This window comes from Homalodisca vitripennis, unplaced genomic scaffold (assembly GCF_021130785.1).
Source record: "Homalodisca vitripennis isolate AUS2020 unplaced genomic scaffold, UT_GWSS_2.1 ScUCBcl_1735;HRSCAF=5724, whole genome shotgun sequence".
Classification (NCBI taxonomy): Eukaryota; Metazoa; Arthropoda; class Insecta; order Hemiptera; family Cicadellidae; genus Homalodisca; species Homalodisca vitripennis.
This window is the reverse complement of record NW_025777874.1, coordinates 13,672-85,760: the sequence shown is the minus strand read 5'-3', so window position 1 is coordinate 85,760 and position 72,089 is coordinate 13,672. Positions and strand designations below refer to the sequence as shown.

The window sequence follows — 72,089 nt, the reverse complement described above, 5'->3', positions numbered from 1 at the left end:
ATAGTGAAATATTTTAGAGTTTAGTTGTAAATATGCCGAGAGTGCAAATAAAAAACGTAAGTTTCACGGTAACAGGTTTACGAATGCTAATCCAAGGCAGGAAGCAGAGACTGAGGTTAGGCCTAGGCCTTCAGTCATCAGTTCTGCTGAAAAGAAAATTGTAGGCAAATTAGATACTTATGATAGCTTTGATGCTTGAGATAGAAATTTATTAATTTCATACAACATTTTGTGTTCAGTGTTTTCTAACTTTGTAGCTTGTAAGGAGTGTGGATCTGACGTTTTGATAAAAGACGATATAGAAAAAGCGTAATGGGCTGGCAAGTAATTTAGTTCTAAAGTGTACAAATGATGACTGCACATTTAGTCATGAATTTTACTCTTCTAATTTTATTGATAAAAATAATACTTTTGATATCAATCTAAGAATGTTTTTATGGTTTGCGGTGCATTGGAAAGGGGCCAGAAGCTGGAAAACTTTTGTGTGGAATGTTGAACTTGCCTTCGCCTTGCACCTATGTAAGTAAAATATACGAATACTCTCAGAAACTCTCTAGCTACTGTTACTGATAGTTGTATGAAAAAATGCCACATTAGAAGCAATAAATGAGAATATAGATGATAAAGATGAAAAAAAAAAAAAAAAATAGTAACAGACATTCCAATTGCTTTTGATGGAACGTGGCAAAAGAGAGGATTCGTATCCAAAAAATGCGTGTTGTACTGTTACGAGTGTTGATACCGGAAAAGTGTTGGATGTGGAAGTGTTGACAAAGTACTGCAGTGGATGTGAAAAAAACAAAAGGCAACGAAGGTAAAATAAAAAGTCATGAACCTAATTGTTTAAAAAATTATGAGGGGACAAGTGGCGGGCATGGAGTGCGTGGCTGCTGTTGCAGTTTGTCGACGATCGATACCTACGCGTGGCGTACGGTATGTAAAAATTTTTAGGTGACGGCGACTCTAAGGCTCATCTGGCTGTAGTGGAAGATAATCCTTATGGTGATGACACCCCTGTTGAGAAGCTTGAATGTATAGGGCATATTTCCAAGAGAATGGGCACAAGGCTGCGAAAATTAAAAGCAAGGCTTGGCGGTAAACCTCTGTCAGATGGTAAATCTATAAAAGGAGAGTAGGTAGACTTACAGATAAAGTTATTGATAAACTTCAGTCATATTATGGCAATGCAATTATAGCTAATGTAAATAGTTTGGATAAAATGAAACGTTCTGTATGGTCCATATATTTCCATTACATCTCTACGGATGAACACCCAAGCCATCAGCTATGTCCACCTGCACCGGAAACTTGGTGCAAGTACAATAAAGCTGTTTATGAAAAAAAAAGACTTCAAGCATAAAAATACAGTTCCTGTTGCAGTAATGGAAGTTATAAAACCTATTTTTCAATCATTGGCTGATCCTAGTCTCCTAAAAAAAATGCCTACATGGAAAAACCAAAAACGTTAACGAGTCCTTCAACAATATAGGTCTGGAGTAGAATACCTAAGAATGTATTTGTTGGAAGAAAAAACTTTAGAAATAGGGGAATTTGATGCAATCTTGACATTCAATGATGGAAACTTAGGTAGATTAAATGTTTTGAAAGAACTTGGGATTGTTAACTACGGTATATACACTGTTGTGGCGCTGAAAAAAGCTGATGAGGTTCGACTTCAAAAGGCTCAACGGGCAGCACAGGATGCAACCAAAGAATCCAGAATTGCTAAAAAAAGAAAGAAACTTGAAGAAGAAGAAGGAGCATCCTCTCAATACTGCCCAGGTGGATTTTAAGGTAAAATATTCACAATAATAAGCCGATTTTTTTATATTTTATGTCGTTTTTCGAAAGTTGCATTTTTTAGTTTTAGGAACCATTATCTCAGGTACTAGTAGAGTTATTGCTTTGACATTTTTACTGGCTGTTTGTATATATGTAATGTACAAGATAAACTACAATGAATAAGATTCTTCAACTAGAAAAAAAATATAATATTAAGCGAAATTGGTCTATATAACTTCCAGGAGAAGTTTGATCTTGGGCCAGTTTTGAAGTCTCTGTGAAACTGTAGCTCACGTCCATGCCCGAAGCCTCTGTGACATTGCAGTCCACGTCCGTGTTTAAAGACTCTGTAACACTGCAGTCCACGTTTGAAGTTTCATTGACACTGTAGTCCCACATCCATGCCTGAAGCCTCTGTAACACTGTAACACTGCAGTTAGGCCGATATCGATCCTTCCGGCCATGTCGAAAAACCTTGAGAAGGTGGTGGTGAATCAGTTGACAGCTTTCATTGAGGCCGAAAATATTCTTCCTGTACATCAGTCTGGTTTTTAGGAAGTCTTTCAGCACTACCTCCGCCTTGATAAACATTATGGATGACGCTGCATGTAGCGAAAGATAAAGGTCTTGGAAGCAAATGAGCATATTCACCTCTGTGATGGATAAGCATTAGTGTAATAAATTGATTTTGTGAAATTCTTAATTTGACTATGTAAAATTTAAAAGTTCCCACCTCAACATCGTATACAATATTGAGTAGTACTTTGCAACAAGACTGCAAAAAAGCACCCAATTTGAGTGGTCAGTAATACATTTCTAATTTACTTGACATAAATTCTTCCCTTATATATATAGCAATGTTTTATTGCGCCACCTGCACCCAGAAACAAGTTTGTGTCCTACAGAGTGTTTTTGAGAAGTATCACACTCTCAAAACATAAAATAATTAATAGAAAATTTGATTTTCACAGTTTAGAAACTTTATAGCCTTTTATTGTAAATATGTAATCTAATTGTTTCCATAGTGTAAATTATTTAGTACCAAAAAAATTTTTTGGTTGTGTTCCAAATGAATTCGAAAAGTGACATATTTAGTGTTATAAATAGTTTTTTTATTATACAATGCGTATGTATTCAACCTTCAAAAGATCTTCATAAAAGGTAAGGAAACTATCATAAAACATTCATAAAAAGTTATAAATAGGTTATGTGTTTAATTTTAGAAGGTAATGATAAACTAATATCAAGTTATGTAAAATTTTGTATACATATTTGAATTTTAGATATATATTTTTTTAACAATAAAAAAATTACCAGTTTGATAAAAAACTGTATTTCATTTATATTTTAATAATTTTAAAACAGTCCTAACAAAAAGAATATATTTTTTGTTTGGCAAATTAAACATCTACAGTTTGTTTAAACAACTAGAAATGTATGCATGCTAAAAATCACTAAAACAGTCGCGACCTGGCTGAAATCAAGGATAAAAAATTTGCGACCTGAAAGGGTTAAGTAAGGGCCGTTCTCCCTCCGTACACGGTAGTAGTTCGCGTTCCTGCCGTAACGAGCGTGCACTTTCCACGAGCCTTTCCACGAGCACTTTCCACGAAGGACAATTCGAGTACAACGCACCAAAACCCTGCCCCTGCCGTGCAACAAGGTGGGGAAGCCATCATGGTCTGGGCTGTATAACCTCTGAGGCGGCCGGGAGAACTTTTTATGGTTGAAGGCTCAGTCAACAGCACATCTTACTGCAAGATCATGGAAGAAGTCATGCTTCCCTCAGCTGCAAGGTTGCTTGGTGAACATTTCATTTTTCAGCAAGATGCAATGCCCCCTGCCATAAATCCCGTCAAAACCATGGCATGGTTTCACGATCAAGATGTGGAAATTCTCCCTTGGCCAGCCCGAAATCCCATAGAAAACATATGGAATACTATGGGTATAACGGTTGGCCAAAAAGAAGCCTACAAACAGGAACGAGCTCAAGCTAATGGTCGCTCAACTCTGGAAAGACATCAGAAAGGAAGAGTGCAGAAAGGAAGAGTGCAGAAAGCTCATCAACACAAATGCCAGACCGTGTAAAAAGCTGCTGCCAAGGCCAAAGGCGGGGCCAATAGACTATTCAGTTCATAGTTTCTTGTTTTTTCTCAAATTTTCAATTTGACTTTCATTTTTTGTATAAATAAATTGACTATAAAGCTAAAAGTTATACTTTTTTTTTCGCCTGCCCCCTAAACATTTTGCCGCACTTTATAGGGGAAGAAATCCTGAGAGGTGTAAATCAATCTTGAGAGAGGGAAGAATTCCAGGTTGGTGGAAAAGAGGGTTCGTTAACCTATTAACAGCAGTCATTCATTCTGCTTCGTTAACACTTAAGCAGTCAACAAACCTAAAAAATGGTATGTACGTTATTTTGTTAACCGTATTTGTAACACAAATAGCACTGTTTCATAGTTTCGTTAATTTGCACAATATTAACTAAACATTACTCGCAGTTCCTATATGATGTAACTTGGGAAGAGTTGTTTTAGTATTATTAATGATTATTAAATAAAAAAAAATGATTTTCAACATAGTTCCTAAGTTATATAATGTTCAATCTAATAATTAGTACTTTTTGTAATCTTTTTTAAAAATAAAACTATAATATCCTTTCATTTTTGTTTATTATTTAATCAGTTTATAGAGAAACCCGATTTAATGGTTAGATAATGTATATGTGTGTTTTTTGAATTGCTAGTAAAATTATCATTTCTAAATAAAAATTATCATTTACAGTTGTTTGGTTATAAATAGTGGTACTGTAGTTAGAATTTAATTGATAAAAAATTATTCTTTGACAGACTGAAGTGATATATCTTATGCTCCCTTTATCTTATGCTTTAGTATTATTAATGATTATTAAATAAACAATACTCAATAGTTTGTATTAATTAATTCACAATTAAAAACTACTTGCAGTGATTTAGGGTCCGTGTGAGATTTGATACATTACTACTCTAAAGCCTGTTGCACTGAAAGCATCTTCATTGTTGGCTATAAGGTCAATGTTAAACCTTATATCATAAGTCTAATTAAAACCATATTTTATGTCTTATAATATTGCTAGAGATACAAAATGTATCAACTTATTTTGGAATTACTTGATAAAGCATAGTATTAGAAAACTCAACCAATTGCAGTTTTGACAAAATTGCTGACAAAACTGAACTATCAAATGAGGGAGTAAAAACATTTTCAGTATTATCAGCCCTTTATGCTAATTTTTAGCCAGTAAAAAAGACAAAACATTTTGCAGAATATAACCAAATTGTCTTTACCTTATGTTCTGATTGGTAAGAATGTATCAAACTGGATGTAACATTGTCCATAAATTGTCTGCAGGAAACCAGCTCATCTTCAAATTCAGAAAGGCAATCCTCTTCATCTTAAAAATCATTAAAATGACAACTTGTATAAATCTGAACCTTCATATTCAAAAATAATTAAAATCACAACTTGTATAATCTGAACTTCATCTTCAGAATAATTAAAATCACAACTTGTATAATCTGAAACTTGTAGTGAAATGTTTCATTAAACTACAGATGCTATAAATAAAATATGTGTTCTTTTATTTTCCTCCTGTAATGTATTTCCTGTACCCTATAAAAATGTATTTTAACTGTAAAGACATTATCCATAAAATATTATTAGTGTCCATAATTTTCACACATTTGTAGAGGAATTACGTTAGTTTATTGTTCTATTTATATACTATCTATTCTGAAAGTAATTTTTTAAAGGTTTTAGACTTTTACTTTGTATAACTGAAGTATCATAATATTATTTAAAACCATATTCTGAATTATAAATATGCTGAGTTGGTTACTGGCAGTCAAATAGTACTTATCTGGAACTCTGTGCTTATATGTATTCATACCCCAACATGGGTGACTGTGCTGGTTGCGATAAAACACTTTGTCTGAGGTTTGAGAATTTGCGTTGTGTTTCACATTGTAAATCTTCACTACATTTCGAATGTTGAAATATACTGAATCGAGTGAGACAGACACGCAGTGAGTAATGGAAGTGTAACTTTTTGTACAGGTAGGATCAATGGTTATAAAGAACAAATTAGTAAGGTTATTATTAGTAAAATTGCACGAGAACATTTATCAGAGATGTAAGAAACTATTGAACAGCAAATCTCCTCTTATTAGCAAAGGTTTGATCTACAATTGACTGATATAAAATAATCTTTCAATTAAAATTAATGAATACGAGGCTAAGATTAAAATGTGTAGTGTTATGGTAAAATTGTTTGATTGTTGGATGTAGATAGTGAAGAGTAAAAACAATAAGACAGTGTGCTTTTTGACATTTTATTCAGATTGTTATACTGATAGGAATGACATTCAGAAATGTACTATAAGAACTTTAATATTGAATATTAGTAGTCTGAGAAGACATATTAATGCACTTTCCACATTTTGACTTTCACATACAACAATATTGCTTCATGGAAAGTTTGGATTAGGAGTGGGGAGGGAAGAGAATCGATATGAGGATGCCAGGTATAACTTGATCCTTCATTATTCTAAACAACTTATCCGGCTTTCCGGATCTTAAATGATAAATGTAGAATTAATTATAATGAGGGGTGTAGATGCAAAACTCACGTTCTCCAATCTGACCAATCACGGACCTTATAGTTCACCCAAAGCATCATGGGATTGCTGAGGCCGGTGTGTCACTCTTGAACACTGTTACCCTAACCTCAAAGTTCTACTGAGCGTTTTTAACACTCTTGTTCCGTTAAATTCGATTAATACAGTAATATTATAATAGTTTTAAATGAGTAAATGACAATGGATGAACTAGTGCAGCCATCAACAGGGTTAACAAGAAAGAAGTCAAAGACACCAGAGAAGTAATATGATGAAAAATGAAGAAAAAATAATACAATACAAAGTGTGTTTTTATTTTCATAAATTAGCATACGGCACATTGAAAAGGTATTAAAACGTAACAAACTTATATTATAATACTTGATATGAATTACGAATTATTACAGTTTTTAGACCATTTGAGACCTTTTTGTTTGTTATTGTCTTAGTTTTCCGTAATAGTTTATTATTATAATAAAGTATTAAATATAATAGTATAAAACATTTGCATTACTATTGTAAAGAACATCAATATTTAAAAATTCTTTAATCATAATTGCTTACATATAAGTAAAGGTATTATTATATAAATATTATATATCAGAATATTTTCATAAAGTAAAAAGTATTTAAATTCACTTTTAAAAAATAATAAATTTTGTACAACTATCAATTTTTTACACGTGTTCGTTTAAATATCGTCACCGTATGTCTTTTGTTATTTTAGATCCATGAGAAATGTCTTTGATCTACCTTTTATCTTAATCTGGCCTCTTATTGTGTTTTGTAATAAATTTTAAAACATAATATAACAGCTGAGAGACATTAGGCACAAGAACCAAATCCACAAGTTCAAACCATCCCCACTCTAAATCATACCAAAGAGACGCAAAAACACCACAAGAGATCCTATACTATGAAACGATGTCATCAAAAGAGCATTATTGAGTGAGACCTAGCCTTAATGACAGGTTATATATTAAACTTACTACTTTTGCAGAATTTTTCCGGGTTCTATCCACAGATAATTGCCGATAATAACGGCAACTCAAACGATAAAATAATGGAAATAAAAAGCCAGGAACAACCATTTGCCGAATATTTACCACGTACTAAAAAAGTAGTATTATGCAACAAGACTTCAATTCCTGCAAATGTTGAATCATGACCTATATAACTATACAATTTGTTTTAATGTTGACACGAGTTGACCTAATTACATCTTTACGCTAATGAAAGAATAGTATAACCATAGAGCGATGAATAAGAGGGAGAATCCTCGAATGATAAAATTCAAGAAGGACTGAGGTGATTGAGATGTATCAGTCAGAGCATATAGTTTGTGAAATTACAGTCGCAGATTTTACACGATAATTTTGATAAGAAGGGCGAAAAATCTTCAGGCAGGAGTTATAATTGAATTTTTTAACACTTAACACTCGTATTGTGCTAAATTTATTATTCTCAATACGATGTGCCCTCGACATCAGAAACTAAAAGAGATTACAACACAACATACGGTAACTGTCGAAGAAACTATAGAAAATAATAATGAAGCTAGAAAAAAATTTTAAATTAGTTAACTCAAAACTGTAAACAAAATTCTAGTAAAAGTTGTATTCCATCCCTATCTACAACTGGAGAGAAATTTACAGATATTCGCGATGAACTATCCCAAAAAGTTATCCTTAAAACCAAGGTAAGGTCAATAAAGATTTTCCCAACATTGTAAAAACTTTAATATATTTCTACCGTATTTACAACAACTTTAAACTGTATCGACAACTTGAGTTTATTGTAAAAAAATTAATAATTGAAGAATTTAGGAAACCAAAACAATCGTGTCATGAAATAATCAGTGTTGGATTTGTGTATTAAGCTTCTTACGTACCGTACAGAGGTTTCAACTGCAGCATATGAGATTGCTCTACATTCTGTTCCTATCTTTTACGCGTTTCTAGGAATGGCCTTCCTATTTCCCAGTTTATATTTCTATTAAATTATGATCTCTTCAATCTATTGTGAATATTTTATTCATAAATGGTAACCAATTCTTGAATTTTTTAATATTTTTATGCTGATTATAATAATTTTCATAATTAGATCAAATAGTTTGCCTGTTGTGCGAGTATATTTTTAGGATATTAATGAAGCTACTATTGTTTTATTGGCAGTGCAGTGAATATAAGGGATATGATTCATTAAATTCAGCACCATATTAAGGGGAGTTGAAGGTCGAAGGGTCAAAAAATAACAAAAGAATTTTTTTAGCTAAATTTGTTCTCTGTATCTTTCTGTACATTTTGATACCAAACATGGCCTATAAAAGTTGTTCTAAGTATTTTTTATTTAGTTTTATAAAATAATCTGCATAGCCAATTTGCGACCAGTTCAGCTTTCACCAACTTCTATTGACGATAATTATTTCTGTATTTGTTTGCACTTTGCATAGTACTCAAAGTGAAGAGTAAAGGTTGAAGAAAAATCAATGTTGGCAACACTTACTGCATATTATTTGTTGTCTATTGCTGTTTTTCTTGTCTGCTTAGACTAACCTAGTATTGTTTACTGTTGTTTTCTGGTTTGTCAGTGAGAAAGGTAAACAAAGTGTTGTTGTTTGTGTTTATTATTTATAATAGTGAAATATTTTAGAGTTTAGTTGTAAATATGCCGAGAGTGCAAATAAAAAACGTAAGTTTCACGGTAACAGGTTTACGAATGCTAATCCAAGGCAGGAAGCAGAGACTGAGGTTAGGCCTAGGCCTTCAGTCATCAGTTCTGCTGAAAAGAAAATTGTAGGCAAATTAGATACTTATGATAGCTTTGATGCTTGAGATAGAAATTTATTAATTTCATACAACATTTTGTGTTCAGTGTTTTCTAACTTTGTAGCTTGTAAGGAGTGTGGATCTGACGTTTTGATAAAAGACGATATAGAAAAGCGTAATGGGCTGGCAAGTAATTTAGTTCTAAAGTGTACAAATGATGACTGCACATTTAGTCATGAATTTTACTCTTCTAATTTTATTGATAAAAATAATACTTTTGATATCAATCTAAGAATGTTTTATGGTTTGCGGTGCATTGGAAAGGGGCCAGAAGCTGGAAAACTTTTGTGTGGAATGTTGAACTTGCCTTCGCCTTGCACCTATGTAAGTAAATATACGAATACTCTCAGAAACTCTCTAGCTACTGTTACTGATAGTTGTATGAAAAATGCCACATTAGAAGCAATAAATGAGAATATAGATGATAAAGATGAAAAAAAAAAAAAAATAGTACAGACATTCCAATTGCTTTTGATGGAACGTGGCAAAAGAGAGGATTCGTATCCAAAAATGCGTGTTGTACTGTTACGAGTGTTGATACCGGAAAAGTGTTGGATGTGGAAGTGTTGACAAAGTACTGCAGTGGATGTGAAAAAAACAAAAGGCAACGAAGGTAAAATAAAAAGTCATGAACCTAATTGTTTAAAAAATTATGAGGGGACAAGTGGCGGCATGGAGTGCGTGGCTGCTGTTGCAGTTTGTCGACGATCGATACCTACGCGTGGCGTACGGTATGTAAAATTTTTAGGTGACGGCGACTCTAAGGCTCATCTGGCTGTAGTGGAAGATAATCCTTATGGTGATGACACCCCTGTTGAGAAGCTTGAATGTATAGGGCATATTTCCAAGAGAATGGGCACAAGGCTGCGAAAATTAAAAGCAAGGCTTGGCGGTAAACCTCTGTCAGATGGTAAATCTATAAAAGGAGTAGGTAGACTTACAGATAAAGTTATTGATAAACTTCAGTCATATTATGGCAATGCAATTATAGCTAATGTAAATAGTTTGGATAAAATGAAACGTTCTGTATGGTCCATATATTTCCATTACATCTCTACGGATGAACACCCGAGCCATCAGCTATGTCCACCTGCACCGGAAACTTGGTGCAAGTACAATAAAGCTGTTTATGAAAAAAAAGACTTCAAGCATAAAAATACAGTTCCTGTTGCAGTAATGGAAGTTATAAAACCTATTTTTCAATCATTGGCTGATCCTAGTCTCCTAAAAAAATGCCTACATGGAAAAACCAAAAACGTTAACGAGTCCTTCAACAATATAGTCTGGAGTAGAATACCTAAGAATGTATTTGTTGGAAGAAAAACTTTAGAAATAGGGGAATTTGATGCAATCTTGACATTCAATGATGGAAACTTAGGTAGATTAAATGTTTTGAAAGAACTTGGGATTGTTAACTACGGTATATACACTGTTGTGGCGCTGAAAAAAGCTGATGAGGTTCGACTTCAAAAGGCTCAACGGGCAGCACAGGATGCAACCAAAGAATCCAGAATTGCTAAAAAAAGAAAGAAACTTGAAGAAGAAGAAGGAGCATCCTCTCAATACTGCCCAGGTGGATTTTAAGGTAAAATATTCACAATAATAAGCCGATTTTTTATATTTATGTCGTTTTTCGAAAGTTGCATTTTTTAGTTTTAGGAACCATTATCTCAGGTACTAGTAGAGTTATTGCTTTGACATTTTTACTGGCTGTTTGTATATATGTAATGTACAAGATAAACTACAATGAATAAGATTCTTCAACTAGAAAAAAAATATAATATTAAGCGAAATTGGTCTATAACTTCCAGGAGAAGTTTGATCTTGGGCCAGTTTTGAAGTCTCTGTGAAACTGTAGCTCACGTCCATGCCCGAAGCCTCTGTGACATTGCAGTCCACGTCCGTGTTTAAAGACTCTGTAACACTGCAGTCCACGTTTGAAGTTTCATTGACACTGTAGTCCACATCCATGCCTGAAGCCTCTGTAACACTGTAACACTGCAGTTAGGCCGATATCGATCCTTCCGGCCATGTCGAAAAACCTTGAGAAGGTGGTGGTGAATCAGTTGACAGCTTTCATTGAGGCCGAAAATATTCTTCCTGTACATCAGTCTGGTTTTAGGAAGTCTTTCAGCACTACCTCCGCCTTGATAAACATTATGGATGAGCTGCATGTAGCGAAAGATAAAGGTCTTGGAAGCAAATGAGCATATTCACCTCTGTGATGGATAAGCATTAGTGTAATAAATTGATTTTGTGAAATTCTTAATTTGACTATGTAAAATTTAAAAGTTCCACCTCAACATCGTATACAATATTGAGTAGTACTTTGCAACAAGACTGCAAAAAAGCACCCAATTTGAGTGGTCAGTAATACATTTCTAATTTACTTGACATAAATTCTTCCCTTTATAGCGTTATATTAGAAGATGGAAAAAGCAATTGAGAATTAAGATCAAGATCGAGATTAGAAGATAATGCAGAATCCTCTGTTCCATAGGCCAATAAGGATAAAAGAGTTTGATTAACAACAAAAAAGAATAAACGATATTTTAGATTACTATACAATACTATACTATACAAATTAATTCTTTTTTTTCCAAAGACTCGTATAAAATCCGTCTACTTAAATTCAAGGATTATTGTCCAATTTAACTCATGTTAATAAATTTATTCTTTATTTTATTATAATTTCAGTATAATTTCATAGTATTTCAGTAAATGTATTCAAAAATTTGATTATTACTGTGTAGATTATGAACATGTTTTCTTTAATGTGTGTGAATACAACCATTATTTTACTTATATATTTATATAATATATACTCGTATTTGATATCAAGCATCTAAACAGGTTAACAAAACCAAAAAGAGACATACAAATAAGGAAGTTCGAAAAGCAAAAGGAGACAAACAAAAGACATGATATAAAAATATATTTACACTTTTGGAAACACTAACGTAAAGGAGAAGGATGAGGCGTAAAATTGTAAGAATTGTTAGTGACAACAATTATGTTTGGTTCAGCTGATCGTAAATAGTCGATAACACAAGAAAACCTTAATAAAACAGTAGAACTGACAGTGTGATAATGTCTATGTTTCCCAATGTCCACTTAATAATAACACTCACTAGATGAAAAGATGACACTCGTCACAGTGCTTGTTCTATGATAAAAACTTATCACTGTGACCTAATGAAAGTACCATTAATACAATGCGATCAAAGTGGCTCAGTGGTACCGTTCTCGCCTCACAAGGCGTTGTTCTCGTCTCTCTAGGTTGGTAGAGGGTCTCTCTACCAACCTTGCTCGTCTCCTTCTTCGTTCTGCTCCTCAGCCAGAAACTTCTCCTTCCACGTCGGTCATGAGATTCCCTTTTTGATCAGGATGGCTTGTCATTAATTAATTTCTTTTACTTTTTTTATTACACCGCATTGCAAATTACAATTAGAGCCACATACCTAATTATTTACGTCACGAATATAAGAAAGGGAGATGATTGTTTAGAAACAATTTTACGCACACAATTTTTGGTAGTCTGTATACTCCTTAATTATTACTTCTTGTTTTATAGAAAAGACCACTGGTAACACTTTTGCTATATATATATAAGGGAAGAATTTATGTCAAGTAAATTAGAAATGTATTACTGACCACTCAAATTGGGTGCTTTTATGCAGTCTTGTTGCAAAGTACTACTCAATATTGTATGCGATGTTGACGTGGAACTTTTAAATTTTATATAGTCACGTGAAGAATTTCAAAAAATCAATTTATTACACTAATGCTTATCCATCACAGAGGTGAATATGCTCATTTGCTATATTTTGTCATTTAACATTATAGCCTGCCCAAATTTATTCGCCTACAATATATTACAGTTTATATACATATATATTTGTCATTAATTAATTTGTTTAACTTTATTTTATTACACCGCATTGCAAATTACAATTAGAGCCTCATAACTAATTATTTACGTCACGAATATAAGAAAGGGAGATGATTGTTTAGGAACAATTTTACGCACACAATTTTTGGTAGTCTGTATACTCCTTAATTATTACTTCTTGTTTTATAGAAAAGACCACTGGTACCACTTTTGCTACATATATATACAGGGTTTTCATAAATGAATGGTGCAATTTTGAATGCTTATAAACAATTTGCTATGCAAGGTAGAAAAATATGATTGGCACCTCTGAATTCTTTAGCTCAATTAGTTTTATTGCTGTAATGTCAATATGGTGTATTTCAACAAGATGGTGCGCCACCCCATTATAAGGACTTTTTTCGTGATGCTTTGAATGACAAGTTTGGACAAAGATGGATAGGTCAAGGTGGCCCAATAGCATGTTCTCCTAGAAGCCCGGATTTGACTCCATGCGATTTTCTTTTTGTGGGGATACGTGAAAAACATTGTTTATTCTCAGAAGATCCGTGATTTAGCTCATTTAAAGGAAAGTATTTATGAGGCAGTATCATCGGTTACAAGAGACACGCTGCACAGTGTATGGGCCGAGATCGACCATAGATTCGATGTCTGCTGAGCTAAATATAAATATTTTTAATGTACTTCGCACGGTTCTCTTTTTATTTTATCTTTAAATTGTACCATTAATTTATGAAAACCCTGTATATATATAAACTGTAATATATTGTAGGCGAATAAATTTGGGCAGGCTATAATTTTAAATGACAAAATATAGCAAATGAGCTTATTCACCTCTGTGATGGATAAGCATTAGTGTAATAAATTGCTTTTGTGAAATTCTTAACTTGACTATATAAAATTTAAAAGTTCCACGTCAACATCGCATACAATATTGAGTAGTACTTTGCAACAAAACTGCAAAAAAGTACCCAATTTGAGTGGTCAGTAATACATTTCTAATTTAGTTTACATAAATTCTTCCCTTTATAGCCTTATTTTAGAAGATGGAAAAAGCAATTGAGAATTAAGATCATGATCGAGATTAGAAGTTAATGCAGAATCCTCTGTTCCATAAGCCAATAAGGATAAAAGAGTTTGATTAACAACAAAAAAGAATAAACGATATTTTAGCAATAAAAGATAACAAATTAATTCTTTTTTTCCAAAGACTCGTATAAAATCCGTCTACTTAAATTCAAAGATTATTGTGCAATTTCACTCATGTTAATAAATATATTCTTTATTTTATTATAATTTCAGTATAATTTCATAGTATTTCAGTAAATGTATTCAAAAATTTGATTATTACTGTGTAGATTATAAACATATGTTTTCTTTAATGTGTGTGAATACAATAATAATTTTACATATATATATATATATATATATATATATATATATATATACAATAATAATTTTACATATATATATATATATATATAATATATACTCGTATTTGATATCAAGCATCTAAACAGGTTAACATCACCAAAAAGAGACATACAACTCAAGAAGTTCGAAAAGCAAAAGGAGGCAAACACAAGACATGATATAAAAATATATTTACACTTTTGGAAACACTAACGTAAAGGAGAAGGATGGGGTGTAAAACTGTAAGAATTGTTAGTGATAACCATTATGTTTGGATCAGCTGATCGTAAATAGTCGATAACACAAGAGAACCTTAATAAAACAGTAGAACTGACAGTGTGATAATTTCCATATGTTTCCCAATGTCCACTTAATAATAACACAAACTAGATGAAAAGGTGACACTCGTCACAGTACGTGTTCTATGATAAAAATTATCACTGTGACCTAATGAAAGTACCAATAATACACTGCGAATGTGTTTGATTGCTGTCCACGAAGTTGAATCTTGACAAGTATAATCATACAATTTGTCTTAATGTTGGTTCTAGTTGCTAATGAAAGAATAGTATAACCATAGAGCGATGAATGAGAAAAGAATCCTCGAATGGTAAAGTTCTAGAAGGACTGAGGTGGTTGAGATGTATCAGGCACGGCTCACAGTTTGTGAAATTACAGTGGCGGATTATACCCGGTAATTTTGATAAGAAAGGGCGAAAAATCTTCTGACAGGAAATATTAATTATAAACTTTGTTCTAAAGTGTGTATCAAAATGAATGACCTGATTTTAAAACTCAATATCTATTGCTAAAAATGTACTACAAAAATAATATTTATTGCAAAATACTCACAAAATCTTTAAGTTTTAGGTATGTTATTACAAATGTTCTATATGTCCATCACCAGCAGCTAGTGATGGGATCGAAATCACGTCACTGATATTTTTCACTGATATTTGAAAGTCACCGTGGTAACTGATACTCCAAGGCGTATGATATCAGTGATTAACGGTGACCGGTGACGCTGCTACCCCGGCGCTGTTCCTCCGTAACTGTGACTGTGACTGACTGTGACGCTGATCGGGATCGGTGGCCAAATCACGTACTACTCGCTACCCACGCTGTTACTTACTTCTGTCTTGTTGTCTTCTGCTTCGACTGGTTCTGATTCTGTTCTGAGTCTGACTGCTATTTCGGGCGCGAGTTAGTTAGACCTATGATTATTGTTTCTTAGGAATAACGAATTAACGATGAATAGATCAAAAACAAGTCCAGTGTGGACATTTTTTACACCTGTTTTAAACAGTGACCGTGTTGCTGTTTGTAACATATGCAAACAACGACTTTCATACAAAACCTCTACTTCAAATCTACGGAAACATATGAAGTGTAAACATCCCACTGTCTCCTTGGATGAAGCTACACCAAACACATTTCTGGGTAGTCAAGAGGTAAGAAACACTTGATTTATAGCATTCATGACTCATAAATATCGATAATTCGATGATCATTCGATAATCATTATTCTATAGTCGTGGTGGATGCTTATTATACTTCAGCCGTTTCAGGTGTTACATACTTTGTGACGGGGTTGTTATAATATTAAAATATAATAGAAAATTCCTTTACAGGTAGATCACGCCGAACGGGTGCAACATCGGACGACCTCTTCTGAGCCTGGATCAAAGAAACACAGAACATCAGCATCGACTACTGCAGCGGCTGCAAAGCTCCAACACTTACACGCCAGTGCTAGTACCAGCACGTCCAGCACATTGTCTGAAGAAAATGTGGATGACCCAAGCTCTTTGCCAGTTCCGTCTTCATCCCGACCGGATACGTCTGTTCCAGCAAGTAAGTCTTGCAATGTAGTACAACAAAGATTATCTGGATTCGTCCCCAAAAAAATGACAAGCTCTCAAAAAGGAAAGGTGGATGAAGCTTTGCTGAAACTTTTCACAAGAGACTTTCAACCATTCAGCATTGTAGAGGATGAAGGATTTTTAGAATATACAAATGCCCTTAATCCAAGTTATGTTTTGCCAGGTAGGAAAACTCTATCAAAAACTTGGATTCCTGCAAAGTTTGCCGAATGTTTAGCTGATACTAGGTTAAAAATTAACTCAGCCCAATCTCTGTGTCTAACAACTGACACTTGGACATCTGTTAATACAGATAACTTTATGGCTGTGACAGCCCATTTCATAGACGATAATTTTAACCTACAGACTGTGCTTCTTCAGTGTGCACAATTCCCAGGAAGGCATACTGCTGAGAATATAGGGGAGGGCCTGCGAGAAATAACAAAAAACTGGAATATTGCAGGGAAAGTAATCTTTGTGGTGACAGACAATGCAGACAATGTCGTCAATGCTGTCAAAGACGTAATGGGCTGGAAGCACATGGGCTGTTTTGCTCACAGCCTTAATCTTGTAGTTACACGTGCTCTAAATAAAAATCATGAAGTCGTAACACTAATTGAGACTGTGAAACGTATTGTCTCACATTTTAAGAGAAGTGCTCAGTCATCCGAAAAATTGATTGAGTACCAGGTCAAAAACAACCAACCGAACAACAAGCCAAAAAAGTTGGTTCAAGATGTTTCCACTAGGTGGAATTCAACATATTTCATGTTGAAAAGGTTTGTGTTGCTACAAGAGCCTATCAAGGCAACTTTAGCTTTAATTGATAAGGATTTACCTGTTCTTACTCCAGTTCAGTGGAAAATGCTTTGTGAGCTGATTTTGGTACTAAAGCCCTTCTACACAGTTACGAAAACTGTAAGTGGGGAAAAATATGCTACAGGGTCTCTGGTAATTCCTCTCACGAATTCACTATTCACAGTTTGTGGAAAACTAAAAGAAAGAAACTTTTCCCCACTAGTGAAAGAAGTTGTCACCGAATTGAACAAAGAGCTGTCAAAACGCTTTGGGAATTTTGAAAGCAGCAATACGCTCACTCTCCTCACATTCCTTGACCCTAGGTTTAAAAACTTAGTGTTTAAGGACCCAGCCGCTTCAGAAAACGCTAAGGACAGGCTAATCAATGCTATAGGCAGAGAAATGATTCGAGCGAACGAGGATCAAGAGAGAGCGAAGAAGAACGCGGAGCGGCCGGCTGATGTGGCGATCACTGAACAATGTTATGAGGAACAGGAAATTGGGACAGAGAATCAATCTCGCCAGGAGATGGATGAACTCTCTGTTTTTAACAGTTTGGAAATGTGTCTGGCCAAGAAGAAAAAGAAAGGTACTGTAAAATCACGAGCGATCGTCGAACTGGACAGATTTTTAGAGGAAGATGAGTTAGAATGGAAGGGTGACCCACTGCTCTGGTGGAAAGAAAATGGACCTCAATATCCTAACCTTAGGAAAGTGGTACAAAAAAACTTTTGCTGTCTTGCAACGTCTGTACCTTGCGAGCGGGCGTTCTCGAGGGCAGGGCTCTTCGTGTCTGACAGAAGGAATAGGTTGAGTGGATCCAAGACGAAGATGTTGATGTTCCTAAATGCCAACCAGCCAAACAACCGTCAACCTGCCTTCCACAAAGACAATGAAGACCGACTTGAGAGTGAGGAGGATAAGATACTAAAAGACATTATATCTAAGAACCTAGAATCAAACTGATCAAAGTAACATTCACGTTCCTTAACTTTGTTACCAACAGAATATTTTTCCTTAAAGTTAGAGAATTGTTCCTACCATGTAGCCTACTTTTTTTGTTCTCTGCGGTTATTGTTAGTGGTATTTTAGTTAAAAAAATTTTTCGCATGTAATTAATGTTTTTCTCATAAAACTGCAGTCTATGTTTGTCCAGTGTAATACCACATCTTGTATTGTACTTATGGCTCTTAACATGGAAGGGCTGTTATATTTTACATGTTTTATACTTTCATATATATATTAAATAAATAATTAACAAAGTAACCTTTCATAACTTTTATTACTTACACGTGTTTCGGCAATTATGCCATGTTCACAGTATAATAACCTCAAACAAACTAAATTATCAACAAATAAAAATCATAACATATGGTGATATATTAATAAACTGTAAATCTTTGTTGGTAAAGTCTATTTTCTCAATTTTGATATTTGTTCAAATATTGGATTTTTGGAATTTATTTGCATTGTGTTTAACATATTATTTGAGTCCTTTTTATAATTTAGGTAGATGTGTAATTCTTCTTTACAGTATAATTTTTCTCCTTTTGGTTGTAACTCAATAATTTTCATATTTTTGTAATTATGACCTGTCTGTAAAAGATTTTCTGCAAAGTTTGATTTCATACTTGTTGTGTTGTTTGATTTTTATGCTTGTATGTGTTCTTTGAATCGTATCTTGAAATTTCGACTTGTCTGGCCAATGTAATAATTTTGACAATCACTGCAATTAATTTTATAAACTCCAGAATTATTGTAAGAATCATTTTGTATTGTTTTTTTGTAAATGTTTATTTATAAGATCGAAACAGTTGTTTCTTGTTCTATAACTTACGTTAAATTTCGATTTTCCAAATGTTTTCCGTGTTGCTTTATTGAGTGTGGTGCTAAAAGATAGACAAATGTATTCTTTTTCTTGTTTGGTATCATGACTATCTAAATTTTGTTCAGTTTTGGCCATAGATCGTTTTATCTTTTTTTCAATTGTTTTGGGACTGTACCCATTTCTTATTGCCAAATTTATAATGATTTTCTTTTCATTTTCAAAATCAGAAATATTCATTGGAACTTTAGTTAACCTATTCACCATTGAGTTAAATGCTGCCATCTTATGATTTCAAGGATGATTTGAACATTTTGGGATAAGAAGGTCAGTTTGATATGGTTTTCTGAAAATTTGGAATTTATGATCACAGTTTTCATTTGTTATTGTCAGGTCAAGAAAGTTGATTTTTTGGTTTTGAATTTCTTTTTCAAATTTAATGGTGCCACATAATGAATTTAAAAATGTTGATAAATCATTTATCTCTTCTGCTTTACCTTGAAAGAGACACAAAATGTCATCCACATATCTGATTTATCAACATCACTTTCATATATATATAATCCATATACTGTAAATATACTGTTAAGTTAGTCAAATGAGTAGTAATATAAGCGTAGGCCTACATTTTTATTTATGTTGATATTTGTTATATTTAAATCTGTGTTAATATATAATTAATTGCTTTTCTCATGTTGGGCATATTATTGATTTATTTACCTTTACTTCCTTTAAACAAAATAAACCCGACAAACCGACAAATTTCCCAGTAAATGAATTCACATTACATATCAAAGTAATAATTCACGATGTTCGTACTCTATGGTATGAGCAGAAATAACCTTCCTACAGGCTACAAAAGACGTTGGAGACGGTAGCAGTGATCACCGTTAATCACTGATACAAATCACTGATATCTAAGAATCACGGTATCAGTGATCACCGATAGAGCAAAATAACTGATATTTCCATCACTACCAGCAGCACGAACAACATCCAGAGTCTGGATTCCAGACGATAGCTAAATTCCTCATAAACCTTACACAACGTATTTACGTTCACAGACCTTATTGCGACAGTTATTCTGTTCTTTAGTTCTTCGATGTCATGAGTTAGAGGGGGAACAAACACTTTTTCCTTCACATATCCCTACAAGAAAAAGTCGCATGGAGTCAAAGTCTAGTGATTTTGGAGGCCAAGAATGAAGGACATTATCTCAAGGTCCCGTGCGCCCTATCCAGCGGTGGTGCAGAGTGTTGTTGAGAAGCTGCCGAACATTGTTGTACCAGTGAGGAGCTCCATCCTGTTGGAAAATTAACCTAAAACTTTAAGATTTTGTGAGTATTTTGCAATAAATATTATTTTTGTAGTACATTTTTAGCAATAGATATTGAGTTTTAAAATCAGGTCATTCATTTTGATACACCCTGTAATTTAAATTTTTTAACACATAACACTCATATTGTGCTCAATGTATTATGTTCATTACGATGTGCCTTGACATCGGAAACTAAGAGATATTCTTCACATCAACGTTAACTGTCGAAGAAACTATAGAAAATACTAATGAAGCCAGGAGAAAAAAATCAAAATTATTTCACTCATAACTGTAACATTAAGCAATATTTAACAAACATCAACTTTGCCCCTTACGAATAGAAGCAACATTTGAGTTCACAGGGTCAAATAGTTTAGAATTTTTTAATTCAACGGTAACGGATATAACAAAAGAGAACAAAAATTCCCGAACCAACAGACGCTAATGTGTTAGTTTAACTACTTTTTAAGCAAAGAAATTAACGAACTCATTTACAATTGGAATGAACCTGCGCAAATATGATGTCGCAGAATATTCTGTATCCGTTAGTGATGTGACGAGTCGAATAGTTCTACTCGGTCAACTCGAGTCAGACTCCACTCGAGTCGACTCGAGTGACAATTCCGTTCTATTCGAGTAGAGTCAACTCGCATTTCGTATTCTATTCACTAATCACTATCCCACCCAAACCAAAGGGAACCCGAGATTGGACGACTCGGTACGAACTCGTCCGGCTCGCTCCGACTCGTTACGAACTCGTCCGACTCGCTCCGACTCGTTACGAACTCGTCCGACTCGCTCCGACTCGTTACGAACTCTTACGACTCGCTACGAACTCGTCCGACTCGCTCCGAACTTTTAGCGCGATCCATCTCTTGTCAGACAGAATAAGTCATTTTGTTCATAACCCTAAGTGATGTTTTGAAAGTGATCTGTAGCCATTATTAATTTTCATTCTATCTAACTATGCCTCGGTACAACAAAAAATCTGTGGTATGGGAGTTTTACAAGAAAACTACAGATAATCGAGTGCAATGTAAGTTGTGTTCATCTTCCTATAAACATTTCGGAAACACATCTAACTTAGTAACACATCTAAAGAATAAACATCCAGTTCAGTATTTGGACACCTCTGATAGACAGCCATCTCCTGGAATTTCAAGGAAAGTCAAGCACGAATCTTCCAGCAGGTCCCTTGGTTGATTCCGTAAGTAATGATGCTTCTACTAGTGGAACACAAACACAAGATACCAACATATCTTGTGATAATTTTGATTCAGAACCTCCACGCAAACGCCATAAACAAATGAGACTAGTAGCACCTACCAAAATAAATCAAAAATCTGTTGATGACGCTTTGTTAGACATGATAGTTTTAGATTATCAGCCCTTACAGATAGTAGAGAATGTTGGTTTCAAAAACTACACTAAGAAACTTAACCCGGACTACACTCTTCCAAGCAGAAAACTGTTATCGACCAAATTACTCGATGAACGGTATAAGGTATGCTCAGAAGCCCTTAAACAAAAACTAGCAACAGTTGAAAATATTGCATTGACAACAGATATCTGGACGTCAGATAGTAATAGAAGTTACATGTCTTTAACATGTCATTTCATCCTTGATGCCAAGTTAAATTCTAACGTGTTATCTACCTCTGAGTTACCCTTGGATCATACATCTGATAACATAGCTAACGCTATAAGAAACATTGCAGAAGAGTGGCAAGTACATCATAAAATTGTCGCTGTTGTTACTGATAATGCCAGCAATGTTAAAAAGGCTGTCAGAGAAATTTTACATTTGCGTAATCACTACTGTGTTGCGCACACATTAAATCTTGCCGTTAAGGATTGCATATCGAAGGGCAATGATGAAAATGATCATTTAAAACATGATGAATTGATCAAAATTATCAGCAAATGTCGTTCAATTGTGACTCATTTCAACCATAGTGCTAAATCTTCCTATAAATTGATAGATATTCAAAATCAAATGGGTCTAGAAACGCTTAAATTGAAGCAAGATGTCCCAACTCGGTGGAATGCAACTTTATTTATGTTGGAACGGTTGGTCAAAGTTAAAATTCCTCTTTCAGCTACTCTGCCACTTATACAGTCACCTGTACCATCTCTAAATGCTTCTGAGTGGGATATAATTGACGACTGCATTGCTTTACTCCAGCCTATAGAAAAAATGTCAACATTTTTGTGCGGAGAAGCTTACCCTACACTATCCAGTGTTATACCATTAGTAAGAGGACTTCAAAGTGTACTAATAAAAAAAGAACCCCCAAACAGATGCAGGTAAACATCTAAAATCATCACTAATTGAAGTCATTGACAAAAGACTGAATGTTTATGAAAATAACAGGACATCAGCCAAAGCAACGTTCCTGGATCCTCGTTTTAAGAAAAAGGCCTTTGGTGTTGAATCCAATGCCCAAAACGCTCAGAAGTGGGTAATTGAAGAACTGACCAAACTCCAACCCGAATCAAGACAACCTCACACACAAAGCCTACCACCACAACCTGAGCCAAGGCAATCAGAAGAGGACAATCTGTGGGAAACTTTTGAAAAAAAGGTAGCTGAATTGACCACCTTTCAAACGCCAACTTCTTCAGCAACAATATTGATAAATCAGTATATAGAACTACCGTATTTAGACAGAAAAGCGAATCCACTCCAGTTTTGGGAAGAGAGGAAGCACATTTTCCCTTCACTTTATAAACTAGCCCAAATGTATTTGTGTATTCCTGCAACTTCTGTTCCTTCTGAACGTTTGTTTTCTAAGGCAGGGATGGTTGCCAATGAACGCAGGAACAGACTACTGCCTAAAAAATTGGACAGTATTTTATTCTTAAACAGCTGGAGCAAGCCTACAGTACCAAATTCAATGTAGGATGTGTAGTGTATAATACAGACTAACCTGTGACAAATAATTATTATATTGTATTATTATTATATTATATTTTTATCATATTATATTATTACATTTGTATTATATTATATTATATTATATTTATATTATATTATTATAATAATATATATATATATATATATATATATTATAATTATTCATCCAATTCATTATTACAAATATAAAAAGATACTGTTTATTTCTTAGATATATGTTTTTTACGATGTCTATATTCAATTGAAATGTTGTGCAACATACTCGTATAGTATAATATAGTAATACTTAAATATATTACACTATTGTAATCTTATGTGTTTAATTATTCATATACCATTCATAGGGAAAAGACATAATAAGATGTGTGTGTATATATATATTTTTAAATTTACATGCAATACCAAATATTACACCAAATTACATAAAAATTAAAATAGTTAGTTTTAATATAGTATTGTATTTTATAGGAATTAAATACAAGTGTGAACTAGAAGTATTTTTTATTTTTTACAAACTCCCACGTTATGTATAATACAGTCTTAACTCAGATAAATGGTTCTAAAAAATGGAATATAAAATCAAGTAATATCGCGAATCAGTTCTGTTTTACTCGCATTCAACAGTGCAGGTCAACGAATTGCAGGAGTCGGGTGAATACTGAATACAATTAATTATAGTGAATACGAGTCGGCTGGAGGTCCGCTACCCGAGGATGTGAATAGCGAATCCGAGTCGGCTGACTCGAGTCACGACTCGAGTAGGTAAAGTATTCGAATACGAGTTACTCGAGTTGAAAGAGTATTCGACTCGGCACATCACTAGTATCCGTCTAGTAATTGCTTAGAGTAGACAAAATACTAGTAAAAGTTGTATTCCATCCCTTACCACAATTGGAGAAGAATGTACAAACACTTACAATAAAGAATCCCAAAACGTTATCCCTAAAGCCAAAGTAAGTCCAAGGGAGATTTGCCCAACATTGGAAAACATTTAAGGTATTTATACTGAGTGTACACGTACTTTCAGTGTTTGGTCGACAACTTGAGTTTGTTGTAATAGTTGAAGAATTTAGAAAACAGAAACAACGTGTCATGGAATAACTAGTGTTAGATTTGTGTATCAAGCTTATTACGTACCGTACAGAGGTTTCAGCTACAACATATGAGTCACCCAATTCCAAAACTCGTTATGTCCACAAAAATCGATGTTGGTTTTTTTGCACCTTTCTATAGTTGGTTGCTCTGGTAATACATTTCAGAGGTCTAACAGTTCCAGAAGTCGTTATTTTCTATTTAAAAGTCGCTTTGAAAACCAGGTACAGTTCCAAAACTCGTCAAGTCCATGGCTAAAACTGTTTCATAATCCGTTATGACCACCTCACAGTTACTGAACCAAAACTCATTAAGTCCTATTGAATTTCACATTTCACACAGTGATTCAGTTCCAATAGTCGTTTTGTCCAAAATAAATTAGACTTATTAGTTTAACATGAAAAAAAAAACAGTCTTACAACTGAAATTAGTATTAGTTTTTGGGCAGCTGCATTTTTATAACAGCTGATTTTGGGTTGTTGCAACGATAATATTCATCTATTTACCTTGCTGTGTCCAAGAGCCTGTTTTAGGTTAGTTCTGCAATCTACATTCTTGAGTAGACTTTTGTCAAGTATTTTATTGTTTAAATCGCTAATTAATTAGTTTGTTTATGATGGAGCTTGAAGAAGATGCTGATACTCAACTGACTACTTGAGTTTGTTGTAATAAATTAATAGTTACAGAATGTACAAAACAGAAACAACGTGTCATGATACAACTAGTGTTGGATTTGTGTATCAAGCTTCTTAAGGGGACCGGGTAGGTGGAAAATAAATATTTTATCAATTTTCTGTTTATATTTTTTTCTTGTATCTTGGTCCTTTACGCACATTTTGATATATAACACGATTATTTGGCTACTAGAAAGTAACAAAAGAAATTGTTTAGTCTATCCATACCCGTAAATTCAGTGATGTGTTTGCGTCAACTCAAAACACAGCAGAAGGTTTAGTTATAGTATGTGCTTCAGACATGTGGGACATTATACTTTGTTAGGTTGGCTAACCTGTATATTCTGAGCATGTCAGCTGTAAGTAAACAGTTCAGCTGACACTATTCTTGTGTTATTATGGTTTCATATTTTTACTTTCATTCTTGACGGCTAAATGAAACTTATACAATAGTGAAGTGTTTTATTGTGATTATACAATGCCAAGGAGGCCCAGAAAAACAGTTAGGGTATTCAAGAAGCGAAGGAATGTATGTAAACCTTTGTTTAGAAAGGAAAATGAATCACCCTCAGGGAACAACATTTCTAGGCCTAGGCCTATACCTGTAAGTAATAGGACTGTATTATCAGAGTTGGAAAGTGCTTCTAAAAAGAAACTAGGGAATTTGGATGACAAATGTGATGTATACAATAAAGAAGAGAATGTAAATATTATTATAGATTTAGGTTTGTTGTCAATAGATTTATGTACATTTTTAAAATGTTCTTCATGTGACTCGTCAAACTATGTACTGAGAAAACCATTGAACGTAGGACTTGCAAGTCAATTAGAACTATATTGTATGGACTGCATGAAATCTCACTCCTTTATGTCATCAGGTAAAATAGATTTACCTAAAACAAACCAATATGAAATAAATACAAGAATGGTTTATGGGTTGCGATCCATAGGTAAAGGCACTTCAGCAGCAAAAACCTTGTGCGGTATTTTAAATTTACCTGCCCCTCCTACTAAGTTTATGGCATATGTAGAAATATTAGGAATCAGTGCTGAAGATGTATGCTTCAAAGGTATGAAAGAAGCTGTTGAACGAGCAGTCGACCTAAATGACGGAGTACGTGACATTCCTGTAGCCATCGAAGGAACATGGCAAAAAAGGGGCTATACGTCCCTAAATGGTGTTATCACTGCTACTAGTTTTGATTCTGGCCTTGTTATTGACCTATATAGCTATATTTTCTAAGCATTGTATATGCCCAAATAAGCTGTCTGGGGCACATGAACTAACATGTATAGCCAATTACAAGGGAGCAAGTGGAGGCATGGAGGTTGAAGGGGCAAACATTTAGTAGATCCGTGGGATCATATAATGTGCGCTACACACAGTACCTTGGTGACGGTGATTCAAAGGGATTTGGAGCTGTTGAGGAAATGTGTCCCTATGGTCCTGACTGTAAAATTAAAAATTAGAATGCATAGGCCATATCCAGAAACGCATGGGCACGCGGTTACGAAGACTGAAAGCTGAAAACAAATCCGTAAAGCTCTCTGACGGCAAAGGCTTAGGAGGTAGAAACCGTTTATCTTCTACTGTCATAGACCAGTTGCAGACATACTATGGGCAAGCAATCAGGAAAAACAGCCATAGTGTGCAGGATATGAAGCAATCTATTTGGGCACTGTATCCACAGATGAAGATCCTAATCACGGGTTATGTCCGGCAGGCACGGATAGTTGGTGTAAATATAATAAGTCCATTGCAACTGGAGAACATTACACTCATAGATCCAGGATCCCTAAGCCTATTATGGAGTTTATAAAGCCTGTTTTCAAGAGCTTATAAGATCCTACACTACTGGAAAGGTGCCTTCATGGGCATACTCAAAATCCTAATGAAAGCGTCAACCACGTCATTTGGTCAAGACTCCCTAAAACCGGGTTTGTGGGTTTGAAAACTCTTCACTTTGGGGTTTATGATGCTGTTGCTACCTTCAACTCTGGACAGATAACCAAGTGTGAAGTGCTTGCAAAGTGTGGAATCAGTGTGGGGAAAATACAGTAGCAGCAAAGAAACTAGCCGATAAGTGTAGGCTATTTGATTCGCTTCGAGCAGCATCTGAAATTAGTAAACAAGCAAGACAGAAGAAAAGATCGAGTAAAAGAAAGCTGGAAGACAAAGAAGAAAACCCAGATGACCCAAGTTATGGAACTGGTCTGTTTTAAATCAATAAAGGTATGATTACATGTGTTTTTAAAAGTAGGCCTACATTGATTTACGATTCTCGAAAACACCATTTTTGAAACTTGGTGCACACTTTACTCAGAAAGTACTACAGCTACATAGATGAATTTTTAACCACAAGTTATATGCATATTGAACTACACTTTAAAGCAGGGATTTATTTTTTTCATGTTACAATTTGTTTTCTTTGAAAAAAAAAAATCACAAAAAAGGCACTTTCGAAAAAAAATCATAACTTGAAAAATAAAAATGAAAAAGATAAATCCCTGCTTTAAAGTGTAGTTCAATATGCATATAACATGTGGTATAAATCTCATGTATGTAACTTTAGTACTTCCTGAGAAAAGTGTGCACCAAATATGCAAATTTAACATGCGCAGCATAGGACCTACCCGGTCCCCGTTTAATTAAACTACAGATGCTATAAATAAAATTGTGTTCTTTTATTTTCCTCCTGTAATGTATTTCCTGTACCCTATAAAATGTATTTTAACTGTAAAGACATTATCCATAAAATATTATTAGTGTCCATAATTTTCACACATTTGTAGAGGAATTACGTTAGTTTATTGTTCTATTTATACTGTCTATTCTGAAAGTAATTTTTTAAAGGTTTTAGACTTTTACTTTGTATAATTGAAGTATCATAATATTATTTAAAACCATATTCTGAATTATAAATATGCTGAGTGGTTACTGGCAGTCAAATAGTACTTATCTGGAACTCTGTGCTTATATGTATTCATACCCCAACATGGGTGACTGTGCTGGTTGCGATGCCACTTTGTCTGAGGTTTGAGAATTTGCGTTGTGTTCACATTGTAAATCTTCACTACATTTCGAATGTTGAAATATACTGGAATCGAGTGAGACAGACACGCAGTGAGTAATGGAAGTGTAACTTTTGTACAGGTAGGATCAACGGTTATAAAGAACAAATTAGTAAGGTTATTATTGGTAAATTGCACGAGAACATTTATCAGAGATGTAAGAAACTATTGAACAGCAATTCTCCTGTTATTAGCAAAGATTTGATCTGCAATTGGCTGATATAAAATAATCTTTCAATTAAAATTAATGAGTACGAGGCTAAGATTAAAATGTGTAGTGTTATGGTAAAATATATCATAAAATTGTTTGATTGTTGGATGTAGATAGTGAAGAGTAAAAACAATAAACCGTGTGCTTTTTGACATTTTATTCAGGTTCTTATACTGACAGGATGACATTCAGAAATGTACTATGAGACTTTAATATTTTAATTTTGAATATTAGTAGTCTGAGAAGACATATTAATGCACTTTCCACATTTTGACTTTCACATACAACATTATTGCTTCATGGAAAGTTTGGATTAGGAGTGGGGAGGGAAGAGAATCGATATGAGATGCCAGGTTATAACTTGATCCTTCATTATTCTAAACAACTTATCCGGCTTTCCGGTTCTTAAATGATAAATTTAGAATTAATTATATGAGGGGTGTAGATGCAAAACTCACGTTCTCCAATCTGACCAATCACGGACCTTATAGTTCACCCAAAGCATCATGGGATTGCTGAGGCCGGTGTGTCACTCTTGAACACTGTTACCCTAACCTCAAAGTTGCTACTGAGCGTTTTTAACACTCTTGTTCCGTTAAATTCGATTAATACAGTAATATTATAATAGTTTAAATGAGTAAATGACAATGGATGAACTAGTGCAGCCATCAACAGGGTTAACAAGAAAGAAGTCAAAGACACCAGAGAAGTAATATGATGAAAAATGAAGAAAAAATAATACAATACAAAGTGTATTTTTAGTCATAAATTAGCACACGGCACATTGAAGTGGTATTAACCTCCTCGTTCCATTCGTCGACCACAGTCGACATAAAACATTGTGTCGTAGGGAATTTTCTCTACGAGTTAAAAATAGGTTGGCAGCTTTGCGAGTAGTTTCATTCTACTGCCTAGAGGTAGCAGCACTCCCTGGATACTCTTGACAGTTGTTTTGTTGAGTTTGGTCATCATCACATCATTTGGAAAATGTCCGACCGGCGATATGAGCGTTCAGAGCGACTACGTCCATGTAAGTGCTTGTTTTTTAATACTAAATGTTAAATTCTTAGAATAAATCTAGGCTACATGTATTGTTTAAGGTCTAAGGAAGACATTGATATAATTTTTTGATTAGTTTATGGATTTTGGTTGCCTTGGTAACGTTCGAAACTTGTATGTCTACCAGAGTTGACATTTGGAACAGGGGCAATCAGCAACAAACTAAACAACCTATGTTTACTGTTCCTGCTTTCTCATTTCTAACAACAAAATAGATGTTATATTTGAGATAAATTAACATTGTATGTTATTTTTAAACTTATTATTTATTTTTTCATTTTTTGTGCTATTTAAACACTAGAATTTTGATTTTTGCTGACAATAATTCTTTGGTTTTTTTTTTAGATTCTAGTCGTTTTGAAGATTTTGTGGACAACGAATTAAATGGAGACGTTAGTGATCTAGAGATCAGTGATGATGAAGATGCTGATCCAGATTTTGAACCGGAAGAACCTATCCAGCAAGCGCAGGAGGAGACATCTGAAGACGACAGTGATTCGGAAGGTATGATTTTACTTTGGGCTTTACGTTAAAATAATATTAAAAAACAACCATATTTCTCAAACCAGGGTGACAAAACGTTTTTAGGTTACATATTTTATTGGTTGGTACTCTAAAATTTGAATAAATTTATTTAACCTGGGTTTTCCAAACTTTAGTAAATTCAATAATATTTGGATGTATTTACAAATAGGCTATGCAAAATTTATTATTGAATACTATGCTTAATATTTATGTTAGTAACAGACATTGATTTGTATTGTGTGTTGACAGGTGGTGTAACTCAGGTGGTGGCAAATCCTGCAATCGAACCTTCCACACGCATGGTTCAACCAAGAGGTTCCAGACGATCCAGTGTGACTTCAGTAAACCAGCTTGGCACTCACACTCAAGTAACTACTCCGGAGCAAAATGATGAAACCTTAACAAGTCAAACAAGAACTTTTTGGAAAAAACAGGTTAGTTTTGATCCACTACCTCCTGCTCCTGCTTACGAAGAAATAAATCAAAACGCACTCAATATACCTCCTCAAGATTACGTCAGCAAGTACATTCCTGACGATATTTTCAATGTGGTTACTAACCAAACAAATCGCACTTACATCGAAAACAAAGGTCGTCCATTAATTTCCGGTCCTGAACAAACCAAAAAGTTTTTTGGTGCAGCGATCAAAATTTCGATTATGGGTCTCCCACGAACTAGGATGTACTATGATGTTAAGACCAAGGTACCCTCGATAGCATCAATTTTACCACGGGACCTTTTTTTGCCATCAGAAACAATTTGAAGGTTGTTTACAACAATGAAGTGCCTCAGGATAAAAAAAAAGCTACAAAGTTTTGGAAAGTTAATCCTATAGTAAAATCTGTCCGAACTGGGTGTCTTTTAAATAATAGAAGTCAAAACGTAGCAGTAGATGAACAAATGGTACCTTTTTGGGGTCGATGTCCTGCAAGACAAGTGATAAAATCCAAGCCAAATCCTTGTGGGATTAAAATTTTTGTTGCAGCTGCTCCAGATGGATTACCTCTAGATTTCTTTTTTTACAATGGCAAGGGTGACCCGATTGTAGAAGATCCATCCTGTTCCAGACTTAACATTGGTGGTAAGGCAGTCATGAAGCTGCTGAGAACTTTCCCGCAGGGGGTTTCAGTTTACATGGATAGGTACTTTACATCCGAGGAACTACTAGACTTGCTCCACTCAGAACGAGAGGCAACAGGAACCGGTACACTCCAAAAACAGAGAATCCCCCCTAATTCCAAATTGAAAGAGGATAAAATAATGAAGAGAGAGGGCAGAGGGTCTGTGGACCAGAGTGTAAGGTCAGATGGGCAGATAAGTGTAGTGAAATGGTTTGACAACAAGCCAGTACTGCTCATATCAAGTAAAGAGGGCGCTGAACCCATTGAAACATGCAGAAGATGGTGTAGAAAAAGAAGAGTTTTCGTTGAGGTGAACAGACCTTTAGTTGTACGACAGTACAACTCACAAATGGGAGGTGTGGACTTTTTGGACCGCTTAATAAGCTATTACCGCATTTCAGCTAGGACTAGCAAGTGGACGGTAAGACTAATCATGCATTTCTTTGATTTTGCAATCGCTGCGGGGTGGATTGAGTACCGCCGGGATCAGCGTGCCCTGGGTACACCAAAAAAGGATATGCTAGATTTAATGGGCTTCAAAAGAGAGTACGCTGAGTTCCTGATTCACGGACATGTTGGTGAGGGAACTGATGACAGTGACCCTGACTATGTCTGCTCTATACCCCCTCCAAGGAAGCAACCAAGAGTTGCACATCCACCAGATGCACTGCGAACCAAAAATGTTCTCCACTTACCGGAAATTCCTACCCCTGCTAAGAAGAACCGCTGTAGATTCCCAGGATGTAACTCAAATGGTGCGAGAGTTCAGTGCGCAACATGCAAGGTCTACTTGTGTCTACAGGAAAACCGAAATTGCTTCAAAGCGTACCACGAGCTTTGAAAATTCCCATTTCATAAGATGATTATAACACCATTGTAATTTACAAACAAGTATACTGTACAATTAAAACACTTTTTACTTTATCTTTCTATGCTGATTATTCTTCCTTTGGTACAATTATAAAAGAATACTACTCGATACGATGGGTCAAAATGTAATGCCTATATAAAAAAAGGCTACTATAGTGGACATCAGCCATTCTGTATGTAAACATATAAAAAAAAATTTATTTTTATTTTAATGGTCTTTGGTAAACATATAAAATCTAAAAATAACAACAAAATAAAAATTTCCAAATTTTTTTTTATTTGGAATGAGGAGGTTAAAACGTAACAAACTTATATTATAAAACTTGATACGAATTATTACAGTTTTAGACCTTTTGAGACCTTTTTGTTTGTTATTGTTTTAGTTTTCCGTAATAGTTATTATTATAATAAAGTATTAAATATAATAATATAAAACTTTTGGATTACTATTGTACAGAACATCAATATTTAAAAACTCTTTAATCATAATTGCTTACATATAAGTAAAGGTATTATTATATAAATATTATATATCAGAATATTTTCATAAAGTAAAATAAAAAGTATTTAAATTCACTTTAAAAATAATAAATTTTGTACAATTATCAATTTTTTACACGTGTTCGTTAAAATATCGTCACCGTATGTCTTTTGTTATTTTAGATCCATGTGAAATGTCTTTGATCTACCTTTTATCTTAATCTGGCCACTTATTGTGTTTTGTAATAAATTTAAAACATAATATAACAGCTGAGAGACATTAGGTACAAGAACCAAATCCACAAGTTCAAACCATCCCCACTCCAAATCATACCAAAGAGACGCAAAAACCCCACAAAAGATCCTTTACTATGAAACGATGTCATCAAAAGAGCATTATTGAGTGAGACCTAGCTTTAATGACAGGTTATATATTAAACTTACTACTTTTGCAGAATTTTTCCGGGTTCTATCCACAGATAATTGCCGATAATAACGGCAACTCAAACGATAAAATAATGGAAATAAAAAGTCAGGAACAACCATTTGCCGAATATTTACAACGTACTAAAAAAAGTAGTATTATGCAACAAGATTTCAATTCCTGCAAAGGTTGAATCATGACAAGTATAACTATACAATTTGTCTTAATGTTGACCTAATTACATCTTTACGCTAATGAAAGAATAGTATAACCATAGAGTGATGAATAAGAGGGAAAATCCTCGAATGATAAAATTCAAGAAGGACTGAGGTGATTGAGATGTATCAGTCAGAGCATATAGTTTGTGAAATTACAGTCGCAGATTTTACACGATAATTTTGATAAGAAGGGCGAAAAATCTTCAGGCAGGAGTTATAATTGAATTTTTTAACGCTTAACACTCATATTGTGCTAAATTTATTATTCTCATTACGATGTGCCCTCGACATCAGAAACTAAAAGAGATTATAAAACAACATACGGTAACTGTCGAAGAAACTATAGAAAATAATAATGAAGCCAGAAAAAATGTTTAAATGAGTTAACTCAAAACTGTAGACAAAATTCTAGTAAAAGTTGTATTCCATCCCTATCTACAACTGGAGAGAAATTTACAGATATTCGCGATGAACTATCCGAAAAAGTTATCCTTAAAGCCAGGGTAAGTTCAATAAAGATTTGCCCAACATTGTAAACACTTTAATATATTTCTACCGTACTTACAACTTTCAACTGTATCGACAACTTGAGTTTGTTGTCAATAAATTAATAGTTGAAGAATTTAGGAAACCAAAACAAACGTGTCATGAAATAATCAGTGTTGGATTTGTGTATCAAGCTTCTTACGTACCGTACAGAGGTTTCAGCTGCAGCATATGAGATTGCTCTATATTCTGTTCCTATCTTTTACGCGTTTCTAGGAATGGCCTTCCTATTTCCCAGTTTATATTTCTATTAAATTATGATCTCTTCAATCTATTGTGAATATTTTATTCATAAATGGTAACCAATTCTTGAATTTTTTAATATTTTTATGCTGATTCTAATCATTTTCATAATTCGATCAAACAGTTTGCCTGTTGTGCGAGTATATTTTTTGGATATTAATGAAGCTACTATTGTTTTATTGGCAGTGCAGTGAATATAAGGGATATGATTCATTAAATTCAGCACCGTATTAAGGGGAGTTGAAGGTCGAAGGGTCAAAAAATAACAAAAGAATTTTTTTAGCTAAATTTGTTCTCTGTATCTTTCTGTACATTTTGATACCAAACATGGCCTATAAAAGTTGTTCTAAGCATTTTTTATTTAGTTTTATAAAATAGTCTGCATAGCCAATTTTCGACCAGTTCAGCTTTCACCAACTTCTATTGACGATAATTATTTCTGTATTTGTTTACACTTTGCATAGTACTTAAAGTGAAGAGTAAAGGTTGAAGAAAAATCAATGTTGGCAACACTTACTGCATATTATTTGTTGTCTATTGCTGTTTTTCTTGTCTGCTTAGACTAACCTAGTATTGTTTACTGTTGTTTTCTGGTTTGTCAGTGAGAAAGGTAAACAAAGTGTTGTTTGTGTTTATTATTTATAATAGTGAATTATTTTAGAGTTTAGTTGTAAATATGCCGAGAGTGCAAATAAAAAAACGTAAGTTTCACGGTAACAGGTTTACAAATGCTAATCCAAGGGAGGAAGCAGAGACTGAGGTTAGGCCTAGGCCTTCAGTCATCAGTTCTGCTGAAAAGAAAATTGCAGGCAAATTAGATACTTATGATAGCTTTGGTGCTTCAGATAGAAACTTATTAATTTTCATACAACATTTTGTGTTCAGTGTTTTCTAACTTTGTAGCTTGTAAGGAGTGTGGATCTGACGTTTTGATAAAAGATGATATAGAAAAGCGTAATTGGCTGGCAAGTAATTTACTTCTAAAGTGTACAAATGATGACTGCACATTTAGTCATGAATTTTACTCTTCTAATTTTATTGATAAAAATAATACTTTTGATATCAATCTAAGAATGTTTTATGGTTTGCGGTGCATTGGAAAGGGGCCAGAAGCTGAAAAACTTTTGTGTGGAATGTTGAACTTGCTTTCGCCTTGCACCTATGTAAGTAAATGTACGAATACTCTCAGAAACTCTCTAGCTACTGTTACTGATAGTTGTATGAAAAATGCCACATTAGAAGCAATAAATGAGAATATAGATGATAAAGATGAAAAAAAAAAAAAAAATAGTACAGACATTCCAATTGCTTTTGATGGAACGTTGGAAAAGAGAGGATTCGTATCCAAATATGCGTGTTGTACTGTTACGAGTGTTGATACCGGAAAAGTGTTGGATGTGGAAGTGTTGACAAAGTACTGCAGTGGATGTGAAAAAAACAAAAGGCAACGAAGGTAAAATAAAAAGTCATGAACCTAATTGTTTAAAAAATTATGAGGGGACAAGTGGCGGCATGGAGTGCGTGGCTGCTGTTGCAGTTTGTCGACGATCGATACCTACGCGTGGCGTACGATATGTACAATTTTTAGGTGACGGCGACTCTAAGGCTCATCTGGCTGTAGTGGAAGATAATCCTTATGGTGATGACACCCCTGTTGAGAAGCTTGAATGTATAGGGCATATTTCCAAGAGAATGGGCACAAGGCTGCGAAAATTAAAAGCAAGGCTTGGCGGTAAACCTCTGTCAGATGGTAAATCTATAAAAGGAGTAGGTAGACTTACAGATAAAGTTATTGATAAATTTCAGTCATATTATGGCAATGCAATTAGAGCTAATGTAAATAGTTTGGATAAAATGAAACGTTCTGTATGGTCCATATGTTTCCATTACATCTCTACGGATGAACACCTGAGCCATCAGCTATGTCCACCTGCACCGGAAACTTGGTGCAAGTACAATAAAGCTGTTTTGAAAAGAAAGACTTCAAGCATAAAAATACAGTTCCTGTTGCAGTAATGGAAGTTATAAAACCTATTTTTCAATCATTGGCTGATCCTAGTCTCCTTTAAAAATGCCTACATGGAAAAACCCAAAACGTTAACGAGTCCTTCAACAATATAGTCTGGAGTAGAATACCTAAGAATGTATTTGTTGAAAGAAAAACTTTAGAAATAGGGGTATTTGATGCAATCTTGACATTCACAGATGGAAACTTAGGTAGATTAAATGTTTTGAAAGAACTTGGGATTGTTAACTACGGTATAAACACTGTTGTGGCGCTGAAAAAAGCTGATGAGGTTCGACTTCAAAAGGCTCAACGGGCAGCACAGGATGCAACCGAAGAATCCAGAATTGCTAAAAGAAGAAAGAAACTTGAAGAAGAAGAAAGAGCATCCTCTCAATACTGCCCAGGTGGATTTTAAGGTAAAATATTCACAATAATAAGCTGATTTTTTACATTTATGTCGTTTTTCCCGAAAGTTGCATTTTTTTTGTTTCAAGGAACCATTATCTCAGGTACTAGTAGAGTTATTGCTTTTAGACATTTTTACTGGCTGTTTGTATATATGTAATGTACAAGATAAACTACAATGAATAAATTGTTCAACTAGAAAAAAAAAATATAATATTAAGCAAAATTGGTCTGTAGCTTCCAGGAGAAGTTTGATCTTGGGCCAGTTTTGAAGTCTCTGTGAAACTATAGCCCACGTCCATGCCCGAAGCCTCTGTGACATTGCAGTCCACGTCCATGTTTAAAGACTCTGTAACACTGCAGTCCACGTTTGAAGTCTCATTGACACTGTAGTCCACATCCATGCCTGAAGCCTCTGTAACACTGCAGTACACGTCCGTGTTTGAAGCCTCTGTAACACTACAGTACACGTCCTTGCCTCTCTTACACCTTAGCCTCTGTACTAGTGACACTGTAGCCCACGTCCATGCCCGAAGCTTCTGTAACACTGCAGTCTACGTCCGTGTTTGAAGGCTCTATTACACTGTAGCCCACGTCCTTGCCTGAAGCCTCTATAACTAGGCAATCCACGTCCATGTTTGAAGCCTCTGTAACTCTGCAATCCACGTCCATGTTTGAAGATTCTGTAACACTGCAGTCCACGTTTTAACCCTCTGTGACACTGCAGTCCACTTCCATGTTTGAAGCCTCTGTAACATTGCAGTCCACGTCCATGCTTGAAGCCTATGTGACACTGTAGCCCACGTCCATGTTTGAAGCCTCTGTAACTCTGCAATCCACGTCCATAGTTGAAGCCTCTGTAACACTGCAGTCCACGTTTTAAGCCTCTGTGACACTGTACTGTAGAGGACGGATACTTATAAGACCCAGGAGGGGGATTTAGTAGAGATTAAGGAATGGTTAGGTGGGAAGAGGCAGTTTAACGTCATACCTAGGACGTGAAAAGTTATTTTTTCTCCAGAAACCAAAGAAGACGTCTTTTGACCATCCTTTCGAGTACTTTGCAGAGACTGCTCTTAAGCGAAATTGGTCTATAGCTTCCAGGAGAAGTTTGATCTTGGCCCAGTTTTGAAACCTCTCTGACACTGTAGCCCACGTCCATGCCTAAAGCCTATGTAACACTGCAGTCCACTTCCTTGTTTGAAGCCTCTGTAACATTGCAGTCCACGTCCAAGTTTGAAGGCTCTATAACACTGCCACGTTTGAAGCCTCTGTAACACTGCAGTCCACGTCCGTTTTTGAAGGCTCTGTAACACTGTACCGTAGAGCACGGGTACTTATAAGACACTGGAGGGGGATTTAGTTGGAATTAAGGAATGGTTAGGTGGGAAGAGGCAGTTTAACGTCATACCCAGGACGTAAAAAGTTATTTTTTCCAGAAACCATTCTTTGTCACGTCTGTTGACCATCCTTTTGAGTACTTTGCAGAGACTGCTGGTAAGCGAAATTGGTCTATAGCTTCCTGGAGAAGTTTTATCTTGGCCCAGTTTTGAATCCTCTGTGACACTGTAGCCCACGTACGTGCCTGAAGCCACTGTAACACTGTAGTCCACGTCCATGCCTGAAGCCTATGTAACACTGCAGTCCACTTCCATGTTTGAAGCCTCTGTAACATTGCAGTCCACGTCCAAGTTTGAAGGCTCTATAACACTGTAGCCCACGTTTGAAGTGTCCTTAACACTGTAGTCCACGTCCAAGTTTGAAGCCTCTGTAACACTGTAGTCCACGTTTTAAGCCTCTGTGACACTGTAGCCCACGTCCATGCCTGTAAAATGTGTAAAGCTTGGTGAAATTACAGTTGTGAGACACAGGAAAAGGAATGTAGTGGATAGCTTTGAAAATGGCGTCCTTATTAGCTTCAATTTAGAACACTGATAGATATCAGAACAACGACAGGACAGAACAATGTAACAAATGTTATAACTATTACATTTGTGTCAGTAGACCTCCCGCGGATCTAGCCCCGCGCTCTGATTGGTCGAGAGGGGGTCACGTGATCCAAGATGGCGGCGCCCATGTATCACGTGATCAAAAAATAGTGGTGTGGGAGAAATTCCCTCATTTGCTGGAGAAATCCCTTCATGTGCGGGAGAAATTCCCTGCTCACACTCTTATCCTATGAAAATGTTCCAAATTCTGTCGAAATTATCGTGTTTTTCGGTAAAATCGGTGATTTGGGGTGTCAAAATCGTTGTTTTTTTTTTTCGGTAAAATCGGTGATTTGTTGGGTCCGGTGAGGGAGAAACGAGGGACGGAGGGAATTCCAATATGGCGGCGAGGGCGGGAAAAATTGGCGGGAACAGGGGAACCTAACCTCACTTTCTTGGTTTCCCGCGTATTCAATATGGCTGCGCCCATGATGAATTGGCGGGAACAGGGTAACCTAACCTCACTTTCTTAGATGGCTGCGCCCAGTTGGCGGGAACAGTAGAACATAACCTCAATTGTGAAATTGGCGGGAAACAGGGGAACATAACCTCAATTGTGAAATTGGCGGGAACAGGGGAACATAACCTCAATTGTGAAATTGGCGGGAAGGTAAACTAAACAAGAGAAATAAAGACGAATCGTACCTTATTGTGTGATGATTTAGAGCTGAGAATAGGGGTTCCAGGAGTTTAAAATAAAACATTTTTTGGGTAAAAACTAATTTATTATACTATTTCTAAACAACTATTCACATTGGCACTCTTCACTCCCGCCACACAGATAGCAATATGTGGTGGTGACGTCATCAGAGGAAGTCTGTAACATAAATAGACCTGAGTTAGCCAGCTATGAACAAGAAAATTCCGCGCTTCCCCACTGGCTGGAATAAGCGCGTCCTTGATTGGATGTAAATAGTATCTAAGCGCTCTGATTGGTGGAACCTGAGAGGCCGGCACTCCTTCCTCTCTCTCCCGTCAGATTCGTGCGGGAGGTCAGGGAGATAGGACGTGTGTCGCTCTGAGTTTTACACAATTATTTAAACAATTACGATCTTTTGATATTACTGGAGTAAAATAATTCAATCTAATACGTTAAAATATTTTTACTAATATTCATTTTAATTACCGTTAATACTATATTCTTGTAATTATTTTTCTTAATCTAAATAGAAATTATCGTTACTAGTAGCAGTTAAGCTTTTTAATCATTTAGTTGCTTTTCTAACGTAATATCGTTTCTATAATACCATATTGTAAACATGTCTTACGAAAATATTGAAGTAGATTCTGAACCTGTATATATGGATATGGAGTTGGATCCTGTAAAAACGCTAGGTAAAAACGAGACTTACATAAAAAAATATAGGGTATACGGTACTAAGACCACCTTTAAATTCAACCCCGTCCCTGAAAACATTAATGAAATCGATTGGCTAAGGACGGGATTTTCTAAAATTGTAAATGAAATGAAAGCAAATTGCACTGATTCGGACTACCTCGGATTTACACTTCATAGTCTAAATTTAAAAAGTAAAGATCCGGGCTACGTGGCATTTCGACCAGCTGATCAGGTCAAAGACGATGTCCTTTTTGAAATTTTCGGGGGAATAATTCAAAGTAACGCGGACTCTGTAAAGTCTACCGATACGTTCAAAGTCGAATGTACACGTGTCAATCTCCCTGTAGGCAGTGGTGGCCTCAGAAGACCTGGCTTGTACAATAATTTTCACGAAGAATGTAAAGCACGAACAGGTATTGTATCGATAGAAAATGTGGACAATCTGTGTCTGCCCCGAGCTATAGTGGTAGCAAAAGCCTACGCCAAAAAATATCCTCAGTTCAAAGCAATAAGGCAGGACAAGGGTAAGCGACAAACTCTTAGAGCCCAAAAACTGATGACTAAAGTCGGGGTCCAAATTTCTGAACAGGGAGCGGGGGTCCCCGAACTTTCAAAATTTCAAGATCACCTCAAAAAATATAATATTACAGTTTACAACTATAACAGTAAGGGTAGGGACGTGTATTTTAACGGTAATAATGAAAGTGCTTTGTACAAAATTAACCTACTGTATCATAACGGTCATTATAATGTGATCACATCCCTCACTGCAGCTTTTGCGTGCCATTTTTTCTGCGAAGCATGCCATGTCCCTTACGACCACAAAGCTGAACACAGATGTTCAAATGTCTGTCCTGCGTGCCAGACAGTCTCTCCGCCCTGTAAAGAGGAGCATGGAGGAATAGTTTGCCCAAATTGTAACATCACTCTAAAAAATCAAATATGTTTCGCGGCTCACCAGGGTGAACGGTGTAAATCTGTTAATAAATGCAAACAATGTCAAAGACTCGTATTTCTGAAACAGCGTAAATCGAAACATGTGTGCGGCGAAGTTTTTCTGTAAAATCTGTAATGAATTCAAGGCCCCAAACCACCAGTGCTACATGCGAGTCGACACAGGCAAGCCCAAAACAGAAGATTATCTATTCATCTTTTTCGATCTGGAAACAAGACAGGACGAGTACATTAATGATAAAAAAGTTCATAAAGTAAATCTATGTGTCTCACAACAATTCTGTTTCAAATGTATCGGTGGTGGAAATTGTGAAAAATTGTAGCACCCCGCACTAGAGTATTTAGACAAGATCCTGTAGTTAAATTCATGGAATATGTGATGGATGTTAGAAAAAATTTCAAAAACGTTTGTGTAATGGCTCACAACGGCCAGGGCTTTGATTTTCAGTTCATCTTAAAATACGTACTGGAACAGACAAAATTCAGTCCAGAGCTAATTATGCGTGGCACTAAAGTCATTCTCATGGAATTGGATAACGTGAGATTTATCGACTCACTGAACTATTTCCCCATGGCCCCTCTCAGCACTCAACAAAGCCTTTGATCTACCCCCAGAGAAGAAGAAGGGTTACTTCCCTCACTTGTTTAACACTCTGGCAAACCAAAACTATGTAGGCCCCATCCCGCCCCAAGGAATACTACTGCCCTGAATCGATGTTCGAAAAAAGTTATACAGATTTTGAAAATTGGCATAATGACCAGGTCAACAAAAACGTAGTGTTTGATTTCCAAAAAGAACTGATTGAGTATTGTATTTCAGATGTAGACATATTGGCGCAGGCGTGTATAAAATTCAGAGCAATGTTTCTCGAAGAATGTAACGTAGACCCGTTCATGGAAGCCGTCACCATAGCCAGCGCCTGTAACTTGGTGTTTAGACGTAAGTTCTTAAAACCCAATACTATTGGCCTGGTCCCTAACAATGGATACAGACTTGTTGACATGCAATCCCCCATCGCTTTTACAATGGCTGACTTGGGAGGAAGGATCAGCGTGGCATCCGAATCCAGCATGCAGGGCGGGAAAGAGAAGTCAAAATTGCCGGTATGAAAGTAGACGGTTTTGACGGTGAACGCGTGTATGAATTTCAGGGTTGTTATTTCCACGGGTGCCCTAAATGTTACAAGTACGAGAGGGAAGTGCCCTTACCCGACGATCCCTCAGACTCTTTGCATCTGAGGTACGAAAGGACCAAATCCAAAATAGCTAAACTCCAAAATTCCGGATACGAAGTTATCGAGATGTGGGAGTGTGAATTTAAGAAAATGAAAAAAGATCCTAGATTGGCATACCTAAATTCATTACCAATTCTAAACACGCTCCCACTTAATCCAAGAGACGCCTTCTTTGGTGGTAGAACAGGCAACGCAAGAACATACCACAAGTGTGCAGAGGGGGAGTCTATACAGTATGTGGACGTATGCTCTCTCTATCCTTTTGTTAATTAAATTTAAAATGTATGTAAAATCTCATCCTAAAATCTATGTGGGTGACAGAGAATGTAGGGGCGAGGCATGCAGGCTGAAGGTCTTCTTAAATGTAAAGTCCTGCCCCCGCTAAAGTTGTACCACCCGGTTCTCCCTACACGCATGAACGATAAATTAATGTTTGTTTTATGTAGGACGTGTGGGGAGGACATGTACTCGGGTGACTGTGCCCACACCACGGAAGAGAGAGCATTGACAGGGACATGGACGATGCAGGAAATTAGAAAAGCTGTAGAAAAAGGCTATACCATTTTAGAAATGTACGAATTATGGGAATACGAGGTAGTGACCTATGAGGATGGCGGACTCTTCACAGACTTTGTAAATAAATTTCTAAAAATTAAACAGGAGGCATCGGGCTACCCTTCCTGGTGTCTCACTGAGATCAGGACAAAGAAACGTACATTAAAAAATATTTTGAACATGAAGGTATCAGACTTGACCAAACAAAAATTGAAAAGAACGCGGGTCTTCGCTCCCTCGCGAAATTAATGCTAAAATTCGTTTTGGGGAAAATTCGGACAGAGAGAGAACCAGACAAAGACATCGATCGATAATACGATCACCCGACACATTTTTTCAAACTACTAACCAGCCCCGGGACACAAGTAAATACGGTTCAAGAAATTAACGAAGAGGTTCTCCTCGTAAATTGGCAAAACATAGAAGAGGTTAGCGAGTCCCTCAGAACCGTCAACGTCGTCTTGGCCGCTTTTACCACATCTCACGCGAGGTTAAAACTGTATGAACACTTGGAACAGCTACAATCTCAAGTCCTTTACTATGACACAGACAGTGTACTGTACATACATAAAAATGGCATGTATAAAGTTTCTACCGGTGACTACCTTGGGGAGATGACCGATGGGTTGGTCGACTACGGTCCCGGGTCATACATTGTAGAATTCGTTTTTGGGTGGTCCTAAAACCTATGCCTACTTAGTGTGGTCCACAAATAAAAATTCGTTAGTTGAAGTCTGTAAAATAAAAGGTCTCACTCTAAATTTAAAAACTAGTAAACGTCTAAATTTTGAAAAATTAAAAGAAATGGTGCTTAGTGAAACGGATCCAACTCTAGAAATAACAGAAAACCGTATTAGACGGACAAAAGACAAAAACATAGTTTTCCGTAGAAGAGACTAAAACTATTTAAAATTACTGGTCCTAAGCGTAAGCGGGAAGGAGAGTATGAGACACTACCGTATGGCTATATTAAAGTTTCTAACAATATTAGTATATTATAGTATACTTACAGTAGGTGTAAATACAGCCTCCTTCACTCTCTTCTTTAAACACGGGGCCAGAGACACCGACAAACAATAACCTTCGTAAGGTCAATGCTTTTCCCCGCTCATCCTCTTTAACTTCTCCCGCGATTGCTCGAGGTAGATGTGCTTCTCCTCCATCACTGACCGAGACTGAACGCTCTCCTCGCAACCGCGGTACCCCCACTACCACAACAGCGTCCCACTGACTTTCCTGTCGCTGTGCTTGCTACCGGCCCTCGCAGACCCAAAAAGCCTGAGTGTGTGTGTGTATGGGCTCTGAGGTCCCGGACAGAGAGTGGTTGCGATCCTTCAGGTGTGCCTAAACTCCATAATTCCTTGGATCATGTATGAATGTGTGTGGCAACGAGGCGGCTAAACCCCATAGATGTAGACTCTTGCCGTGAATGTGCCGAAGAGGTTTTTTTTTCGTGGCCTTGGGGTTTGAATGTGATCCTTCAGGTGGACTAAAACCCCCATAATTTCCTTGGGATCGAGTGTGAATGTGTGGGAGATAGCGATGGACCGGTTTCAGGCTTCAGCCATGACAAATTACAAATGTATTATAGTGTAGTGTTGAAAATTACTGTAAAATTGTAAATATTGCTGTAAACACCTATATTTTGTGCAAAGTGTGAGGTCTCAGGTTGGGGGAGTCGGTGGTGGTGGGAGAGTAACCGTGGAGAGCAGCAGTGGTGGTGGGAGGGAGAAGCACTTCATTCTCAATCAAGGCGTGGAACCCAAAGAGCCTCTATGGATCATATTGTCTGCGGCAAATTGCCCAACACCGTACTTGACTTCTTAAACGATATAACCAGATCCCCGAATCCATCCGTCGGGAAATTAAATCTAAACATCTTGAATACTGGCTTTGAATTTGGGTAGTCAGATACAAAGAAGTTTACGACTGGGACGCGGACCTACGCTACCAACCTTTGTCATATGTGTGCTCGAGAACCGTTCAGCTGTTTGGCAAAAGAAAAATCGTCGGACGACCGCGTATTACTTCACGGAAGATACATTTTACACAATGCGTAGTTTATGGGAGTGCACATCGTGTAACAATCGGCTCTTTTACTATAGGACCGGGCGTTGCATGTGCGATTATTCCATTGTCTAAGCAACAAGGATGGGACAGTATTTGGTCACCGGGCGACAACCAGTTTACTTCTGGACTGGCCCTAAAAATTCAAATACTGTTTAACCAGGGCATCGAGAGCATGCGAGTGCTTCGATCGTATTGGTGGGTGTTCCAAACCACAACCACTTAGACTAATATAAATACCGTGAATATTCCAAATTTTTTTCTTCGATTTTGAAAGATGGACGGCGAGCCTGGATAGCGAAAAAGGTACTGCACAAACCGGCTAGGAAAAACTATCCCAGACGCAGGGATTTACGCTGAAGGGATCAATGATCTATACCCAGGGCCTGACCTTAGTAGAGATGATCCCGTATTCAAGGGTGAACAAAGGTTACAAGTATATATTGACAATGATAAACTGCTTAGTAGTAAACTTGCGTTTGCCATTCCTTTAAAAAACAAGACCGGTGCAGAAGTCGCCGCATGCACTAGAACGCTATAACTGTCTAAACACAAGATGAAAAACTTCAGACTGATCAGGGTAAGGAGTGGTACAACACTCACGTCAAAAAGCTAATGGACAAATAATAAAATAAACCTTTACTCTACCCTACTCACATCCTGAAAAGCCTCTATTGTAGAGCGTTAAAAACAGAACGATTAAAAGAGAGAAAAATGATAGAAAATTCACGACACGTGGAAGTTACGAATGGTTCAGTATTCTATTCTGATATAGTCAAGGAGTACAATAATATAATGTCCACCAGAGAACAATCGGTATGAAACCAAAAGACGTTAAACAGAAACACGTATAAAACAAATCCTTGTCCGTTTAAACAAAACCACAAAAAGAAAACAAAAAATTAAAATTCACTAATTCAAGCTAAACGATACATGGAAAGGATTAAGATAGGCAAATACAAATGAGTTTTTTTTAAAAAAGGTTTATCTGCCTAAACTGGACAAAGTGAAGTATTTACAGTATATGCAATAAAACCTACAAAACCCGTAACGTACATTCTACAAGACCTTCTAAAGTGTTGAAGTAATTGAAAGGTGGGTTTTTTTATGAACAAGAACTCACATCAGGGTGTCCAAAACTGGTAATGTATATCTAGTGAGAAAGTGTTGAGGCGGAAAGGAGACACAAAGTACTTGTTAGATGGCAAGGGTTCGATAAAAACAGTGAACACATGGTGAGCAAGCATGACATCACCACACACTGAGTGTGGACTGCAACTGCAGTCGTGGGACCGGATGGCAGCTGCACCAGCCGCTGCGTGGGAGCGGATGCAGCTGTGCGCGTCCAAAAGTCCAGGAGGGCTACCAGTTCAGCTCTGTTACTTTTATATACTATGTCATAATAATGTGCAACTTAGTTATTAATCTTCGACAATGAGACCTGATTAGTCCAAATCTGTGGAAAATTACCAGTGAGAAACTTTGACGAGTTTGTAGGTGGGTGGTATGAATCGTACACAAATAAAAACGGTCCTCTGCTTACCTGACACGATTCGCGGGATTAAATTGTTGGACCGTCCAATTGCGGTAAAACGAAACGTTTGTTTAACCTATTGGTAGATCCTAACGGTTTGAGATTTGAAAATGTTTTACGTGTTTTTCAAAATCACTCTACCAACCAAAGTACCAGCTACTATCCCAAGATTATGCCGAAAGAGATCGGATACCACGCGTATGGATGACAATGCATCTGTCATACACCACAGAGTGAGGCTACAACAAGAATTCCAAGTAATGATATTCGACGACATAGCCTGTGAAAAACATAACAAGTATACGAATACTACTTCACCATGGGTAGACACAAGAATATTGAGACACATTCTACCTAGGTCAGACCTACAGCCATATACCCAAACAGCTCGTTAGAGACAATGCCAACTTTATCGTACTATTCCCAAACAAGACGAAACCAAACCTTCACCATGCAGTACAGTGACCACGTCAATACCGATTATAGACTTTGAAAAGTTTAAAACAAATGTGTGCCTCTGGCGTGGAAAGACAGACACGGCTTGCCTGGTCATATGCAAGGACTGTGACATTGAAGAAAGGGCAGGTATGTATCGTATCGGAAATCGATAGTTTCATTCAAGATCTATGATGGTAAGGATATACCACTACACAATGACCTCAAGAGGTTTCCTCAATCCAGAGATCCAACAAAGTCCATTCAAAACCTGTGCACCTGGTACTATGCCGATAAGAAAAAGTTTTGCGGTAATTACTGTAGCCGAGACGCGACCACATGGTTTTCCTCTTCAATTAGGGAGGTGCTGGAGACATAAGCGTGTAAGGGATGATACAGTGCTAGTCTACTTACCACACCGTAATCTTGTTAATGATTTCAGCAAGCGAACGGTTCTACAATCGCGATATATGGATAGAGTTTGTGAAAAGAATGTCAAAACAAAGGGTAACCGCTCGAACTCGTGGTGTACCACGAGGACATGCTAAATAGTACGGTAAGAAATCCACAGAACATGTTATCCAGAATTCAGACTCGTTTCCCGATCAGATTCGGTCAAATCGTAAAACCGTTGAGAAACGCTCATAGGGTAGTTGGTATAACTTTGGCGCAGACCTGTATAAGGATGCTCCAGTAACGGGTGGTATAAACATACCGCATGCAGCTCCGGCTGTATTCTCATAACAGAGAGAACAATACCAATCAGGAACCCTGTCAAGATCTACAATCGTGCTCTAGCTTTCAAAGTGCTACATTGACATTAGCTACAAAACGTAGGTTACGGCCCCGTCCCAGACGGTTTACCGCGAGGTCAAAAAGGAATAAAAGATTTTGCTGGGGTGTAAAACAATCTTTGATCAAAGTCTGTTTACGACAGAATTTCTCAAATTGGCTTTAACCGCCCGTACCAATGTTACTGCGATAAAAGTTCGGAATAACACTGCGTGACGGGACTTACTCAATTACAAATACCAAACAGTTTGAGGCTTTGGAGGAGTTTTACAGGAGCTAATCCAAGTGAATTCCTGGTTACTCAACTCTTACATGAACTCACATACACAGTAGGGTGAACAGACCTATAGAGCAATCTGAAACAATATATGGAAAAGCACGTGGAGAGTGACAAGAATAACTGTAGCTGAGATAACCCCAGTGGAGAGACGGATGGAAAAGGACCTTTTGTGTTCAGGGACCCTGATAGACCTGTCACAGATACCGAGAACAGTTTTACCTAAGAGGCTTAGTACCGTGGTGTCACTAAAGCAGGTCCGTAGCGCTTTCTAAGAAAGCAAAAAAAAACGAGCCCTCTTCTTTAGACAGGTGAACTGCCATAAAGTAGTTATAGTATTAAAGTACTAAAACCGAGTCACATTGTCAGTTTTAAACAATGGCTTCAAAGGAGAAGGACCTTACTCTCAGTATAACTCGTTTGATTAAAGCTATAAAGCAAAAAGTATATACAGTATCAGAGAGAAGGAACTCTGGCCACAGACGTATTTCTAGAAAAACAGTACAAACCTATCCTGGTCAGAGTTACGAAAAACAAACAGATCTGTAAAAACTGAACCGAAAACCGAACCAAAGCAAGAAGAAGAAGAGGAAAATGAAGATGAGGCAGCCGTACAGTTCACCGTCCCGGACGTTATGTCAACCCCCCAAAACACCTGCGTTCCTGCAAGGACGATGATGTGCTTGAAGCAGGAACCGTCGTCACCCAGAACGTCAGTGATATACTCAGCACGAAAGAAGGACACACTCTCAGCATCTGCATGGATACAGAACACGTTTCTCCTCATCCACTAACCATAAGGTACATGACAAGTATGATGAAGGTGATAATGTCAGGTAAAACTTAGTAAGATCGACACATACGATAAACGGACCAACGCTACGAAACAACAATACGCTAATGGTATGGAGATAAGAAGTTATCATTTTGGAGATGAACGGTAGCATACTCGTAGGTGAACGGTCCCTACAGACCTACACAGGGACTTTAGAATTGGCTTTTTAATCGTCTGCCATGATGACAAACGTTTACAACGTAAACGATATGAAGAGCTTACAAGGATAAATATTGACACTGTCGTCTGCTCACTAAGAGAATTTACAATTATAAAAATCACGTGAACCGTAACGCTTCAACGAAATACAAAGTCATTATTTCTTCAACTCTATCCCAAAGACCAGCGTAATCGGGAATAAGGATGTAGGAAGCAACGACCAGACCCCTATCTACTATGGATGGGAATCCACAAAACGAACTGTGAGTGACAGGACTCAGAACCGTCCCTCGTGTCCTCAGAGCAGAGACCGGTAAACGCATAAAAAACGGGGGACAATAGGAAACGAAATAATAAAACATTATCGAAGAGAACTCAAAAGAAATCCATAGGACTATAAATTAGGGTGATGGTAACAGCGAGAATTCAGAATGCATTGATGAGATGAACCCGTCAATACGTTTTGGGTCATATGCCCACAATCTCTGAAGAAGCAAGACATTCAGAGAGTTAACGAACATACTGTAAAACAAAAAGCCTAAGAAGACAAAGATGTAAAGAAGACTTGTACTCCTCAAATTGCAAAAATGCCAATCCTATCAGAATCAGAGGGCGGTGTTGGGGGTGCTGTGACTAGAGTGGTGGATAGGTTGTAGAGCAGACTATGCGCTTATTCCCAAGCAGAATGCAAATAAACAGGATGGTCATATATCGTTAGTGCTACAGTACGAATACAAGGTGTCATGAAAGAAGTTATAAAAGGCGGTCTATCAGTTCAACTATTTCAACTGGATCAATTAAGGGATACACACTCACCGTACCTCTCCAGCTCGCTTTCCTCCCCGTCCACGGCGTCCTTAGATGGTTAGATGAGAAAACACCATAATATTGAACTGGGATAAGAGTATTTTAATAAAGAGCAACTGGTGGGTACATGGAGGAGTCTTGCTTCAAAAAACACAAATCACATTGTCACAATGATTGTTGACAAGTTTGGTCATAGACCGTCCCGTGAAGGAAGTAAGAGAAGGTCCCCGCCTGGACCACAAACCCCGTAACCAAGGATTCAGGTCTCAACAGTTTCCGAAATACGAGCAACTACGATATCAAAGGGCAAAGCGGTTATGAAACGGTGGGCCGGACGCGCCCCAGGCACAACAGTCTTCGAGACTGCAATTATAAACCTGCAGACCTTGGAAAAAAAAATTGTGGATGACCAGGCGCAGTCTCGCGATTCCTCAAGAACTTGTGTCTTGACCGTTTCGCTTGTATCCAAAGAAAAAATGTGATGGAAACTCGTGCTAAAGGTAACAGAATTTAGCAACATAAAAGGTGAATGCACCTTTCTTTTTACCTCGTTCTTCTTCTCTGTTATCTTGAAACGCCCAGTTATATCTAATCTTGTTACTGCTTGGAAACCGATGCACTGGTGGACTCCCTTCGCGTGCTAGCGCCGTGCTTGCTAGGGTAGGGGTACCATAATATAAGGAACAACAAAACAGCAAATTATTACAGGTTTGACAACTGAAAACAGTTAAACAAAAACCAAAACACAAAAAATAAAAACCCGCGCCCGCCACACAAACAAACCCCCTGCAACCCCCATCTTTGGGGAGAGGTCCCCCCCCTCACCCTCCGTGCACCCCCGCTCCCTTTCTGCCCACTCCCACACTCTGCCCCCACGAGTGCCCCCTATCCCCCCCCCCCACCCCCACGCCCCACCGCCCCCATCTCGCCCTCGCCCCCCCCCCCCTCGTCCCATCCCCCCATCCCTCGCCCCTCCCCACCCGCTCACCCCCTCCCCAACCACCCACCCTCCACTCCGCCTATCCCCTCACCCACACTCCCCCCCCCCCGTCCTCCCCGTCGCCCTCCCTTCCCACCCCCCCCCCAGCTACCTCAGCCCCCCACTCCAACCTCCCCCATCGGCCCCCCGCCCCTCCGTCCCCCCCCACCCCCTCATCATCCCCTCCCATCACCCCGTCCGGCCACCCCCCCCCCCGATCTCCCCCTACCTCCCTGTGGGTAGATTATTTGACCCGCCTCAACCCCCCCCACCCACCCCTCCCCCCCTCTCTCGCCCCTCTCCCCCACCCCTGCACGTACCCCCCGCCATTCCCTACCACCTCCCCCACCCCTTCCGACTCCCCCCGCCGAACCCCCCCCCCCCACCAACCTCCTACCCCTTCCCCCCCCCCTCCCTCACAACCCATGAAAGCCAACACCCATGTAAGCTCCAGTCGCATGATTGGTGATGGAACCCGACCCTGGAGGGTTTATACCAGATGCCAGTGACGCTAAAAGAAACTTAAAACGAACACCTCTAAAAAAGAAGTAGCTGGATTGGTAAAAGTCCTTGTGGAATGTGATAACAGAAAAGAGACTACTCGGACAGAAGGCTGATCCTCTTCCTCCGCTCGGCGCCCCCACGTCCCCCTCCAACGGCCGCTCCGCTCGCCCACCACCCGCGCCCCTCCTCGACCCCGCCGCCCCGGTGCCCACTCTACTCCGACACGCGCCACCCCGACCCTCCCGCCCTACTCCCCTCGCTCCTCCGGCCCGGCCTCTGGCTGGGGGGCGAACGGTGTAAACCTACAAGACTTTCTTTTGGAACAGGAAACTTGAATGAAAAAAACGGCTGGCGATTAGGACAAGGGACAACCAGAATCGACCGCTAAAAAGAGCGGAGACATAGTTGAATGTAGCCAGAGTGGTCAAAAAGGACCACAACCGATGGCCGTTACACAAAAACTCTCCTCAGGTTACAAAATCCTAATTGCCTGCTAACTAAAAGTATATTGCGGACCGGAACAGTTATGCTTTAATAACAAAATAATTACAGAGTATTCTTAAATGTTGCCGGTGTGCAGTGGGCGGTAAAAAACCTAAAGAAGAGTACCTACCGAGCCGTCGTGCACTGTAAAATTAATGTGGAAAGGAAAAGAAACACCGGATTACGGATTAAGGATAAATGGGTTATTATGTGGGAAGCGTAAACGAATTAAGTCAAGTAGCTTCTCTCTTCTTTCCACTCGCTCCCGCTGTATGATCGGAGTTTGCTGTTTAATCAGATGATAGACCCGTTTATAAACAGAGTGAACAACTTTCCGATACTGCGAGACGGTGACACGTGAGAAGTTGATAGTAGGAATAAAAACAAAAAGAATGAAAATAAACTTGTGGGCCCGGAGAGGACCCTGTCGACATGATTCGACGCTGTGGCTGTTATAATTAATCTTGGGTGAGAGTGGTTGAGCGAAAGGTCTTTTTAAACGGAATGTACAAACTACTGCTTCCTGCGCCTCCCCCGGGAACGCGCATAGACGCTGATACACCTAACAAAAAACCAACCCAAAAAAAAAACATAAAAACAGGAAACAAAAACATCAACAGAACAAAAACCCAGAAAACCCTAAACGCGATAAAGGACGCTAATTCCACAAGTGGATTACCAACGAACGTTCAGACAATTGTCCGTACCCATACTTTAAAAAGAATCAAAGAACCCTCCAGTGAGCAGGTGTGAGATCGAAACCGTATGATTGTATTATTAATTTTAAATAATGTGAGCAGCTGACCATTTTTTTTACCGATGTCAAAATTTGTTGTTATGAAACTTTTAAACGAATGCACACTCTCCAGAGGCAACAATGTTGGGGTATGACCAGTTATGCGTGTGTTGCCCAGGAAGTCTCCTGAATGCGAATTAGAGAGGAGGTTCATCAGATCAATATAAATGGCCGTCTGTACTTTTATGAACAGACAGTCACGTTCTGGAGTACGAACGAGTTTTACAGGGATTGGTTACAAGATTCCCGAGGCGGATATTCTTTGTATCGTACTGCAGAAGATCACATGTGTTTAAGGAAGCGAAGAATTATCCCAGTATGGTGAACCTAGACGGCTGCAAAGGAACGAGACCCTGACTCAGGCCAACTCTATAATCGTAATTACGGTATATTTAAGAAGGAATAAAATGGGAGATAAGCCACAAAGTAAGTAAAGCGGAAACAGATGATTGAAACGAATAGAAAAGACCAGTACGATCAAGGCTTATGGAGGAAGAGGTTTCCTGGTTTCGAAGCGCTTTTGCAAAAAACGCCCGGATCGGTCGCTGGGCAAAAGTTGGTGTTCTTTTGAAACCGTGCAATTGAGACGCGCTACTAACCCTGTCCGAACCTCCATTTACCTTTGGTGGGTACCGAGATACTGTGGGTCCAGGTAACGAAATTAAGGGGTAGAGATTGGCAAGGGGTGTGAAAAGGGTATAAAATCCCGTTGGACGAAGTATTGTAAAAAATCCACGATTATAGCGTCACTCAAAGAGATTGGATGAATAAAAAGGGGTGAGAGCGTTGGTCACCCGCCCTATATGACTCTTGCACTCCCACACCAACCCACGCAACCACCCCTTACACGCCCACATACAGGGATAACCCGAACACCCGAAGAGAAAGCCGGACAAAGAATTAGTCCAAAAAAATGGGGCAGGAAGCCTGGGAATAGAAGTCAAAACGCCGGGGTGGCGGCCGACTGCAAGTAATTGGGTGAAAGAGCCCGCAGCCTTTAGCTTGTAACAGGAAGCCAAGAAGACCAAAACAGCCCTCCGGTGGAGGGAAGGAGGGGGAAAGGAGGCAAGCGAGGGAAGCCCAAACGTAAAGGTCAGGGTAGGATGATACCTCAAGCGCCGTATCCAAAGAGAGGCGGTGGGGTAAGAAAGAAGAGGAAGTGGATTTTGCAATTAAAAAAATAAAAACGTCGATAACCCAAAGTAAATAAACCGTTTAATCAAATATAGCGAGCTAGTACAACTAGCGCTCGAAACTACTTAATATTCCGAATTTTCCGGTGAGTTTATAATATGAGGAGACGCTCTATACCCCCAAATCGTCCCACGATCGGTATGAATCGGCCATAATTAAATCGCTCTGGATAACTCGGGGGCCGGCGTGAAGGTACAACATGTGGGTGTGTTTACAGGAAGTTAGGGAGTAACAGGGTATACTACTTTTGAGACAAGTTTTGGGGTAACCTAAGACCAACCATATAGAAAGCTTATATCATAACACTAGGACCAGATCGTTAACGAGTACGGTATAATTTACGAGAGAAAGACAGAGTGAGGGCTCAGTTAGTCTGCGGACACTGTGATTGTTTTAAAAGTTTTCTCAGCAGTAAATGTTTTTCACTTAGGCGAGGACCGGTCCCTGACTCCACAGGTGGTGTATCAATGCGAGGTATTTCCTCCTAATGGAACGTGAGGCGAGATGGGTGATTAACGAGGGCGTCGGGAAATTGGTCTAGTTGACCCTCTCACTCCACATACTATAACGATTCCCAAATATTGAAACGTGGAATAAACGATATATGTTTTATTACGGTGGACAATAAGATAAACAAGATCCAAGATAGCAGAGGGGTTCGTAACGAAAATTGAAAAGTATCGAAGAATACTCAATCAAATCCCATTTTAGCGCGCGGATGTCGTGACATTTAGTTGTCTGAAAGGAAAACCAATAATACGCTACAAATCTCCCCCCCGAAATCACTTGTAATAAAATCATACACTTTGACAGAAGAAAGAACAGACAATCGCTCTATATCACCCCTACTAGGGTTCATTAAAAAAAAACCACATTGAAGCCAGGCATTGTACACACATCCGATGTCCCCCATATAACATAATGAATGTAAATAAATACTATACGCGTTTGAAATGACTTACCCCCAAATATCGAGCACGAGGATCCTTCCTTTCAAAACGTGTGTCGAGGGACGGTTTGGACACGTGCTGCATGAAGTTCTCTCCTACGCCGCTGAAGGTGGCCCCAGGCTTGATAAAATAGATTGAGAAACCACCCCCCGCCAATGTAATCTATTTTAACCCGTTTGTTGGCGAAAACGTTCCGATAGAGTGGAACAACATTTTCTTCTTTTATTTCATAGTTTTTTCTTTTTTTTGAGTTTCTATCTTTTTATGTTTTTTTTTCTCTCCGTAACACTCAAGGACCAGGACAACCGGGGGCAGCGGTGGCGCCGCAAGCGGGGACCAGGGGGCGGGAGCCGGTTGGCACGAGGGTTCGTTCGTCAGTAGGCGCCTCAATTGATTTATTTCCGTAACGAGACCCCAATAGTCTCTACTAGCGCATGCGCATATAAGAAAACAAATAATGGGTCTAGTTATATTATAGAAGAGTTGCCCGAGCCACACAACACATGGTCAGTAAAAATCAACCGAGAAAGGTGGCAGCGTTATATACATCAAAGAAACATAAAAGTTATCTAAAAGTCCTAGGCCCTCTATTTTTGTTTTTTAAGTATGGGCGCAAACTTCATTCCTTCTATCGACTAGAGTCCGGAAAAGCAATGTAAAACGCAATGAAAAGACGTAACGGGGTGGGTAAAAAAAAACAAAAAAAAAAAAAAAAAAAAAAAAAAAAAAAAAATAAAGTGAAAAAAAAAAAAAAAAACAACACTTCTTATTTCCACATCACCCATTCAAAAACACCGTACTGCCTCCCGTCTACGTTTTAAGAATAACGATGAAATCAAGAATAACCGATTAAGTTTGCAGCAAGGGACCACATACAATCAACAGCACCGTTTATCGGTAAAGCTTCATACATGTTAAAGGGACGCAACTGCTTGCAAGGTCTTAAAAAAGCTGAAAAAAAAAAAACCCGGGGGCAGGTTGCTTTGCAATGGTTAAATCTAGTGAACAACTCGATTGGCATCATTTTATTTGATGAAGATTCGTTACGAGCTTGAACGGATCAAGTAATCCGATAAAAACCACGCCAGTGTCGGCTAAACCAACGACGATCAAAGGACTGGTTTAAATCCTTTTAAGGAAAATGAAAAAATGAGTACTGGCGGGGAGGCGTAAACGGAGGGTGTGGCTCGGGGCGAATAATTCCGCAGACTCTGGTTAAAGAGTTTCAATTACCGCAGTTCGCCCCCCCCCGTTCCCGTACGGACATTGATGGGAATTCTTTTTATTCGAAAGATGTACAAAAAGGTAGTGGGTGTAACAGTAAAACCAAGAGTTGGTTCTTCTGAGAGCCGGCGCCTCTGATAACCAATGCTGGTAATTATTCCAGCTGACCGCTGCCTACCTCTGTTGATCTTAGATATAACCTGACCTTGTACTGGAGGGTTTCCTTACATTACAATAATCCAGACAGACCCACAGGTTAAAAGCTGTTGGCGTATATGGCGTACGAGAAAGATACACATGATTCACCTTTGCGCCGTTTCGATCATGGGAAATTTCACGAGTACCCCCCAGTTTTTTTTGCGGCCGTTGACCAACACGTCATAGTTGGACAATAAGAAACCGAGTAAACCCAAATTTGAAAAACCTCGTTTAACGGTGATTTTAGGGGTTTCCAGGACTGGAAAAAAAACAAAAAGGAAAGAACAATTTGATTGGAAAAAAGACGCTTCCTTCCAGCTTTGATCACATGCGGTCGAATTCTACTCGAGATATCAAACTGTTTCTTTCGAAATTCACAGTACTATCCCGTACGATATACATCCATTGGTGCATCTACGCATTTTTCTACGATCATGTTTACCAGATTCCATTAGCTCATACTATACCTAGATACAAGGTGCCCCTACAGTTTGATTTCCAACACAGTTATTTAAAAGTAACTACGTAACCTCCTCTATTTTATTGGACTGCTCCCAAGCAAAGAATGATTATTCAATTAAAAAAACGTGGCCCCGTAGACGTGCGTCCTGGAGTTTTGAGGACTAAAAAAAAAAAACGACTAATTTGCTGCAAAACACTGCGGCTTACTGGTCTTGGTTGACAATATGACTCATCACCTGGCATACACTTCTGCTCAACCCGGGTATAAACGTTAAGAAGGGTGGTGTAGGAAGCGGTGGTGGGGTAAACCCCCTTATAAATAGCTGAATTTTGTAACGTGTTGTCCCTCATTCTGTGTCATGGAGAAGCTAAAAAACAGTTTTTCGCTAAACGCGCCTGACTCGGTCGTCGGTCGAGGGCGACTCGATAACTTAACATTAAAGAACGAACTAGCACTTCTACAGAAGGTCGAGGGCCATGCGAAGACTCTTCTGCATCGCTTTAGTCCTACAGTGTTAGAGTGCCCCAGGTGGACTCTATATAGAAATACGGACACCAATTTTCAAGAATGTGCGCGTGGGACATACGGCCCGGACGCTAACGTCAGGTCCTGACACTTGTTTCAGTGTCACTATAATGGATTCCAATACATTAGGGTGTTTCGAATTACGATTTTGGGAATCAGTTTAGCTGAAAATGAACGATCCCGGGGCGTTTCTTTTTCGAGAGATTACCAGTTTCTAACTTGACACCCTTTCCGTGATACCAGCAACAACAAGGGGCTGTATTGTTTAGGTGTAGGGGGTAATGATGTTATGGGTGGGGGTAATTGTTAAGGGTGGAGGGTAATTGGTATAAATATTCGAGCGACTCCCTCTACGCCCCGACGTACAATTACCTACCCATTGTTGAACAATCCTCTCGCAACCGGATGGCGCAATAATCATTTTTCAGTTATAAGGAAGGAGAGGAGAAAGAGGGAAAAATTATTGGGATTACCTCGACTGTAACTAATTTACATCTCCTATACCGACTTCTTTATGATGTTTTCTAAGGAACTTTAAAAACAAAATGTTGAGGTTTTGTTTTGAGGTAGTGCCGATGAGTACCCAGAGGAAATAACCGACACGCGATGATGAGGATAATCCTGTTAAATACAGGCTCTAAATAGGTTATATGAAAGAAGGGTATAAAAAGCCGGAGTGTAACACTTCCTTGTGGAATGGACGGAGAAATGAAAACATTAGTAAAATACCACGACTGGTACTAATTTCACTCACCTACTAGGTGAAGTTTTATAGATGTGACGATTTGGGGGGGGGGGGGGGGTGGGGGGGGGGTTGGGGGGGGGGGGGGGGGGGGTTTTTTTGACATTAAGGATTAGGGTTAGGTGTTTTGCATTGAGAGTTGGATGATGTGAAGCTAGAAAGGGTACTAAAAAGGGTATACAAAGCCCGAGTATACGCTTCCCCCACCTTCCCCCCGCTTGTGGAAGGGACGGAAAAATTGTAAAAACAATTAAAACAAAACCATTCAACTCGTGCTAATGGTTAACATCGCCAAAGGCGACGTCGGAGCCTGGGTGATGTGAGGTGACTTGTGACAAAAATTTTTAAGTCCTCTTTTTCGATAGAATCCTTTCACATAACGAATGGGAGGAGGGAGGTAGAGGAGGGGGAAGAACCAACCTGCTAAAAAATCTTCATTGGTTCAGAATTAAGCGCGTCATCTGATTGATTGGTCGATAAAAATTACTCCCTGTTCTAAAAGGTAAAATTTGAGAATCCCGTGCATTGAGGGGGGGGTGGTTCCCGAATTTTACGTCAGACGTTTGAGGATGGAGTCGCATGACTATGGACGTAGTCAGAAACACCCACGCGAGCGGAAGGATACCAAAACGTAAAATGAAAGCGTATCAATGTCGTTAACCCCCGGGGGGTTTTTATTCTTTTTTTTTTCTTAGAAATCTGGTCTGAACTTTTTGGATAGTGATCTTTCAAAATGCGTAATTTGAGTAGGGTTATGTTTAAGAATCTGGGGTAGAACCTCTCTCTCGTGGTTCTCTTTAAAAAAAAAAAAAAGGGTAAAAAGGGATTCGTTATTATTGGGTACACTGAGACGATGTGTTTTCAATCAAATCACTCCCTCAATTTCAATTTCCATAACCCCTGGCTCTTCTGGAGAATTAAAAACCAAATTTTTTTATATTAAAATTTAAATAGTTTCCCGTAAGACACGGGAGGAAGGATATCAGAGGTCTCACAAATGTTGTATTCGGTTCCCCCCACGTAAGCACGGGTTTCTCTTTGACGGTGGGATCATACTTGTAACGCATATAACTGAGGCCGAAATGTGGACTCCTGCAGTTTCACAAAACAGTCCCTTCTCGCTCCCCTCTGATGTACATTGCTCTCAGAGACAAATTTTATTAAAATCGAAGAGTCTGTACGGTTTTTGAGCCATTTCACAGCACTTGTGCCGCTATCAATCAAGGGGTTGGGTAGCGGAGGACGTAAATGTTTGCAAAAAGCCCAAGAATGAAGTTCAGGGACTCGCCCTCTGGATTTTCCACAGTCTCATAAAAATTTATCAGCTCCTTGAAGTGGCCTTGTGTACAAACGTTGGCCCAATGGAAGTGTTTGCAGTAGTTTGAATTTTCACGCATTTCAAGGCAATAAAAGACCCTTTATTCTTAAAGAGCTCGCGATCGTGGGAAACTCTTTTTCAATGTCAAAATTATATTTAAACCACCTTATCCTAGAGAACGGTTGATCGCCAAAAATCGTACAACAGCTCGCTGGCTTGAAGATAACTACCAATAAGAATTTCTTGGGAGGAGGGTGAGTTATCCCCGACAGAGCTAATGTACTTCGCACTCTATGCAAACGCCTTTGCCGGATTATTACACGCGCGGGTTGGAGAAGGCAGAGTTTCCTTGAGAAAGTGTTCACTCACGTGATGTCCGTGAAACCTGGACGATATAGTGTGCGAGAGGCCGGCAATCCGTGTAGCTGTAAAACCAACACACAGGTTTGCTTGCTCGTTGCCACAACAATACGTCAACCGAGGATCCCAATGTGAAATGCGCAAATTGATTGCAGCAAAGTGCCCGTTTTCGAGATCCTTAGACAAACAGCTGCGTACAATACCAACGGCTTATTAGTATCGGCGAGTGATTAGTAAAGGGGCGGGAGTGGGTTCGGCATATAGTTTGAGAATCCCGACCGTGTTGGCCTTGAAAGGACTCGCCGACGGGTCACATTGAAAGGCTTCACGCGAGTAAAGTTGACTTTTAAACTGTAGGTTAGATAACGAAAAATTCTAGAGCGGGGTGAATGATTGGTAAAGCTCGCTCCTAAGGCTGGCGTAAAACCTGTAAGTCCTGGGGCTCTTTAACTGCTCTTAACGGCAGGGCCTAAACTCCGTAAGACCGGGAGCAGTTGTGTGTGTGGTTGGTGGTGAAAGATTACCTCTAGTGGCAGGCCTAAACTCCGTAAGTCCAGGTGGTATGTACCCTTCGCTCTAGATGCTGTAAAAAATAAAAAATATAAAAAAATTTAAAATTCTCCGGTAAGTTTTTTTGAGTCACATTGAAAGGCTTCACCGAGTAAAGTGGCTATTTGAAACTTACAGGAGACAAAAATCTGTTGAGGAGCGATACATTGTAATGGAAGTGAATCGCTTATCGGTGTACAGCGGTGGTTGGTGGCTGTACACAAATACTGGTCAAACATTGAAAGGCTTCACCGAGTAAAGTGATTAGTAAAAAGTGAAAGAGTGAGAATAGGCCTACTGGGGAAACTCACTATAATCAAAAACGCACTGGGACCTCCCTACGGCCTAGCCATTCTGGCTTACCGGTGGTGTGGAAACGTGGGTCCACAAATTGCAAAACCGGCAAGTGCGAGTACTCGGTGGGGGAGAGGCGTCCCGTCGTATAAAAGCGCGGTGCATCGGCTGCAAGCTGCACTTGCTGTGATAGCTTTTGCTATGTCTGTGGCAACTAGTTTTATAACAACCGTTTTTTTCCCGCCATGTTGCTTTGGTGGTGGCTTGGCAACGATCTCGAGGTAATTATTGTTTTAGATTATTTTATTGTTTCTATCGAGTTTTGTCCCTCAACCCCAAAAACCCCTGTTTCTAAAAACTTGTAAAAAGTGTTTTATTTAGGAACAGCCATCCACTTCAAACGGTTTTGCGTAGGAGTCAACCGATACCCTGTGCCCGGGGCTATCCGGGTATCGATACTTTACTACGGATAGCGGGGTCAATAGTCCATCTGATATGGTTAGCTCACATTATTCAATACTCTAATTAAATTTTTACTTCTTAGGTGTGTTGGCAGCCTTTTCTAACTTTGATTTTTCTCTTTTTTCATGAATAATGGTCGATGAATCTGGGCTACCACTTCCTGTCCTTCAGCGTGAGGTGACCAGGGTCAGTACACTATTGTTACCGTTGTATTGTACTAATTACGCCATTACTGCAGTTCCCCTATAATCGAACTCCTATTTCAGAAAACGAGTTACGAGGCTCAGAATCCAGAGGATGTTCAGGTCTGGGCAATGGGTGACCATACTCGCTCGACGCGGCCCCGACTGCATGTCATAAGCGCCGGTATTGAAGAGGTAGATTACCGTTTATCCTAGTTTTCCCATTCGGTGTCTGCTAAGTCCCCGCAACCGTGTGGCGGGACCCCGCCATGTATTAATTACACTGTGTGCTTTAGGATGAGTCCTCAACCAATCGACTCTTCGGGGTGGAGCCGGTGATGCTAATCCCAAACATCACTACACTCCCGCCCTTCTGACATCTCTGAGGAGAGTCTAACAAGTCGCTGAGCTGCCGATAGGGCTATAGCCGAGGCGTCGACTTTCTTTCCCGACGAGGGCGACTCAAAAGGGGTGAAGGGAGGAATCTAATTCCCAGCTCAGATGAGGCGATTTCGGTTAGTATATTAAGGGCAATTCATATTATATTGCAGGTTTCGCTCTGTTTACAGAATCAAAAAATGGATATTTCTTGTTGACAGTTGAGTACTTCTTCTTGGGACTCCCTCCGACGCAACCCCTTCGACGCCGGAGACAGTCCCTCTGAGGATCTCTCCTCAGTTCTATCCGGAGGTTGAATCAGTCTACTACTCCACCAACAGTCCTCGCCCATCAGTAGTGGCTTCCTTCCACTCTGGTTTCTCGCCCCGACCCGCCCATCCTCACAGGAGTCCCCTCAGTATTCCATGGGAAGTGTGGCTGCCGGCTCGCCCACCCCTCCTCTCCACCGATCTGCAGTAATAAGTTTCATTCCCCTACCATGTATCCATAGCCACTACGTAGTCTGTTTCAATCTGTTTAATTTCGTTACCTATGTTACAGGGACATAGATCCCCAATGGGAGGCAATGAGGGCGAGAGGTTGTCAAGGTGCCCTGAGTAATAGTCCCCTCAGGTGGTAGCAGGGCATCAGTGAGGGGGCCCGTCTACGACACCGAACGGTTGGATGGTGCGGATGACCCGGAGGTGGAGGAGTTCCGTGTCCGTCCGACATCCAGCCGCTTGGGAGGAAAACCCGCGAACGGTGAGATTGGTGCGGAGAACCCGAGGAGGAGTTCCGTGCCGCCAGCTCACAGCCGCTTAGGGAGTGAAATCCGCAGCATCTCTCGGCGGATTTCCGTAAACGTGAGACAAGCTGACCCGCATGGAGGAGGACTCCCGCACGTAGAAACACACCGCTTGTGCCGTCCCAACGGTATTCAACCCCTGCCACTCAACCCCCGCGAAGGTGTCCTGCCGCCGTTTGCTTATTGACGAATCTACCAACAATCGCTCTTTCGACTGTGTGGGCATACACTCATGCCGTCCATTCGCTTCCAATAACCCAACAGAGTGGTGGGATAGATGGCTTCCCCACGTGGCCGTGAGCTGATTGTGGGAATGATTCACAATATATCTCCCCAGGTAAGATCTCTCTCTAGCCTCTATACTTAATTATTCAATTGGCTTCACATTCCAAAATTTATATTCCAAAAATTCCCCAAAGGGACGGGTACATTTATCCAGTCGTTGGATGTACTACCAGCACTCTGTCGTCTGGAACCGATTCCATGATACAGGATACATGTTTAACCTGGGTACTATACGTTATACGGATAGTTCGCGAAAACCACATCCAGGGCCCACACATCGACTCACACGCACCACACAATTAAGGTTACGATGTTCGTCTTTATTTCTCTTTGTTGTAGTTTACCTTCCCGCCCAATTTCACACAATTGAGGTTATGTTCCCCTGTTCCTCCCGCACAATTTTCACAAATTGAGGTTTATGTTCCCCTGTTCCCGCCAATTTTCACAATTGAGGTCCTATGTTTCTAACTGTTCCCGCCCAACTGGGCCGCAAGCCATCTAAGAAAAGTGAGGTTAGGTTTACCTCTGTTCCCGCCAATTCAATCATGGGCCGCAGCCATAAATTGAATACGCGGGAAACCAAGAAAAGTGAGGTTAGGTTCCCCCTGTTCCCTTCCCGGCCCCAATTTTTTCCACGCCCTCACGCCGCCAATATTGGAAATTTCCCTCCGATCCCTCAGTTTCTTCTTCTCCCTTCACCGGACCCAACAAGATCACCCGAATTTTTAAAACCGAAAAACAACGATTTTGGACACCCCAAATCAACCGATTTTACCGAAAAAACACGATTAATTTTCGACAGAATTTGGAACATTTTCATATGGATAAAGAGATGTGAGCAAGGGAATTTTCTCCCTCACATGAAGTGGGATTTCTCCCAGCAAATGAGGGAATTTCCTTCTCCCACACACCCAAACTATTTTTTTTGATCACGGGTGATACATGGTGCGCCGCCATCGTTGTGATCACGTGACCCCCCTCTCGAACCTAATCAGAAGTCGCGGGGCTAGATCCGCGGGGGGAGGTCCAACTTTGTGTCACCGCTGTTCGTAAGTTAGTTTCATAGATTTCAAACTAACTCTGGAGATAACAGACACAAACTACGAATCACGGAGAGAACCTAAATGGCCAACGCTTTCCGCGACGCCAAGTTGTGTGAGATGTGAGCCATCCGAACTCACAGGCTGTAAAATAAACAATAATTAGACAATAACCAAATAGGAAACACTTCTATGATCAAAGTTATATTACTAAATAGCTGTATTATACTCGTTGGACTATGTTCATGTTTCGTAAGCTTAGTTCATATTTAATTGTAGTTATTTTTTTTTAAATGATTGTTTTTTTTTTTATAAGGGGCAAAAAACCGCTGAGGTTATCATTTGCCCTCAAGAAAAGAAATTGACACCAACCTTCTCGTAATTTTTTGGTAGGAGTGTCAATTAGGTCCATAAAGATTACATTGTATAATAGACAAAAATCAGGAAATTACGTACATAGTAGGTGATGTAAATAATTAAATACTTAAAAACCTAGGTAACAATAGAATAGAACAAGAGAAAGACTGTAGAGAGTTCTGGTTCTTAACCCTATATAAGGACTAAAAGATAAATAGAACATAAATAAGGACAATGGTACTTAAACATTAATTAAATAAAAACTGGGCAAAACTTAACAAATTTTATAACTGGCCACCAAAGAAAGCTGTAAAGGGGCCTAATTTGGCAGAGCTTGTCAAATTTTTTTAAAAGATATAATACACATAAATATAATAAAACTGTATAAATATAATACAACAATCAATAATCGGAATAAATAAGTTTAACATAATTACTAGAATTTTTTATTCATCAGCGAACGTTGCAATTTCAGAAAACACAAACATTCTTTTGAGTTTGCCGTCTCGTCCATCAACAGAGAAATTAACCGTTCAACGAAAGCCGGCAGATTCGAGTTGCGCCTATGTAACCAAGTAGCGAGGGCAGAGTCAACAAGCACATGTTCAACTGTAGATGACAGTGTCACACATGTGTCGCAGACTGGCACTCCTAGAGGATTCATGCTCAACTCATGAAGGGAAGCCATGTGTGAGACAGCGTGTGGCACTAACCGGCAGGGCGACACAGCACAACCTCACCTCACGACGGCTCAGGCGGTTCGCTGTCTCCCAGAGTCCAAACGCACGTCCATTTAATTGTCGTACGTAAGCTTGTTGTTAACAGACTGCCTGCCACTCGGTATTCCATTTGGCTTTCAGTTTGCCCCTTCCAGCCACCGGGATAATATCGGTAAGAAAACCATCCGTGCGGTGTTAAGGCTGGAGTTCCAATGCTTCTTTGGCTCCTCTATCGGCTGCCAGCTCGTTTCCGGATATTCCAATGTGTCCTAGGTACCACAACAAAGAAAGACAGCAAACACCTTCGGAACTGAAGGGAAGCCAAAGAGTGCCATAATTTCGCGGATGATTATTGTGTTTAAGAAAATACATATCGCTGATGGCTTTGCATACCCCTAAGGGAGTCGCTGCCAGAATAACCAATGTTATTTTGTCATTGGCACACGTTTATTGTGTACGACCCCCAGCATATAGTTTCTAATGGACCAGACCGGAAACATCGTAAATTGCGGTCTTAATCATAGCCAGATTTAAAATATTAAAATCATCATAAAATATATTTTATTTTTATTCAGCAATAAACATTTAATTTGTCAGTAACGAGTAATGAATATATGCAGCCAGAACTTATTAGGTTAAGCAGCTGCAGGGTTGGAGTAAGATATAAAATTTTTAATCTTCCAGCAACATGAAATTGTTCAAGTCCAAGTCTGTCAGCACGTAAGCCTGGTAATTTTCCATACCCAGAGGCAAGCTGCGCAAGTTAACTGGGTGGTAGAACAGGCCCAGGAATTTTGCTGAGGTACCGTCTGCGAACACAACGCTGCTCCCTGGAGTTCGTTTGTTCTGAGCTCCGCAAGTCCGTGCCAGGGTTTTCGAACGCGTCAAGCTCGCGTGAAATGCGCTCGCCATCGCACTCTCTCGGATCCCCTCTGTTCCCGTTTCTAAAATTTGTAATTGTGTTCAAGCTGATTACTAAATTAAAGGCAATAAAATTCAAATTGTGTTTCGCAATTAAACTAAATTTTGTGTTTTATTTGGCCAACCGAGGAGAGAATTTTTTAATTACAGCAACCCTGGGCTAGATTCCATCACCGTGTACCGCAATTAGAGACCCGAGAACATTTTAAAATTTAAATTACGTGTGGTCGGTCACAGTCACGCCAACATAATCTTGGTGTCAAGGTGTGGGTGGTTGTGTACGAGTATGGTTTCTGGTCTGTGGTTCGGTTCGTGTCTTTCTTAAAAAAATAAATTAGATGTTTCTTTAGTTTGCGTTGAAGAAATCGAAAAGTTTGGTGCAAGAAGCCGGGACAAGGAAGAATTGGGTAATGTAATTTTTATTCTCTGCCCTTAGAATAATTGCTAGCCTAGAAAACTGTTTCTAAAAACGTAGAATATTTGAGAAAATTGTATGATAATCACGAGGTGACTAAGTCAAAGAGTAAATTTAATGTTTTAAATTTAAAAACAAATTGAAAACGTCTTTATTAGATTGGATATTTTAATAATTTTTTATTGAATTTTAAAGTAATTACTTGTAATAGAGACGCCATTATTAGGCCTTGAGAACAATAGACGCTAATCAGTCCGCCTATACTTGTTTTGTAAAGCTCCCACAATTCCATTCGACTATTACTAACTAGTTATATTCTTTGTTAGGCAATTCGGTTTTGTCGGATTACTTGAATCTCGACCAATCGTTATTTCGGTATATGTGAATAATTGAGTAGGTTTATTCGGTAGTACTTTGTTTGATTAATTGGGGACTAGTCCCTCAGTAGTTTCAATTCTCTATACCCATGATATTGAATCAAAAATAAACGTACAATCTAAGGTTTTAATGGTACTGATTTAACTTAGGTAGTTAAAACCTGCATATTAACCCTAAATTTTCCTGCTTTCTAAAAACTAACTATAATTATACAAATTAGTTGATAACCTAACCTTTCTGCTTGACTTGGGTTAGCGCTTAAAACTCAAAAGGTACCGGTACAGGGCAGGAAGACTAACCACGTTGTGATAGAAGGGAAGAAAAAGGGGTAGTAGTTCATTAAAAGGGAAGTGAAATAAATTATAAATTTTAAATATTTTTGAAAGACATTAACGTTTGGGACTTGGGTTGATGGATTATTTTGTTTGAAAAACTTTGGGAAACTTTGTTACATCTGATGATAGTTACAGTTAAATTGTAATTAAACTTTAAACCTTTTGATTAACTTTAAAAGTTTTGACCTTTTGATTTTTTTATTATGGTTTAAAATTTTTCCTTCCTCTCGTACCCCGTGTGTGGAAACCAGCCAAAACCCTGATGAGTTAGTTTATGCTAGAGTTTAATTTAACAGGCACGAAGAAAAGAAGATTTAAAATTTTGTGGAATAGGTTTCGACATTCCGTGATGAATTGTTAATATGAATTGAGTGAGATAGGTAAAAAGGTATTTTAAATTATTTTTTTTTTGGGTAAATTTTGAAGGAAAAGTATAAATATTGAAATATTGGAATTATTCTTTCCCTTGCTCAGACATAGTAGGTTTGTCTTGACTATAGAGAATAAAATCGTGGGTGTAACTTTCGTATTTGAATTAGTGTTCAGCGACTTAGACAAATAAGTGGATTGATTAGAAGCTGAATTGAAAATTAGATTGATTGATTGGCACAGTCCATAAATTATAAATTATTTTTCTTGATTTTTAATTACTTTTTTCACAAACGGGAGAGAGCATCATAATATTTTAATTGAAAATTTAACTTGAGAAAAATCCTTTTTTTAAAATTATTTTTAGGAAAACTAAAGTTGGGACTTGTCCACTTTTTTGAAAGTAAGTGTGCCTGAATACTGATTGGACAATGGGCTGGTCGCGTTAGTATTGCGAGGGCAAGAAAATGGAGACCTCCAGGAAGCCATTGATGCGGGTAACTGAAACGGGTTGATTTGAGACTACTTGGTCATCTCTAGGGTTGGATCGAAGTGACCACCGATGGAACACCATATGTTGGGAGGGGAAACTTTGCGCGAGGTCAAATACAGACCGACCTACGTTCGAACATTGGTATGGCTCGATCACTCCCATTGATGGAGGAAAGAGCCGGAGCTTGTTTCTCCGAACATTCTTTTGAAAAGTAACGACGACAATGTCGCGTGAATTCAAGTACCATTGGGGAAAACGGACGAAAAAATTAAGGGTTGCCTATAATATGAGATTGGCTTGGTAACCTACCGCCTTGAGTTTTATTCGAATCGGAGGATCAAGGGCCGTTTGAGTACTTATGCGGGATTTAAAGAAGTTTATGACCACACCACGGTTTAGTGACAAAGCTCCGAAAAGATTGTATTTACTTCCAGGCATTTGTCTGTTAATACAGCTAAAAAAAAACGGAGGGGTGAAATCGTTGTGAAGCTTATTTGGTGCCTAGAACAGAGTGGCGGAACATTGAATGAAAAGACAGTCGTGCGAGACACTGCAAAATCCAGAAGTTAATGCATGACAGCTAAAGGGAAGAAAGAAGCCGATCGTAGATCTTTGGATGCTTTTAAACCCGAGTTCTTATTGGACACGTTGGTGAGTCAGACGAGACTAAAAATTCCCTACAAACATCCGAGAAGCCGATCACTACAAGCGGTGGCAATTGATCACAATTTTGAAGCAATCGAAAGATCCGTCTCGCGCTACAGATGAACGGAAGGTTTTTATTTCAAACTGACCTTGTTTTGTATTCGGTGCCATAATCCGGGGCACACGTCTTGTGAGTGTCGGTGAACAATAGGGGATATTAGTAGACTCCAGTAATGTACTTCGAGGTGCTGGGCCGATGTAATAAAGCCGGGGCACAGGACAAAAGATTTGTCGCGTAAAACTTCCAAACCAGCAACGTCCTAGTTCTAGTCAGTCGGGAAACGGGGCAGGGGCCAGATGGAGTTCGCCGCCACCCGTCCCCGAAGAGTTAAATGAGCCACAACCGGCAGGCCAAAGGCGACGAAAAGAAATGTAACGGACATGAAATGAACACTCTAGTGAACCTAGAGTAGGAGCCCTTTACAATTAAGAGTCGTGATAACCGCCCCCGAGTAGAAGAAAGAAATATCCGAATAGTTTCCTGGTTTTGTGAAAAAAGGATTTAGCCGAGGAAACTAAGTTGCACCATGGGGCGTGTGGATAATGCCGAGGGAAAGAAATTAATTGATACCGGTGCACAGGTGTCCGCTCATCATCAAACGTAGGAGCCGCTGTAAGCTCCGATGACAAAAGCCTGGACTTGATTAATCCGGGGATATCTTCAGGAACGAACTCTGAAGATTTAAGAGGGCAGACAAAAAGTAGACATTGATGTTAAAAGCCGGGTGTGCCGGTGAAAGGGAACTTTTGTTGTGAGTAACCTAACCCCGTGGTATTTTAGGTCCGTGTTAGGTTCGTGGATATTCTGAAAGCGAGGGAAGTGCATCGATTAGACATCACGGAAGGTGGTTCTCCGTATGTACTGGGAAATGACATTTGGTTAAATCGGTTGCACAGGGGTGAGAGTGTCCCCGATTCAGGTCTAGGCAAGTAAGTTTTTGCGGAGCCGCGCCCACAAAAAGGCACAGGCCCCTACTACACGACACCTGAGGTTGTCCGAGTGGCTAAAACGCGCAGGACAGTTGTATAAGAGAATTACGTGTATAACGCAAAAGATGTCACAATACCCGCGCGCGATGTGAGAAACTGGTGCAGTTAGAAGTTAAGGCAAAATTTGTATCTACGACATAATGGATAATCTGGAGGGTTCGGATGTAAGTGGTCGAACCAGTGGGTCTTACACATTACAGGGCGGTGTATTTGGCACGAGTATTTAACTAAAAATAGTGAACAATAAATGGTGGGGAGCGAAGGCTGGTGAATGTAAGTGGAGAAGAAGTATCCCTTACGGTAAATTCTAAATTTTGGAATAGTGGGAATCATTTAGTAACGATACGATAGATAAGGTCAAACGTCAAGATAGTCCTTGATAGCGGAATAGTCCACGGTCGAGCGGATAATTCAGCAGTTTATTGGAAGAGAGGTTTTGCCGAGGGAACTTTGCAAGCTCAGTTCGTGGTTTCCTGTACCTAATGGTAAGCTTAAAGATGCGATGGGTAATAATCTTTAAAAGAGAGCATTGCACATCTGAACACAGGGTGATACGGAACTGGTGGATGGCAGGAACTAATTGACGTGGCAGATAGAGGTGCTCCCCTTAACTCGCGCACCCTCACAAACAAAGCCCTTTCAAGCAACTAACCAAAATAAGTTGGGAATGCTCGCAATTGGTAGTGTATGGGAAAATTCCTGCGAAAAAGTGTCGACAAGAATGTAATAGGAGATCTAAAGAGAGCGAATAGATCTACTTAGGTTCTCCTTCTAAAAAAGAACCAAATTCGGAGGGACGGGGAAGGATGGTCCTTCTGATGAGATGCCGAGGGAAGGTTTGCTAGGCGCTTGTATAACCAAGCATGTGGACTACACCCCAAAATGAAGAGGGAAAAGGCTGGATAACATCGCCAGAGTTGATTGCGGAAGACCATCTTGGATGATGATAGATGTGACAACGAAGCGGAGTAGGGGACTAAGTCTATCCAAGAATACGAATTTGTTTTGATAAATGTGTAGATGACAAAACTTAGCCAATTTTGAAGACTACCCCGAGCGACAAGAGGTTAAAAGCAGATACTAGAGGAAATACAGGGACGTGTTTGCGCATAGTGTGAGGCCAGCCTCTGGCAATGCACAATCGGGCCGTTAAAACAACGTTTATCCATACTTCGGGAAATGCTTGCGGGCCGAATTTTATAAGAAAGCTTATCGGCTTCCAACTTTTCATTCAGAGAAACCCATAGTGGATGAAGTTGATTAAAGACCAACTGGACCAAGGGGATAATAACTCCTAGTCCATAGCCCGTGGGCGTTACCGCCTGTAGTCATGCATCGTCCCGGAAGAAATCTGTGTGATTGGCAGTAAGGAAATATCGTTTCTTCTTCTTCTGCGTAACTTTAGGAGCAGTCAACGCTTTGACTGTACCTGATGTTAATATCCTCCCTACCCAAGCATCGCTGAGACACTTGACTGACTCTGCTGGCGAGGTATGTACCCATGTATACTACACTTGCCTTGAGAAGTGGTTATCATCAGATTATGGTATGAGATAGAGGATAAGATCGACCGAAAAACTGCCTTTAAATGTGCCAGGAGGTACATGTCACTATGAGTAACTACGTATGCCCTTTGGACTGTCCTACACGGCGCGCCTGCAACCATTTCAGCGCCTCTGATGGATATCAGTTTCTTAACAGTGGTATTAAAAGGGGAAAAGTGTTTAGTGTATCTGGACCGATATTATCATGTTCTCGAAAGATTTATTTTTGGCCTTCCGCATTATGTCGCATTTGAGTGAAGTGTGTGTTGAGTATCTTACGTGATGTGAATTTGAGCGTGGCAAACTCAGTACAATGTAAATTATGCAGTAGGGCCCGAGAGTTAACTACCTGGGTCATGTAATAATAACTGGCCATGGTGGTAGGAACCCGACCCAGGAAAGGTTAAGTGCTGTAGAGGGGATTCCACTGTACCCTCAAGACTGTAAAAAGATGGTACGGTCCCTTTATTAGGTTGGCCCGGATTATTACCGCCCGGGTTTCATAGAAGGCTTTGGCTGCCATTGGGAAAACCTCATTTTTGACTTTACCAAGCAACGGAGGAAGGAGTTCGATTGGGATCAAGCCGTGCCAAAACTGCGTTTGTTGAGACACTTACAGCAGAAGCTAGTCTTCATCGACCCAGTGTTGGTCTTCCCCGATTTTCAGTAAGCCGTTTCACACTTTGGCTACTGATGGCCAATAATTGGGACGCTCTAGGGGCTGTATTGTCCCAAGAAGTAGATGGAGTAGAAGAAACATCCAGTCGCGTACGCTTCTCGCACTCTTTTTCCCTAGCTAGAAAGGGAATTATTCTACGACCGAAAGAGAACTGCTAGGTTTAGTATGGGCTCTACAAAGTATTCTTAGATGTTATTTGTTATGGCCGTGAATTTAAGGCTGTGACAGATCACGCAGCACTAAAGTGGGATGTTATCTTTGAAAGATCCAAGTAGTAGCAAAATAGTAGACTAATGAGGGGGGGCGCTGAGGCTTGCTGTGAAGTTCACTTACAACCGTGGAACACCAAAGCCGGAAAGAAGTACATACCAACGCGCTGATGCTCTCCAGTAGAGCTATGTGCGCAGCTACTACTCGCAGGGAAGACGAGCTCCCTGTTGGTTTGACCTTGCCACACTGCGTGAGCATCAAAAGAATGCTCCTCATTGTTATCAAGAGTTAAGGAAGGCCCCAAGTGTTTTAAGTTGAATCCCCAGAAAAGATCCTGTACAGAGTGAGCGGAGGTGACAAGAAGATTGATGGTCCCCTCATCTCTTTACTCGTGAGGTAATCAGGTTGAACCATGACCCTGCCAACGACGGGACATGCAGCGGTGGCTAAGACGTTAGTAGAACCGTATTAAGGCAAAATATCTGAGTGTGGAAGGAGCATGGGATTAAAGGACGTATTAGACTATGTTTGCGTTCGTGCCACATTTGTTAGTCAACGAACCAACTATGGAAAAGGCAAAGGCCCCCCCATTGGTAACGTTTGATTATAACGAGCCCAAGGTTCCTTTCGTAAGTAGTGGTCAGCCGAACATAAGTAGTGGCCCCTTGCCCATTCAGTGAGTCGGGAAACGTGCTATCATGCTTTGAGTGTATGATGGATCATTTCACACGGTATTGTGGAATTTAATACCATTGCATTGTACCAAACAGCAGGACCAGGAGGCTCGAGCTCCTAGTGCACGAGAGTGATTACTAAGTTTGGTGTTCCCAAGCTTTTGATTACAGATCCACTTCAAGGGGCCAAACTTTAAACCTCTGACCTGAATCAAAGCAGTTGTGCAAATTCTTGCAACATCAGAAAATCCAGACTACAAGGGTATTTCAACCCACAGAGTAAATGGTCCGGCGTAGAGAGAGTACAACGCCGACTATTGGTCCATAAACTGCATAGTCACTTTGTGAACCGT

At 38.8% G+C, this 72,089-nt stretch overlaps 1 protein-coding gene across 1 annotated transcript; it reads left to right on the top strand.

The window, feature by feature from the left end:
- Positions 1–29,115: 29,115 nt before the first annotated feature.
- LOC124371636 (piggyBac transposable element-derived protein 2-like) lies at positions 29,116–31,969 on the top strand. The gene is made up of 2 exons (XM_046829984.1): positions 29,116–29,902; positions 30,173–31,969. Exon 2 carries the CDS (start codon positions 30,825–30,827, stop codon positions 31,884–31,886), a length of 1,062 nt encoding a protein of 353 aa, XP_046685940.1. The 5' UTR covers positions 29,116–29,902; positions 30,173–30,824; the 3' UTR covers positions 31,887–31,969.
- Positions 31,970–72,089: the final 40,120 nt, after the last annotated feature.

Bases quoted from the DNA above. Each gene is read 5' to 3' on its own strand.
- LOC124371636 (XM_046829984.1), top strand. From the start codon at position 30,825: ATGGTACCTTTTTGGGGTCGATGTCCTGCAAGACAAGTGATAAAATCC.